At 38.8% G+C, this 72,089-nt stretch overlaps 1 non-coding gene and 1 pseudogene across 1 annotated transcript; one reads left to right on the top strand and one right to left on the bottom strand.

The window, feature by feature from the left end:
- The first annotated feature begins 24,772 nt into the window (after positions 1-24,772).
- On the top strand, positions 24,773-25,421 carry LOC131223556 (uncharacterized; annotated as a pseudogene).
- A 40,247-nt stretch (positions 25,422-65,668) lies between these two features.
- LOC131224555 (small nucleolar RNA R71) lies at positions 65,669-65,775 on the bottom strand. The gene has a single exon (XR_009161029.1). It is a non-coding gene; the product is annotated as a small nucleolar RNA R71 (small nucleolar RNA).
- Positions 65,776-72,089: the final 6,314 nt, after the last annotated feature.

Raw genomic sequence — 72,089 nt, forward strand, 5'->3', positions numbered from 1 at the left:
GAAAGTTTTAGAAAATCTAATGATTTTACATTGTTATAGGAACATTTATACATAATTCTTATAAAAGAACTTATATCTAAATCATTATGAATAAAGAATTATTCACCAAATTAATTAAGAGAATGTACATATATCAACGAACATAATGAACGGTCAGATGACGTGTTTAAAATAGAAAAACTTGATGGCTAGTATTCTGATCATTTATGTAAGTGGGAATATGGTCAGTTTTATAAATGGATTATTACAAGTGGGTTTTTTTAAATGATCAAGAGGCAGAACATGTACACTATTAAATTCAAGTGACTTGTTCACATATATAAGTTGAGAAGATTATAGTTTTGATAGTGGGTTAAGCATATTCATAGGTGGTGAATAAGATGAACGGATCAAATTTTTAATTTCATATGTGTATGAGTAGATGCAGATATCAAGTAGTTAGTTTACTATGATCGGGTAGTCGAAACTCAAAGTGGATGGTCAAATATCTTTATGTATCGGTGGATAATTGGTTGAACGGTTGGTTATGATAGACAAGTGGGAGTATTTGAACATATGATGATCTTATCTTAAAATCAATGGTTAGATGGCTTAATCTATAGATGAAGATCATTCTCAACAATCAGATTCATGTTGGAGAATAGATGTAAGGTTAGGATAGTTAAATTGGTATCGTACACATGTCCATATTAAGTTAAATTTCATGGTTACACTTGAGAACTTTCAATACTTAGCTATTGAAAAGTTTGGGGTGTTACAATTTACCCCTCTTAAACAAAATTTTATCCCTGAAATTTAATTACTTCTATCATTCTCACTGCTTCATTATGCTTAAGTTTTCAATATATTCCTCGTAAGGTAGATATATATGTATAGGTGTGCGTATAATTGGCTACATGAAGTCGGGACGCTACATTCACTGGTAGCTAAACTGGGCTTCTAACAGTCTATTGTAGGAGACGATGCTCAGCCTAAAATATGGATTCTGTTTAATCCTCCTTTCCTCATTTCTCAGGTATCGTCTTCTGCCCAATGTGTGAATTTGATGCCCAATGAGCCAAGCAATTACTAACGCAGGCCTCATTGATGCGGGATTTGAGGGGTCTAGATTTACTTAGTGCAACAATTGATTGGGTATAAATTACCACCAAACGAGACTAGAAAGGATGCTAACTAACTCTAGATGGGTTCTACAATTCGCCAACTATAAAGTCCAACATCTGACATGTGCTCATTCTAACCATGTGCCCCTCCTCCTATATCGAGAAGATCAACCTGTTAACTTCCCCAAGCCATTCAAATTCCAATGTATGTGGACCACACACCCAGATTTCCTTAGAGTGATTGAGGATAACTGGAATATTGAAGTCTCAGTCACTCCTATGATCAACCTTTCCCTTAAAATGAAGAACATTAAGGGTATCCTTAGGATCTAGAACATCTAGATTTACTTAGTGCAACAATTGATTGGGTATAAATTACCACCAAACGAGACTAGAAAGGATGCTAACTAACTCTAGATGGGTTCTACAATTCGCCAACTATAAAGTCCAACATCTGACATGTGCTCATTCTAACCATGTGCCCCTCCTCCTATATCGAGAAGATCAACCTGTTAACTTCCCCAAGCCATTCAAATTCCAATGTATGTGGACCACACACCCAGATTTCCTTAGAGTGATTGAGGATAACTGGAATATTGAAGTCTCAGTCACTCCTATGATCAACCTTTCCCTTAAAATGAAGAACATTAAGGGTATCCTTAGGATCTAGAACAAAACTGTCTTTGGCAACATTTTCCAAAAAATTTTACAAGCAGAGAAAGAAGTTAACTTGGCTAATGAAGCCCTCCAAAGCTCCAGATCGTTCCACAGGCTCTCTAAGGCCCAAGCGGACCTTTATAAAATCCAACTCCCTGAGGAGATCTACTAGAAGCAGAAATCGAGAATCAAATTGCTAATGGAAGGGGACCACAGCACGAAACTCTTCCACAACTTAGTCATTCAAAGAAGAAGAGGAACACTCATTAAAACCATTGTATATCATCTGGGTAACGTCTTGGAGGAGGAAGATATTGGATCGAAAGTAGTGAGGCATTTAAGCCCCTTGTTCTCCTTTGAGCAACATGTAATTGAAGACAACATCCTTCATCTAATCCCACACTTAGTTGATGCCTCGATGAATGACTCTCTCATGAGAACGCCCACTATTGAAGAGGTCTATGAAGCTACCGTCTCGATTCCAATTGACAGTGCCCCAGGTCCTGATGGTTTCTCTGGCGCCTTCTTCTCGTCTTGTTGAAGTATCATTAGTATGAATGCTCATAATGTGGTATGCGACTTCTTTGCAAGAGGTCCAGTCCCTAGGGCATTTTGATGCACCAACATCTGCCCGATCTCGAAGAAAGACAACCCGGCCCAACTCTCCAACTTCAGATCGATCAGTCTTTAGAATTGCATTCAAAAGATCTTTGCCAAGATTATAGCTGTGAGACTTTCAGCCATCCTACCTTCCATCATTTCTGAGGAACAAGGAGCCTTTGTCAAAGGCAGATCGATAGTGGAAAATGTATCAATTGCTAAGGAGTTGGTAGCTGATATTAATACAAAAGTTTTTAGGGGAAACTTGATCCTCAAACTTGACATGGAGAAAGCTTACAACAGACTCGAATGGGACTTCATTCTCAAAATTCTTAACAAGTTTGGTTTCCACCATGATTGGTTAGTCATGGCCCAGAGATGTTGGATGGATAATTGGTTTTCTGTCCTTATCAACGGTAAAACTTGGGGATTCTTCCAATCCTCTCGTGGCCTGCAACAAGGAGACCCATTGTCCCCTGCCATTTTCATTCTTGTGGTTAGAGGATTAAAAATTTTGTTCCTCTCAGGAGTGTGCCAGCCCTACAAGATGTCCAGCTAATGCCCATTAATCTCTCACCTTCTCTTTGCCAATGATACAATTATTTTCCTAAATGGCAAGTCGCCCTCTCTTTCAGGTCTTCTTAAATTTTTGACAACTTATGAGAACTCGTCGGGGTAGAAAATTAATGTATCCAAGACCCCCTTCATTCTTCCTCTCAAAGCTCCGGCCTCAAAAGCTCGAAAGATCATGCTCAAGACGAGCTTCAAACAAGCATTTCTCCCCATTTCTTACCTTGGAGTGTCGTTGTCCAAAGGGAGGATTTGGTTGCACCTGTTGCAACCTATCATCCAGAAAATAACTAATAGAATTGCGGGTTAGAAAAGCATCCTCTTCAATCAAGTGGCCAAATTGATCCTCATTAAACATGTCTTAGTCGGCCTCTCCATGCACATCCTCTCACCTTGCAACATTCTGAAGTATACTTGCCACAACATGGATAAAGCCTTCGCTAATTTCTTCTAGGGAAATTCAGAACAAGGGAACAAATATCATTGGATCAACTGGTCTAGGATATGTCGTCCCACTTTTGAAGGACGCTTAGGAACCCGTAACTTTATCAATGCTATGCGGGCATTTCATTGCAAAAGGGCCTACGGTCTTCTCCCTGGCAAATCCCTCTGGACCAAACTCCTCTTAGCCAAATACATGCAGTGGTTTATTACCAGCAACAGGTCCACGAGAAAAGAAGACTCCAGTATGTGGAAGGACATAGGGAAAGTTCTACCTTTTACTATCCATAATTCCAAATGGCTAATTGGAGAAGGAAACGTCCATTTCTGGACAACCAACTGGTTAGGAGGTAGTTTGATTGCTGGAACTAGCCTTGCCCCCATTCTTACTCGTGTTTTTATTACAGGATAATGTTTAATACATGATAGGAGTGTGTATTGAAAGATGATGTTAAAAATATGGATTTAGCACTCCAAAATTACCAGAGCACGGGATAGATTCCAGAAAACCAATAGTGAAGATTTTACACGCCTGGGATTTGAGGAAAGCAAGCCAAAGGGGCCCGAAGGACGTCCAGAATGCAAGATCACATGGTTTCCACCATCCGATCAACTCGAAACTTCATACATGTGATGGGGGCCATAAATTAACCGTACATATTAAATTGCAGCCATTAAGGATCTCGGGAAGTGGTCCAACGGACAGATCAACCCATTAATCTTCACTTTGGGGCCCACCTGATATTTGGAACTGCCTCAAACTTGGTTTTGGCGGTTGGAATTATATGAAGGAAAGGATGGACGGTGCAGATTTCCCACAAACATTACATTGGGCCCCACATGCGTGAGCACGTGCATAAAGTGCACGTGCGCTGGCGCTACACCGGACGGTTGAAGGGTCAGCGCAAGCGCTGACCCGAGGCGTCTTCGTCGAAAACGGCACAGCCGTTTCCAGCGTTAACGCTGCCGACGGCTGTCCTCAGTTGTGGGCCCCACACATTACCCAAATGCATGATCCGGGCCGTTCATCAGGTTTACATGAAGACCATTAGCATTGCCTAGGTGGCAAAAACTTCAAATGATAGCATAGATCGGTTTTTAACCGTACAAATGCAGGATGGACGGCAAGACAAAGCCACGTGGGCTGCACCGAATCCACCCCAAAACCAGTCAATTCCTACTGATTTTTCGAGCTGAAACCAATGGATGGTGTGGATTCCTATGAAAAGTCCAATAATGGACCCAACCATCATCGCAGCGTCGGTTTGGCATCCGCGAAACGCACGGACGCTGCCAGTTTTTGCGAAAATTAGTGGGCCCCACTCGTCAACCTTCCAGAAGATCTGATCCGTCCATCGTGTAGAGGGCTTCGAGAGCTTCAAAACCATGTTGATATTCCTCGCCCATGCGTACACACGTGTGCGGTACAGAGGCCAAAAGTAGACTGCCCCGGGACGTTCAAAACTGAATTTTTTTTTTGAGATTTCTTCTGTGGGCTGCGCTAATGGACCTTCAAAACCACCCATTCTTGACTGAAATTTCGTTCTGAATCCAATGGACGGGGTGGATTTTCCAGAAAATACCTCTGTGGGGCCCACCGATCACGGCTGCCAAAATTTATACTCCGAGTCCTTCTACGACTCTGCCACCGACCCTAGCCATCCAGCAGCTATAAAAGGGGAGTTTTGGACGTGGGAAAGGCATTCAGAACCAGGGGATTCCAGATCTGGAGCAAGGGAGAGAAGAAAGAGAAGAAAGAAGAGAGAGAGAGATTGTTTGGTTTGACGTTTTTTTTATGAATTTTATTTAATATTTTTTATGGATTTTATGGGTCACTAATCTCTCAGCTAGGGCTGAGATGAAGCCCCTAATTTGATTAGCTCTTGTATTGGTTGATTTACTTTGAATTTCAATTAATTTGTTTCTTTCTTTAAGTGGGCTTTATGGGTTTAAATTCTATACTTCTCCATCTATGAACTTGACCAAAGTATATATATGGATGTTGTTTGGATGCTTATTATAGGTGCTTGTGTCTGATCAAGAACAGGTTTCCTATAGAGGAAGAAACAGGATGCTTTAATGAATTGTACATCCCTTATGCCCGACCAAGGATATGGGATATGTCATTCATGGCATTGCTTAAAGGAATTAGACAATCTGTATGCCCGATTAAGGACACAGATTGTGCTTTCTCTATTTAAGTGGTATCAATCTAGATCAAGGTGAATTAACAGACAAAACAAGGGTTAGGATAATTAGGGGTGGATTCGAAAGTCCTAGTGCTCTCTTTCTGATTGAATTTTCTTCCCTGTTCTTAATTGTTTTGTTTCCCTAAAATTGTGCTTAGTAGTTCATTCCATTATCTGTTGGATTAGTTAAGGAGAGTCATAGATTTGAATTGTGACGACCAGTCCTCGTGGGAACGATCTCGTAATACGTACCGTATCTGCATCTGATTCGTATACTTGCGAGTTTAAATATCATTTAAATCGTGTTGGTTTAAACAAAACATCAGTTGTAGGTAGTTTGATTGCTGGAACTAGCCTTGCCCCCATTCTTATGCATCTGCAGGGAGCAAGGTTGAAGGATCTTTGGGATCAGACGGGAACCTGGAGGACCTCTGTTCTTATGGGTATCATTCCATACGTTGTTATCCATAATATCAGAGGATGCAGTGTCTCTATCTCGAGTAAAAAGGATCATTTAGTGTGGAAATGTTGAGGGTCAAATATTGCATATTAGACCCTAGTTATTACCTGATTTTACGAACTTGATACCGTTTAACGCCCTACTTTAATCATGTTTGTGCTGCAAGGTGAAATTAGGAGCCTGGACTGAAAAATGGTACTAAAAGCATGGATTTGACGCTCATAAATCACCAAGGTAATAGAAGGACTCCAGGGGACCGAGATCGAAGAATTTACATGCCCGGGATTAGAGAAAATCCAGTATTTCACGATAAAAAGGCCTGAAATTCATCCAGAATACAAGATCACAGGGTTCCCACCATCCGTTCAGTTCGAAACTTTATATATGGCCTGAGAACCATACATTAACTATACACATTGAATTTCAGCTCTTGGATCCCTGTGAAAGTGGCCCAATGGACAAATCATCCTATAAACCGTGATTTTGGCCCCACCAAATCTTTGGATATGCCTCAATTACATGTATCACCTTGGGATCATACACATGACGCGTGTATATGGTATGTATATGGTTGGACGCACACCATAACTCAAGAAATCGGTCAGCGTGCGCTGACCAATATTTCTTTAAAGAAAGGGAAATTAACCGTACTCGCCTCGAAGTTTGGGCAAATTACCTAGAATGCTACGACACTTTATATATTCCCTAAAGGGCCTTCTGACAGATTTCAGAAAATTACTTGGACCAAAATGCCTATATCCTTGTTTCAGTAGTTGTACGGTTTTCCAGGGAAGAAAAAGTTACGTTGTATTTAATGCCAAGAAAGTGACTTGTACGGAACCCTTTTTTGCGTGCGGGCAAGGACCAAGCTCGTGGGGCCCACATTAATGTATGTGTATAATCCATACTGCCCATCCTTTTTGCCGTGTCATTTTAGGGCTAAGGCCCAGATATCAGCCTGATCCAGAGCTTGTGTGGGTCACATAATAGAAAATAACGATGACAATGGAACCCACAGTTGAAACTTTTCAGGCTCACTGTGATGTTTGTTAAAAGTGGACACTGCCCAAGTTAGGACTTTTTTGGCCCCACGCGGAGTAGGCCGACAAGGTGAACAGAATGGATCACCCCATTATGGGCCTTAAGCTATGGTATCAATGGTTTGGTAGAAAAGGACATGAACACGTTCAAAACCACGATCCATACAACATGACAACCACGACCCATATAACATAGCAACTACGACCTATGCAAACCACGACCCAAATGGGCCCACACTGATGTATGTGTATAATCCATTCCGCCCATCCTTTTTGTCATGTCATTTTAGGGCTAGGGCCCAAATATCAGCCCGATCCAGTGCTTTTATGGCCCACAAAATAGAAAATAATGGTGACTGTTGAAAGTTTCCAGGCTCACTGTGATGTTTGTTAGATGTGGACATTGCCCAAGTTAGGACTTTTTGGGCCCACACCGAGCTGGCCGACAAGGTGGATGGATCGGATCACCCCATTGTGGGCCTTAAGCTATGGTACCAATGGTTTGGTAGAAAAGGAATCGAACAAGTTGAAAACCACGATCCATACAACATGACAACCATGACCCATATAACATCGCAACTACGACCGATGCAAACCATGACCCAAATGGGCCCACACAGATGTATGTGTATAATCCATTCCGCCCATCCTTTTTGTCATATCATTTTAGGGCTAGGGCCTAAATATAAGCCCAATCCAATGCTTTTATGGCCCACAAAATAGAAAATAATGGTGACTGAAAGTTTCCAAGCTCACTGTGATGTTTGTTAGATGTGGACATTGCCTAAGTTAGGACTTTTTGGACCCACGCCGAGCTGGCCAACAAGGAGGATGGATCAGATCACTCCATTGTGGGCCTTAAGCTATGGTACCAATGGTTTGGTAGAAAAGGAATTGAACACGTTGAAAACCATGATCCATATAACATGACAACCACGACCCATATAACATGGCAACTACAACCCATGCAAACCACGACCCAAAAGGGCCGCAGTTATATGGATCGTAGTTGTCATGTTATATGGGTCTTAGTTGTCCTATTATATGGGTCTCAGTTGTATGGATCGCAGTTGTCCTATTATATGAGTCGTAGTTATCCTGTTATATGGTTCGCGGTCACAGTTGTCCTGTTATATGATTTTTGTTGTCCTGTTATATAGGTCTCAGTTGTATGGATCGCATTTATCCTGTTATATGGGTCGTAATTATCCTGTTATATGGGTCGCGGTCGCAGTTATCCTATTATTTGGGTCTTAGTTGTCCTGTTATATGGGTCTCAGTTGTACGGATCGCAGTTGTCCTGTTATATGGGTCGCAGTTATCCTGTTATATGGGTCGTGGTCGTGGTTGTCCTGTTATATGGGTCTCAGTTGTATAGATCACAGTTGTCATGTTATATGGGTCGCGGTCGCAGTTGTCCTGTTATTTGGGTCGTAGTTGACCTGTTATATGGGTCTCAGTTGTATAGATCGCAGTTGTCCTATTAGATGGGTCGCAATTATCTTGTTATATGGGTCGCGGTTGCAGTTATCCTGTTATGTAGGTCGCAGTTGTCTTATTATATGTGTCGTGGTTGTCATTGGTCGTGGTTACCATGTTATATATGACCCACAATGGGGTAATCTGATCCATCCACCTTGTCGGCCAGCTTGCCATGGGCCCAAAAAGTCCTGACTTGGCCCCACATTGATGTATGTTATAATCCATGCCGCCCATCTTTCTTGCCATGTCATTTTAAGGCTAGGGGCCAAATATTAGCTTAATCCAGTGCCTTATCCACTTTTAATAAACATCAATGTGGGCATTAGTCAGGACTTTTTGGGCCCATGACAAGCTAGCCAACAAGGTAGATGGATCAGATCACCCCATTGTGGGCCATATATAACATGATAACCACGAGCCATGACGACCACAACCCATATAACAGGACAACTGCAACCCAAATAATAGGACAACTGCGACCACGACCTATATAACAAGATAACTGCGATCCATATAACAGGACAACTGATAACTGCGATCCATATAACAGGACAACTGAGACCCATATAACAGGACAACTGTGACCGCGACCTATATAACAGGAAAACTACGACCCATATAACAGGACAACTGCGATCCATACAACTGAGACCCATACAACAGGACAATTAAGACCCATATAACAGGACAACTGCGACCGCTACCCATATAACAGGATAACTACGACCCATATAACAGGACAACTGCGATCGCGACCCATATAATAGGATAACTACGACCTATATAATAGGACAACTGTGATCTATACAACTGAGACCATATAACAGGACAAGTAAGACCCATATAAAAGGATAACTACGACCCATATAACAGGACAACTGCTGCCACGACCCATATAATAGGATAATTGTGATCCATATAATAGGACAACTGCGATCCATACTACTGAGACCCATATAACAGGACAACTAAAACCCATATAATAAGACAACTGCGACCGCGACCCATATAACAAGATAATTGCGACCCATATAACAGGACAACTGCGATCTATACAACTGAGACCCATATAACAGGACAATTATGACCCATATAACAGGACAACTACGACCACAACCTATATAACAGGATAACTGCGACTCATATAACAAGACAACTAAGACCTAAACAACAAGACAACTACGACCACGACCTATATAACAAGATAATTATGACCCATATAACAGGACAACTGCGATCCATACAACTGAGACCCATATAATAGGAAAAATAAGATCCAAACAATAAGACAATTGTGACCGCGACCCAGATAACAGGATAACTACGACCCATATAACAGGACAACTGCAATCCATACAACTGAGACCCATATAACAGAAAAACTAAGACCCAAACAATAAGACAACTGCGACTGCGACCCATATAACAGGATAATTACGACCCATATAACAGGACAACTGCGATCCATACAACTGAGACCTATATAACGAGGCAACTAAGACCCATATAACAAGACAACTGCAACTGCGACCCATATAACAGGATAACTACGACTCATATATCAGGACAACTACGATCCATACAACTGAGACCCATATAACAGGACAACTAAGACCCATATAACATGACAACTATGATTCATACAACTGCGGCCCATTTGGGTCGTGGTTTGCATGGGTCATAGTTGCCATGTTATGGGTCATGGTTGTCATGTTGTATGGATTATGGTTTTCAATGTGTTCAATTCCTTTTCTACCAAACCATTGGTATCATAACTTAAGGCCCACAATGAGGTGATCCGATTCATCCACCTTGTCGGCCAGCTTGGCGTGGTCCCAAAAAGTCCTAACTTAGGCAATGCCCACATATAACAAACATCACAGTGAGCTTGGAAACTTTCAATAGTCACCATTATTTTATATTTTGTAGGCCATAAAGGCATTGGATCGGGCTAATATTTAGGCCCTAGCCCTAAAATGACACGACAAAAAGGATGGACAGAATGGATTATACACATACATCAGTGTAGGCCCATTTGGGTCATGGTTTGCATCGGTCATAGTTGTGATGTTATATGGGTCGTGGTTGTCATGTTGTATAGATCATGGTTTTCAACATGTTTGATTCCTTTTCTACCAAACCATTGGTACCATAGCTGAAGGCCCACAATGGGGTGATCCAATCCATCCACCTTATCGGCCAGCTCGGCGTGGGCCCAAAAAGTCCTAACTTGGGCAATGTCCACATCTAACAAACATCATAGTGAGCCTGAAAACTTTCAACAGTGGATTCCATTGTCATCATTATTTTCTATTATGTGACCCACAGAAGCACTAGATCAGGCTGATATCTAGGCCCTAGCCCTACAATGACACGGTAAAAAGGATGGGCGGCATGGATTATACACATACATCAATGTGGGCCCCACGAGCTTATTCCTTGCCCCCATGTAAAAAAGGGTTCTGTACACATCACTTTCTTGGCATTAAATACGACGTAACTTCTTTTTCCCTGGAAAACCATACAACTACTGAAACAAGGACAAGGGCATTTTAGTCTAAGTAATTTCTCAAAAGCTATCAGAAGGCCCTTCTAGAAATACATGGAGTGTTGTAGCATTCTAGGTAATTTGCCTAAACTTCGAGGCGAGTATAGTCAATTTCCCTTAAAGAAATCTCTAATGTCACAGCGTCTTCATCGTCGATTGTCGTTTTTGGCTAGTGGGGCCCACCCCTCATACATCTCGATAATCTGGACTGTCCATTCACTTCATAGGGGGGGTAAGACCCTCCCCTAACTTTCCTTTTTGCCCCATACACGTGTACTCACGTGGATCATCAAAAACCGCAGGATGAACGCTGACTTGAGTTGGTATAGTGGGCCATGCCAGAACCTACCAAAACCATTCCTTCCTAACTGGTTTTTTGCCAGGAATCCAATGGACGGGGTGGATTCTTTCAAAAATATCACTGTCGAGCCCCCGATCACATCAGCGCAGCCCTTCGTTGATCTTACGCATGTCCGGACGCCTGGCCATAGTGGGCCATTGTGTGATCACAAGCATGGTCGTATCTATGATCTAGACCGTCCATAAGCGAGATAGGGTACCCACGACCCCCACCATGTAGTCAGATTCTATTTTCGTGATGATCTTTCACACCAAAACGCTTCCAAACGCGAGCTGTTTGACTTTTGCTCACGCGCAGGCACTATTGCTGCGTAAACAAGGTTGGTGACCGAAAAAGCTTCCATCACAACCTATAAAAGGGAGAGAGAGGGTGTGGAAAGGCTATCCAGGGCAGCCGTGGAGGCGTGGTGTGGAACGTGGGCCGGTTTCAACAAGTTTTTCTTTCTTTACTTCTTGTTTGTTTATTTTCTTTTAAGAGATCTAGCTTAATCATGGTGCTGATTGGCTGAACCTCTTAGTTAGGGCTAAGAGGTGAAGCTTGTAGTGTGATGGGTTGTGCCTAAGGCTTGGATTCATGTTTTAATTAAACTCTCTTTTTATTATAGTTTAATTAATATGAATGCTTTCAGTTTTTAATGGTTTGTTGTTACTTAAATTACAATGGATCTACGATAGCTTTGAGCATGTTCTTAGTATTATAGGGTTTGTGAATTTGGGAACCCTGTTGTTCACCATCGTCTCCTGGGCATGGTTGAATGATGGAATCCTTCCCAACATACATATATCCCTTAGATTGGTTATGGATTGGCTAAATTTTGTTGTTTACTTTGTCTCATGGGCATGGTTTTGTGATGGAATCAATTCTAATTCTCATACCTATCTTCTATTTGATAACTAGATCAAAAGGAAATTTGTATTTGTGTTTTAATGGATTATTTTCCAACTGGATGAAGATAGGACTCTAAATCCAATTGTGTTCTTGAATCAAGCGTAGATCTCCTTGATCTTTACAAGTGGATCCTTGGCACCCTAGTTTCCTACCTTTGAATTTCACAAGTTTTAGTTAAATAAATTCACAATTATTCTCTTCCTTTTACCTGATTTAGATTTCATCTTCTTCTAGTTCTAGTTCTGGTTACTTTCAGATTATGTACAAAGTTCAGTCCCTATGGATTCAACCTCGGTCTTACTGAGATTATTACTACATCACAACCCTAAACTTTGGGTGTGAACAGGCAACACACCTCATCCGGAGCATTCACATTGAAGTTTGTGTCGAACTTCATTTGTCTTAGGCACCCTCCACTCTCCTAGTCTAAGAAGATATGGAACAAGTGGCGTACAAACATGGTGTCCCACTGGTTTCTAAGTGTGAATGTTGTGGAGATCCTACGGGTTCTATAACAGCTACCGAGCTCCCCTCCAGCTCTGTTGTCTCTTTTGTTGTCTCTTCTGCAGATGCCACGCTCGCTTTGGAGTGGAGCCACCCTCATTTGCTAGCCCTTCCTCCCCATTCCTTCCCCGATAGACAGGTACCCTTACAGCTGCCCCTCCTTCTCAGCCTAGCCACGTCGAAGACCTGAACCATTTATTCAGCCGAGGCAATGTTGCTGCCCAGGTGTGGAAACACTTCTTCTCTATTTTTTATGTTCCTTTTTCAGCGGGCTAATCAATTGACGAACGAATCAGCCTGTGGTTCTGCCTGGGCAGTTGAACATCTAGATGGCTCAACCTTAGCAGTTTAGCCCCAATTTTTGTTCTTTGGGAGATATGGTTGGGCCACAATGCAGCTCATAATGAAGGTATCCCCCTTAGCACTTCACGTGTTATTGCAAAGATCCATTCATAGCTACACAATGTGGGGAGTGGTATGTTGATATTAGATAGAAACTCGCTACTAGAATCGATAGGGCTAAAGACCCTAGGCCTATTGCCCAACTGCTCTCCGGTAAAGATTCAAGTGAAGATCATCAAATGGCTGAGACCGAGCTCTAGCAGGTTGAAGCTGAATGTGGACGGCTCCTCGAGAGGTAATCTGGGCTTAATTGGTGGCGGAGGAGTTTGTAGGGACCACCATGGCCACATTATTTTTGCATTTCACAAAATATATAGGCATATCTCCAACACTATTGCCAAAGCTAGGTCCATGTTAGATGGTATCTTGACCTGTACCGAAATGGGTTTATATAACATTCTAGTTCAAACTAATTCACGTATCATAGCTGAGGTGGTATCTTCTGGTTCTGATAATTGGCCCTGGAACATCTAGGAGTATGTGGGGCCTATTCTAGAGAAGCGAGAGCCCCTTCTCCTCTCTTTCGCCCACACTTTGCGGGAGGGTAACTCTATAGTTGACACTCTAGCTAAGAGGGCTAGCTTTGGATGCCCCAATAAGACCTACGTCAGTCTTTTAGACATTCCTCGGGACATTCGGGGCCTTTTGACCATGGATAGATCATGATTTGGGTCGCTTCACCAATCCAATAAATCCAAAAAGGGAATCAAATAAGTCAGTTCTGCTTCTCCTTTTCCTGCGGTGCTGGTTTCCCTAGGTTTCCCCTGCTTTTCTCTGTTCATCCAAAATCCAGAATGTTCTCTAGAACTGCTTTTAGAGGCCAGTTTCTTTAGGTTGCTGGAGGCTACTTCTACGGAGATGTTCTACTTGGTCCTGTTGTTGGGTGTAACAGCCTTATGATTATGGTGTGTATGGAGATTTTTCTCTCATCTCATGATAACTTCTGTTATGCTGCTGCGATGTTGCTATTCTTTAGGATGCTGGGCGTTGTCATGTTCTTCACTGCATTCAGATAGCACTGCCTTGAATTGGACTGCTTGTATTGCCTGTTTTCTGGCAGCCTTCCTCCAAAAATAAAAATAAAAAATGATTGTGTTAAAAAAAATGAGGCATAGCTAATTGCATTGCCTTCGCTTTGTTGCTCATAGTTATCTACGACCAAGGTTGCAGTTTCTCTTTGTTGGTGTATCTTTCAAAGAGCCTTGACGTCATCTTCAGACTGGGTGGCTCCAACCCCAAGTGCATTAGGGCAGCGCGCTTTGCCTGGACGCTGGAATATGGCTGGATACCAGTCTGCAATCGCTGGTGGGCTGCAAAAATTCTGCCTGGATGCTGGAATATGGCTAGATTCCAGTCTTCAATGGCTGGATACTAGTCTTCACTCACTGGTAGGCTGCAAAATCCCCTGGATGGGGAAATCGGTTTTGGAAATTTGTTTGCTTCAAGGAGGATAGTGCTTTTGTTATCCTTTTATCTTTCGTTGTCAGGCTTCCTACACGGCCTTTTTTTGTTATTTGATTAGTTGATATGATAGGTGAGGCCCAATTTGTGTGAAGCCCACCAGAAAAATTAGTTTGTAAGTTGTCTGTTCTTCTCAACGAAGTTATAGGGGCATGGCCCTTTTTTTGAAAAAAAAAACCCCTTAAAATTGAGTATTGTGGCTCCCTTTATATTTCAACCATCAAAATATTTAGTATATCCCTTCATCCTAGTAGGATAAACCTATTTAACAAGTTATACTTGCTATTAAACAATTTTATGGGCTTGATGCAAAATGTTTGGTGAGTGTCTTTATCCCCCTTGTTTCCAATTATGTGGACCGCCTAAATTGTGAATTAGGTTGATATTTGATCTAAGGGCCGACTTTAAATCATAATTCCAATGTGATTGATGGATAAAATTTCATTACAACGGGTAGTAGGAGAAAAAGAGTGAGAAGGAGAAAATGTTGTTAGGCTTTAATAGGGACCTAATCTTCGTAAAGGGGAAGACCTGACTAACTCTTGAAAAGAGATACAGGTTGTCCTTCATTTGTAAAGGATCTTGCCAAATCATTTATCTACATACACCAACTTTTTTCTTAACTGTTGTAAACTTGAACGAGGTAGTTTGGTTCCAACCTCTCTCTCTCTCTCTCTCTCTCTCTCTCTCTCTCTCTCTCTATCTCTCTCTCTCTCTGAAAAAGGACTGCTGCCACTGCTCGATTTAATCACGGGAAATTACAACCTTTCGGGTGTGGCTAAACAAAAAGGACTCAGCCCACACCTATCATATGAGAAGGGAAAACTGAAAGAAAACTAAAAAAAGTAGAAACAGGGGAGCAGAGAAATAAACTGCCAAGCCCACCCCAAAACCAACAGCCGGAAAATGACCGGTTAGGCGGTCGATCTAAACACGCCAAGCCCGACCCTATCCAAAAGGATCATGCCACGGACCGTAGAAGGAAGGGAACGGAGATGAAGATGGATCACATATTTTTGAAGGCGGCTCCCTTCCTGCGCCAAACCATCTGCCGGACCATTACCTTCTCTTAGAATGTGAGCAAACACAAAGCTTCCCAACTGGCCTAAGCGATTGATTTTATTCAGCCATGGTTACCACTTCCAATGGGCCTTTGCGAGGTTAAAGAGCCAGTGAATCATCAGTTCTGAATCCGACTCAACAACAACCTTGTCGAGGCCCCTACCCAAACAGAGAAGCATCCCGTAGCGAATTGCGTGGAGTTCAGCCAAGTTATTAGAAGCAACCCCGTAGCCCGCAGAAAAACCGAAAAGGAAGTTACCGTTGTCATTTCTACAGATGCCACCCCCACCAAAATATCCAGGATTACCCAACGCTGATCTGTCCACATTTAATTTGACCCATCCCGGGGAAGGCTTATCCCATTTCACCAGGTAAGCAATAGCCATATTGTGAACAGGAACCGAATTCTTGGGCATCTTGACGCGTTTCCAGCCAACAGCCTCCGATAAATCTGTGCCGAAAATCATGTTTACCCACCATCTGATGCGGGCCGCTGATACCGTAGAGTTCATCGGGGAGTTATCAAAAACAGCGTTATTTCTCTCTCTCTCTCTCTCTCTCTCTCTCTCTCTCTCTCTCTCTCTCTATATATATATATATATATATATATATATATATATATATATATTGTCAAACCATATTTCTGGTCATTCTAGAAAAACACAATAGGAGGGAAACATATGTCATTGCATGAGAAACAGGAGGTAGATGAAAAGATGTTTAAGATACTTGGAGGGCTTTTTGTGGAATCATAGCTAGCATAAATCCAATTTTACATGTCAGTGGATGGTCGAGGGAGTAATGTGGTCGAGTTACTCAAAAGTCTAACAAGCGAAGAGAGAAATGCAGTTGAGCAGTTCGAGAAACAAAAGGTGACTTAGAGGAACAAAGCTTAGGTGGCAGAAGAGGAACAGTTGCAAAAGAGAAACATAACAAAAAGAAGGATCTAGAGAAAGGCTTTTCAACTGCTATAACCATTACAGTAATGGAAGAATGATCTGGAAGAATAAGCTACAACATAACTCCATAAATAGTAGAGCAATCCAATAATCTAACACAATCTAATAAAAACAACTAATCTATCAATTTATCTTTTACCTCAGTTTATTATCCTAGGAGTAGCGGTAATTATTAGTTATAATTTGTTATTTTAATCCAAATCTATGTTCATGCGCTGGATTTGTCCTCTATTCAATATCACGCAATTCTTTCAAAAGATATATTCTTGCAGTTGCTCCTAGTGACCCATTGTGAGTCTTTCCTTTTGTTTGATTGAACTAGTATTTTGAAAGTCCTTTCTGGCGGAAGGCATAAAGCAACCCATCTTCAGAGGAAGAACCCCACCCTTCAATTATAACATGATCATTATAAAATTTTTGCAAGTGGTTGAGTAAGTGATTGATCTTCTCATAATCAGGTCATATATGTTCATATTGGACATATTTGCTTATTTCGGCACTTAGGTTCAAAGTTGATTGGTTTGGATTAAGCCACTCTATTGATTGTGGCACGCCTGCACACACTACACGTGACAAAAAACAAAGTGAAGTGCTAACATTTTTAGCATGCCTGGTAGGACAATAAAAACTATTTGGTTGTCATTAGCTTTTATTTTTCACTGACTATGAAAAAAGAACAATTTTGGTACACAAGTATACTTATTGGTGCAGTAATATTTTGAAATCATGAGTCGAATGGGTTGTCGTAATGCTTCAACAATTGCTACTAATGTTATTATAGCCAACGAGCTTCCTGCTCATGACGAGGAGTTGCAAGTTCGATAGGTGCTTCACTGCCTACTCTGGTGCCTATTCCACCAAATTCAGATAAACCATCGATGTCCCCAGTTGAACCGCTTAAGATTATGTAACCTAGATGGTTTATATGTAATGAGAGATTCAACACATCGCAGAATTGTCGTGCATTCATATTGAACACTCGAGAGCTCAGACTGGAGCCTTTAATAGGTGGATGGTCGGTCAGATCAAGAGCATGAATCAGTTGATGGCTTTATTTGCTAAAAGAGCACCTGTTGCACCGTAACAACATGTCAATACTAGTTTTGTTGAGAATCCAACAACCGTACCACATATATTTTTTCCTTATGACAAAATACACCACATATTCTTATCCCTAGTCCAATCCAGGACATATGAAATTCGTTGATACCAGTAGATTTTAGACATCCTAAATGTATTCTTATCCAAGATGTACAAAATTTATCGCCACCGATAGACTTTAGATGTTCTGAACATGAGAACAAGAACTTAATCTTAGAAACGAGGAATCAAATGATACATAGGGGTAACATTTTCCTAGAAATCAACCTTTTGAGGAAGAACAATATCAGATGGTCCAAAAGTACTGTCAACTGCTACGCAACAACACTGAGAGTATAACCAAATTATTCAACTGGTTTAGGAAGTAGCAGGCTAAGTTCTCGACCAAACTACTACTTTAGTTTATCATAAGCTATATCCTGACTGGATGGACCTACAATATCCATTGCCGAGGAATTACTGACCTAACATTACACTGTTTACAGGTAATACCAGTCAATAGACCATAAAACACATAGGTTGATTTACCATACAACATGGAGATTTGGTCAATAACAAGTATTATAAATTACAACTATTTAGTCATTCACTCACTGGGTAGCTTTCACCTAGTGTTCCAATTTACTACCAAATTCCATACAAATTTGGTAAGAGATTAAAGAAAACTTTCATGCTTAGTTCTTTTATAATGATTTTAAAAAATAAAATAAAAAAATTGTGCTTATAAGGCACAAACTTACTCTCTCGTGGATATATATGAGGTTCTTGTTGAACCGTAGTTGTTACTGATTAGATCTTGATCACAATGTTAAAAGGACAAGTGTATAAGACAGTGATGAGACTATGTAACACCCTGTACCTCTCGTACCTGGGTGTTACTGTGGCCATAAAACCAGATAGATGGAGTAGATCTGTCTAAACATCAGTGTGGACCCCACCATTGAATTGTGCATGTGCACAACTTGCGTGCGCACATGTAGTGCACTGGACCAATAATCCAGTTAAATGGACGCTAACTTGATTTTATTTTTTTTAAAGGAAGTTTTCTTCCTCTTTTCTTTTAAAACTCTCGCCTGGATAGGCAACGTATGTGTTTTACGATTGTGGCCCGCCATTGGTGTTTATCCAAGTAATCCAAACCATTCATTACATTCGAAATGAAGTCCCGTTCAAACCTTAACTTTGTTTGTGTGAAGGCACACATGTATGTACACATGATCTCTAGCACTAACAACAACATGTGCAACCATGCTTCCAAAACAAAAATCAATTTTGGTTTACCTTGTTGGTAATCCGCACTCCTATAATGTCAGCTATTGGATGAAAATACCTTAGCCATTCATTTTAGGGCAAGCATCGCTGTGTCCCTCTGCCGTGAGGGAAGTTTTGGAGGGAATCTCTTCTTATAATCAGTTATAAGAGGTTTGATCAAACTTCATCCGGACTATCCATTCCGGACCATCTCAACCATCCAAAGCTAGATTTTTAGGGATAGAAACCCTAACCAACAACTAATAATAGGATCCTTCTCCATTTCTTATAGTGGAAGAGAAACTCCAGCCGCATCCTTCATTACAAAACCCATCAGCTAAAGACTCCCTCAGCTTCATTTTTCAAATTCCTTGAAGTCCAGGAGGTGCATCTGAGCTATTCGGAAGGCATGAATCAAGGTGTTACAGCTCAATCAGAGATCCATCATTGGAGCTCAGTCATCTTCCCTAACGAAGCCGCTACCACCATATGATCTACACCGCCCTGATCTTGGATCTGTCTCGGTCCAAAGGTTGTTGTATGATGGAACAGAGAGTGGAGGAAGAGAAGAAAGTATAAGGAGAGGAGTAAGAGAGAAGACAGCGAGAGAGATGGTGTAACGCCATGCCGCACCGAGTCACTGTCAGGCCATGAATTTGAAGTGGGGTGAGTCCGGTCTGCGTCTGCTGAGCCTGGCTTGGTCCTGGTCATCCCAGGAAAGCAAAGACGGAAAGAACGAGAAGAAGAGAAGGAAATGGAGAGAGGGCGGTCGAAGCTTGACTTACAGCTGAGTCGGGCGAGTCAATGACTCGTTGGACCGATTCGAGCTGAGTTAAGTTGGTCTCGAGTTGAGTTCAGGTTCAGCATCCTTGATTAAATGTTGTACCTAACAGAGAAGGAAGAAGAAGAAAGAAGAAGAAGAGAAATGTGAGAGAGAGAGAGAGAGGAAGAAAGAAATCGATGTTGCTACACCAAGTTGACTCGAACTGAGTCGACTCAGTTGGGTGGAGTTCAGTGCCTTGTTGGCTCTAGTTTAGTTGTTGGAAAAGAAGAAGAAAAGAAAGGAAAAGAATGGAAGATGAAAGATCAAACAAGAAGGAGTGGGGGTGTTGTCGGGTCTTTGGCGAGTTCACTCAGCTGAATCCGTTGATTTCAAGCTCATGGCTGATCCTAGTTCAAACGATTCGGCCCATCCTTGTAGTTACTGGTCCGTAACATTCGAGTTAGTGCCAAGTCACAACTGCACTTGAGTTCGGGTTAGAATTGAGTCAAGCTATAAAGGCGACCGGGTCAAATCGTTGTGGGTAAGTTAACTAAATGAGTCTTTATTTACTACTTTTGATTTGGACTAAGATCTTATTCTAATTATTTTTCCATGGCATCCTATTTCATATCGAGTCATGGCCAAGCGAAAATTGGGTCGTGTTGCACCGATCAAATCAAGTGAACTTAAGTCGAATTAGATCAAGTGGTGAGGGCTCGTATTTACTTTCCAGCTACTCAAGTGGTCAATCCACACTTCTAAGGTGAGGATTTACCCTTCAAGCTTTCCATCATTATGATAGTTAATTTAGTTTTCTGTTGATTTATTTTTATAATAATGTTTATGACTAGATTACACGTATGATCGAATGATTAGTTGAGTTTTGAATTATTGATCTTCACTTTAAAATGATTTGCAATTATATGTGCACATTCCTTGATTTGTTTTGTATATGCATATAAGTACATTTCTTGATTTGTAAAGATTAATGATCTAAATCCTATAGAGTTATGATTTATTTGAATTATTTTCTCTAGTTTAGTTTCGATGAGTACTTACATGTGTATCTATCTAATAATGTGCATTAAATTGATTGTGATTTAGTTTGACATTTGTTTGGTGTTAATGGATTATATTGAAAATCTAATATCATATATTGATGGATATTATATTAGGGATTCCTCTAACTAGTAGCTGATTGTGAATAAAATAAATGATACATGACCGTAGACTTACCATCTCGTGGATTATTTATACCGATGTGGTTTGTGGATTATATTATTTTGTTGTATCCTTGAAGGACTTGGTGCCAATGTGGCTTATTGGAATGACTCTTGTTGTTAGAAGTATATCTAAACTTTTGATGGTAATGTCTACATGTTGAATCATGAGTGGCCACTAGTTGTAGAGATTCTTGTAAATGAAATGTGTTGGATTCTTTATCTTACCATCACTACTTATAATTATTTGATTGTGTTAGAATATTACTTGTTTAAGTCTCATGAGCCGGGATGGTGGAATGGGACACTATACCCGAGCTGTCGGCCTATGCTGGGTTGCACGCGCCCCCCATAGTGACCTTTGAACTTCTCTGATGTATTGTTTATAAATTGGACTAATAACGGTTGGGTTAATCATGCATACATGGCACATGGGCGTTATCGAGTGCCTAGTCGACTGTTTGAAAGACCAGTGTACTGTTCGAACGACCCGTTTTGCATTTTGAATGGGTCGACTATTTGAAAGACATGATATCTTGTATGAATGTGCCAACTGTTTGAACGGTCCATTCATTTGTTCAGTTGGATGTGCATCCCCAGGCTGATTGCATTCATGCATTCATTCAATAATCAAGATTAAGTTGGTGATTGAATATTGTGTGTGAAGTGGATTGTATCTTCTTATATTATACATTAAATTGTAGTTTGGATGTTATAACCATTTGTTTTATATTTATGGAGAAAGAATTGTATCTCTTCATGTTATACTTAGAATTCTAGATAGATATTTAGTTGGTGTTGTACTTGTGAGTGGTGATTGTAATTTAGATATTATATTTTCTTAAATTGTTACTTGAAAATGTGAGTTGTAACTTATTCTGAATTGCAAGTGATATCTTCCTATATGTCACTTGTGAAACATAAATTGTTCATTCTTGTATTTTATGTATGAAGTTTACGTTGGATATTGTATTCTCCTGAATATATTTGAATTACATTCTTGACAATTGTGATGCTTGGTAATCTTGGAGGGTATACCTCATTAGGATAGCCATTGATACATTAAGGAGTATAGGTTGGCGCTTACGTGGAGTGCGAGGAACTATTTGATATTGCAGTTTAGATTTATTACTTCATATTCTAGTTTTCTTTCATTATTATTTTATTTCATTTTTTATATTTGAGTCATTAGTTTGTATAAGCCCTATGGGAAACCATTTGTATAAGTTGAGATATATTTTAGACACTTCCTCCATGTGTGGTTTGTTTTGCTTCTAGTGTGATCACTCACTTTTACTTATTTAAAAATATATATATATATATATATATATATCGTGAAATGTGGGTTATCCTTATAAGTTAACTCTCGTGATTTCAAAAAATGAGTACTAAACTCGGGTTACAAAATCCAGGGCGTTAAAGACTAGGTATAGCATAACCATGTATGTTTAATAGTGGGATCTTTATAGACTTTGAGAGTATCATTATGACACATTAATCATCTTAGCTAAGTAGTGTTGGTTTGACATGTGTGTTTAGTGGACTTAAGCACAGATTGATTTTCAAGCAAGTGAGAGATTGTTAGAGCATATGTCTTAAAAAAACAAATGTGAGCCCCAATCCACTGGTTATGTATGTGGGATAGGGTTGATCTCAATCAGAGATCACAATGACCTTGGATCCCATGTGGACATCATGGTATACCTTAGTGATTAGTGTCACCTTAAAATCACATTTAGTTTATGATTGAGTCATCTATTAGCCTTTGGGAACTAAAGATTAGACACGACGGTTATTCACCAGGGAGAGTTATGATTCTTAGATCTCAGTATCTTATATAGAGACCATAACAGTCACAGGTATATAAGACTTACTTGTGGACATTCCTACATCAGATGTATGGTCAAGATGGAGAATCTCTACCATTAGGGAGTCGGCTTGGTGTAGGTGTATTCCCCTTATTCCACATAGGATGGTGAGTGTATCATGGACATGGGATCCAAAGTTGGACCTTTAGACACTTACATTGGTGAATCGAGTTCAAGTCAATAGTCTAAGAGCTCATTAGCATGGATTATGATTAGATTGGTGATCAAGACTTGATTGTGCATGAAATATAATCAATCTCAGACCTGATGACGTGTAAGTGCCACTATCTTAACTAGTCAACTTTAGCTCTTCCTACAAAGATATCGCATGGCCATTAAAAGTGGACATAACCACACACTTCCAACATGAATGGTGGATTCTTGTACGGGCTAACACAAGATTAACTGAGCCTAGGGACTAATATACTACTAGATTTATTAAATTAGATGCTCATCAAGTTGTATTTTTGCTGGGTCTAATATTCTAGATGTTTTAATCAAAATTTTAAAGGTTCCACTAAAGTTTATTTTAACAGTTAAGATTGCTTTGCTCGCACTTGATGATGATTTGATGGTCCAGATTAGATGGTCCACTATTTTATCAGTATGAAATATAATAATTGGAGGATTAGATCATTCTTATAAGTGTATAGGTGCACTACCAAAAAATTGACCAACGCAGACGGATTTTAGCCGACGGCTAAAAGCCATTGGATGTATGTGGGCAATAATTACATCGGCATTGTTTTTTTCTTCTTTTTTTTTTTTGTGGTCATCGGCATTTCTTAGGATACGCTAGTGGACAAAAGCTATCGGAATAGCATTAGAAAGGTCGACGAATCCTATCCATTGGTAAATTGAAGTAACCCCCGATGGTTATACTCCATTGTAACTGCTTGAGGTAATTTTTGGTGAATTAAAGCAACCCCGACTGCTATAATCCATCGTAACTGCTCGAATCAAACACCGGCAATTAAATTTGAGGAATATATTTACTGACAACTTAGTTTAACACCGACGGTTAGTATCCATTGTCGTTAATCAATTAATTATTGGTAATGAGATTTGGATACTTTCCTCGATGGTGTAAATCCGTCACAGTTACACAATATCATTTTACATTACCATGAATTTAAGCCATCATCGATCTGATTTTTTTTTTTTTGAGCCGATAGAAAGTTTTTTTAAAAAAAATAGCTAGCTGTTTTGACCAATGTTTAAAACCTACTCATCTAATACACACAACCTGGAATTCACACTACAAGAAAATGTGCTTTTACTGGCGCATTTTTTTACCGGCAGCCATCTCTAACTGTCAGTGATAATGTGAATCACCAAAAGCCGTCCAAAAACGCCCCTGATTCTAAAAGGTGGGCGCCGGTAAAATAGTGTTACTTAAAAAAACACCGCGCGGATGGTATTTTCATTTCCCTCTCTCTCTTTCCCTCTCTTGTCACTCTCCCTTCCTCTCCCTTCCTCTCTCGATATCCCTGCGTGAAGGTACTCTCTCTTGTCTCATGCGCTTCTTCCTTTCTCTTCCTCGATCTCTCTCTCTCTCTCCCATCTCACTTTTCCCTCTGGCTTCCTCGATCTCTCTCTCTCCCATCTCGTTTTTCCCTCTGCCTTCCTCGATCTCTCTCCCTTATAGTCTCCCTTCCTAGATCTCTCTCCCTTGTACTCCCTTGTACTCTCTCGATCTCCCTCCCTTCCTCTCTCGATCTCCTTGATTTCCCTCCCTCTCTGTCAATGTCTCTCTCCCAGCTCGTTCTCTTCGAAGCAATCTTTTCATCTATCTCTCTCCAACAGTTGAAGAGAATAGAAGAAATCAGATGAAGAAGTCGAAGGTACTTTCTCTTTCTCTCTCATTTCCTCTTTTGATGGCTAGAAATTGGGCAGCAGCCATGGCAACGGCAGCCATATCCACCACTGTCCATGGTCGCCTACATGTTTGAAGAAATGCTTCAACCAAGAATCTGGATTGTGTTACTCTTGTAGAATGTGGATTAATTCCACAGTTGGAACCACTAGGTAGATCGTGGATGATACTCGTGGACAGAGGAGGAGATCGAGAGAGATGGGGGCGATGGACAAGCTGAAGATGTTCATGGTGCAAGAGCCTGTAGTTGCTACTTCTTGCCTAGCCGCCAAAGTCGGCCTCTTCCTTCTGGTTGTGGTGAGGCCCATCTTGGACTCCTTTGAAACATCTTAACAGGTTCCACAACCAGCATTAAGTGATGTAGTTGTTGGGATGACCTGTAAAAAGACTGAATGAGGGCTGGCAAAGAGAGCTTGTTTGATATCTTGGGGACTAAATGTTTGTAGATTTGATTATTTCCCAGCAGTTACAATCTCTGTATAACCATAAGAAATGGGTGCAGATGGGGAACTCTGTTTCATGTCCTGGTCTTAGGATTTTTTTCATTCGAGCAACTTCTAACAAAATTCAGCTGGTTAATGCTTTGTGGATATGATAAAAGAGACTTTTTTGGTACATTGCAATACTAAATAAAATGACATGTCCATGAAACCATGAAAAAAAAAAAAAAAAGATCGTGGATGATAGATCAGGATGGCCCAGATTTTTCTCTTAAAATGGTTTTATCCAAAATCAGATACGGTTGAGGGGAAAGCTTCAGAAAATGGAAGATTATTAGTAATCAGCAGGATAACAAGTTTACTCACTGCAAATGACATCGTTTTATATGGGACCGAGACCGGATTAATCAAGGTGAGTTTATTTGATATGTATCTACTGTTAGGTTGCATTTGATGCACTATCCAAATGAATTGCAATAACTAGTTCAATTACTACATAAATCCAAGAAGTAGATTTGGAAAGGAAAATGCAACATTTGAGGAAAATGTGGATGAGAAATTAGTGGAAAAGAATCCTAAAAAAAATAGATAATTTGTTTTAGTTTCTATGATTTCTAAGCATACCATCTACATGCCACCACATATTCCAGTGTGGCAAATAGGTGCAATATTCAAGTTGTCCATCGGGTGGGTCTTAACCAATTCTTTTCTCAGTTATTGGACCAGACCTGATTCTTAGGCCATGACATCCAGTGATGCCCATCTGATGGATGGACTGGATCTCAAACCTCTATTTTCCATGATAGCACACACATGTGGCATGTACATGAACTGCCTCATCAAGACTTACAACCTAGCATTGGAACTTGTTATCGCAATTCAATTCAAATTCAATTCAATAGTGCTTCCAAACATAGCCTTAAGGTTAACAAATACCTATGTAGTTTTTTTAGTTTAGAGGAGATTTTCTGTCACGCCCCAAACTAGAAAACCAGGCTCACAAAATTTTCGATCACCGAATCTGGTGCCGACAGCCTCCGTAGTACCCCATTCTCGGCTCCCGACACCCATACATTAGGTTCTAATCCTGGGATCCTACAAGGAGGATTTTCAACATCAATTTGATTTGTAATGAGCATAACCCATAAACAATAACCACAAGAATACCATCACAAAATTCACTGTGATCAAAAACTTTAAAGTACAATACATATGAAGGGAAATACAAGATAATAAAGCCAAACCTCTGGAAGCTCTGCAGCACGGTCCTGCTCCTGAACTGCTACTACTTTGCATCACCTGCACACAACGGTCGTGCATAAGCTTATAGAAAGCTTAGAGGGTGGTGAAAGTGTGTGCATATGGTAGAAATGCAAGTTTGCAATATCAGAGTAATGCGAAAATGTCGGTAAGTCCATGAATATCATCAGTCGTACCAAAGCTACGCGATGCAAGGCATGAGGCTATCGGATATATCAAGACCATGCGATGCAAGAAGTGAATGATGTCGGCCATATCAAGGCCATGCGATGCAAGATGTAACTCAAGCATATCAGTCCTCATCCGAATCCATATATCAATACATCTCATCGCTAGAGCATCAAATATCAGTATATTTCTCACTCTAGATAATCACCAGGGTCTAGTATACTTTACACTAGCTTGCTGTCCTTATCGATCGCACAACTGGGTGAGTGGAAGAGACCTCACTATCCGCCTGCCAATATCAAGCCCGACTCGTCGATAGTCGACCTATTCCTCAAGCTGGTCAAACTCAACCTAGAAATTGTCCCCTCACTCAGGTGGGTAAGGTCATACCCCTTTCCAACCGACTACGATACAGTGGGAGATGCAGCCTACTGGTATACGGCCTTCGCCCGCTCATGCATCCACTCGGTCTCGACGTTGGAGTCATCCTCTGGTACTATCGGGTTTAAGGATTTTCACCCAGGGACATGTATGGCACCCCGATGCTAGAACAGTATTTTCAGTATCCAATCCGGCCATCCACGATGTGTTTGTGAAGGCTATGGCCCTGATGTCGCTAGGGCATACAACAATCACAATCACACAAATGCAAAGTGCATGAGTCAAACTACTAGTCATGCGACAATCCTACGCATACCACGTGCTCATGAAGGGTAACTCTGCCTATCAGGGAGCCCATAAAATATCTGCTCGAAGGCATATACTATGATCAGTCACTCCTCATATCAAGCATACATATGATGCGTATGAGCATGGATCATGGAACTATACTAAACATGTTATGTGATGATGGATCCTATTCATAACGAAGAGGGGCCTAGACGGCCTACACACTATAAGTATGGGCCTATCAATGGGCCCTAGGGAGAGTTACAATGCGGACATTTAACCATCATTGCTCTTAAGGCATGACCGCCAAAACATCATTACATACATTGTAGTGGAATCTCACATCACAAATGGGCCTCATATACACATATTCGGCCCACACAAAGGCCTCACATACGTTTCATTGGGCCTCATACAAATCAAATGGGCCGATCGAATGGGCCGAATCAGTGGGCCAAATTGAATGGGCCAATTCAAATGGGCCGAATCAATGTGCCAAGTCGAATAGGCCGAGTCGAATGAACCGAGTCAAATAGGCCGAGTCGAATAGGCCAAGTCAAATATGCCGAGTCAAATGGCCGAGTCAAATAGGCTGAATCAATTGGGCCTATCAAATGAGCCGAATCAAGTGGGCCGCACCACTACAACAATCATCTATTATTAGGGATCATTTTACAGTATTATACAAAAAAAAAATGAATAATATCAAAAGATCAACTGGCCCATACCACAAATGGCAGTGGAGGTAATGTTTTCCACTATTAAAATCAGACAAGGCCACCACAACATTTATTTTCCACCCAATTTGTTCATAAGGTCACAAGACCTGGCTAAAGAGGAAAAACAAATATCACTTGATCCGGAACTTTTTGGGATCCTTGAAGGATTTCAATGGTGGACGTTCAAACCCATTGCTGTTGTGGTGTGCTCCACTTGATAACTGGATCTATCCTATTTTTAATCCCAAGTCTTGAGACAGACTTACCAAAAAGATGGAGGGTTGGGCTGGATCACATACATCAGGGGTGGGGTCCACGTACGTGGCCCACTAGAGATATGAATCTACTTCATTTTTCTAGAGTACTGCTGCTGCACATGCAGCAGCAGCTGATATCAACCTCTAGCCCACCGTCAAATCAGATGGATGGTGGGGATTTTAAATGGATGAACGGCGTGATATGTACATGCCTGGTCGGGCGCATGTGGCGTGCCAGATGGATGAACGGCGTGATTTATACATACATCATGGTGGGTTCCACAATAGATAGCCCCACTGCAGATGCAGTGTCAGCTGCTCCGACGGTACAGGTGGGTCCCACGTAGGCCCCACTGCTATATATCTGAAGCCTATATGAGTATATATAAAATTATATTATATTTATATAAGATAATATAATATATAATAACATAACATAATATACTGGAGCTATAAAAAGGCCACCGTCCAGAGCCTTGGATGCTCTGGACGATGCTTATCTTCAAATAAATCATGGTGGGTCCCACACGTGTGGCCCACCTCTCATACATATATAATGTATAATATATATATATATATATATATATTATATTATATTAATATACACCATACTTTCTTTCCTCTCTTTTTTTTATTATTTTATAAGATAGATGGTCAGTACATTCCATCGTAGGGATCTCCACCGTCCCAACAATGGATAGTGTGGACCTCACCTCCACCTGCAATAGGATGGGCCACACCATTTGATGGACAGTTTATATATAATACATATTTGTGAGGCCCACTCCATCATGATATATATATATATATATATATATATATATATATATATAGAGAGAGAGAGAGAGAGAGAGAGAGAGAGAGAAACGGTGAGATAAAGGGACCCCGCCACTATGGGCCCCTCTCTACATTGTATACATCAAAGGTGGGTCCCACAACAAGTGGGCCCTAAATTTGACATTAACGGTGGATCACCCACCTATCGGCCTTCTCCTTAGCTCCTTGGACTCCGAGGCTCCTTAGCTTCAATTTTAATAGAGGTTGATGGAGAATGAAGGGTTAAGATGAGAGATGACAGGGTGGGAAAGTGGGCCACACTTGGTTTTGGAAGAGAGCTTGGGGAGTTGGACGTTGGATTTTTTATTTTTATTTTTTGCTTGGGAGTGAAGAGAGAAATGAGAGGGAGAGAGAAGTGATGGGTGAAAAGGGATGGGATAATGGGTGATGGGTGGAGTGATGGAGTTGTAAGAAAGGGATGGGTGGAAAGAGAGAGAGTTGACTTTGGGAATGGGAGAGAGATGGGTTGCTTGTACTTGACTTGTACTTGTGATAGGATATATACTTGACATTAATTGATTGATTGATTGATGGGATAGGTTGTAGATATTCTCTCAGAATTCGTAACGCGCGGCGTATCTTCGGAATGAACGTGGGCCCACATCTTCTAGCCTAGGTATCGGATCGGTGCGCGAGTCACGGCGTTGGAACCGCGCCGATGGCACGGTCGCTAGGATACAAGTTTCGAGTTGAGCCGACTCTGATATGCAGGACTCGACTTGGGATCACGCACAAACGTCGGATACAAGTCAAGGGTTGCCAGAATTCAACCGGAAAGACCACAGAAGCCGATGGAATGGTACGGACTATGATACGGGCCTTATATTTTCACACTCCCACCATAAATGGCAGGGATGGCTCCCTTTCTAGCAGGAAACTGAAGGAGAAAACATGGGCAACTGCTATATCAGAAGTAGTTGCTAATTGTTAAAACTGTAACATTTTACAAAACCTTTTGAGATTATATTTATCCCTGCTTTTTTGTGTTCTTATATTTAAAAGTTTTTCTTCACTTGTTACCCACCCCATCCTGTGGCTTTCAAACATATTACAATATTACGCGAAGACTAGCCAGTGTAAATTTGGTGTGAATTGCAAGTTTCATCACCCGAAGGATGTTCGAATACCATCAGGTGGATAAGATCTTGGTAGCAGAGGGTAGAATGAATTAGCTATGAAGGATGCTGAGGCGGATGCAAAGGCAATGGAGAAGTTTGTTCCATTCACCCCAGCATTGTTGCCTAAGTCCAAGGGATTGCCGGTAAGACTGGTAAGAAGACATTTTATGCTCCTAGTATACAATTTGCTTATAATTGATTGTTCCTCAATATAAGTCTTTGATTACAAGACGCTCTTGGTAGAAATTCAAAAACAACATTTATTACAAATGTCAGCCCATCTATTTGGGGTGTACCTATTCTCCTAGAGTTCTCTAATTTAGCATTTTCTTTGTTTCATATTCAGAATTGTATTTGTTTAGTATTGTGAATCGCATCATATGGCTTTCTTGCAGCTCTGCCAATGAAACACTGAGCACTTTGAATTCTGATAATTTATGGTGAAACTTTCAGGTAAGGACTTCGTCACCATTCATGGGGAGATGGTTCTTCTCAAAAACTATAGCTCCCCTAACTTTGCAGGTAAACCTTCAGTGTTGTCTGCTACATGTAATTGCAGTTGAATAATTAAATCAATACCTCTTGAAGCTTTCACTACAACCTTTTAAATGCTGGACCGACCTTCGACCTATTTCTTGGTTTGCATACCATGCAACTGATTGTGATTGTACCCAAAAGAAAACAACAAAATTGTGGTTGTACCCAAAAGGGAAAAAAATGAACTGGCCAGTTCATCTGGGAAAAATGCTTGACCTGGTTATGTGCACCCTTTCAACTGAACAATTTGAATGATTCCTTGCTCAAAATGAGTTCTTAGTGACCTAACTTGTTTCTGAGGTTGGTTCCAACACAAACCAGTCCATTCATCCAGTCTGGTCCAGGTTTTACATCCAGTCGGCTTTTAAGGTTCTTTGGGTTATGCCTTGTTCTTTGGGTTAGCTTTTCATGATGTGGCATGGTGGTTTCCCACTTTCCCTCTTCTTCCAAGAAATGGAAATGGTGTATTGCCCTATTGGCAGCTTTGTGGGGGCATAGGGAGGGAGAGGAGTGATAGATGTTTCAAGGACAACAGTCATTCCTTGGCTGTTATTATTAGTAAGGTGTTCTTGATGATCAAGGAGTGGGATTCCTAATTGGGGGGTTGGGGTGTTGTATTTTATTTTTGTTGTTCTTCTGTTCTATTTTGTTGTCATTTGTGTTTGTTTGGCCCCTTAGACCTTTTTAATAATATTCACCCTTCAAAAAAACATTCAGAGGTACGTTTGGCCCCTTGGACCTTTTTAATAATGATCTGACCCAACATACAGCTGTTGCCCAACTGATGTGTGGATACACTTGTTTTTCATGGTGGAATTCACATTTTGCAAGAAAGAATTGGATGTTCTATGCATGTGCAATTCCCACTGGCAACGGTATATCATGCTAAATTAGTTTTTTATGTAGTTTTTACTCTTATTCCAAAAAAAAAAAAAAAAAAGACTCTCTAACTCGAATTGAAACTGGTAAAATTCAAATATTAAAGAGTGGCTAGGCTGTGATATGATTGAGTTGCGGACCTCTGTCACAGGTGCACACTCAATCAGCAAGCTATGCAATTGTTAATTTTTTGATTTCTCATTTTCTAAGATCAATAGCAAAGATAACTAATTAAAATTTCCTTCCTATTTCAATTTATTGGCATTAACTATCGAGTCCAGTCCTGTTGAGTCTTTGAGTCAACCTGACTCAAAACCCAAATGAACATTGAGTCGAGTCAACTTTTTAGGTTTTTAAACTATGGTCTATAATCAACATGTTACATGCCTGAAATATGTGAAATTCAAAGGTAATATGAGAAAATAGAATGTAAATAAAATGATTCAAATGTTGAGTCCCTATTAAATTCAAGAGCAACTAACCAAATAACAAGCCTTTCTTGTTGCATGATAATATGGAGGAATGTTACTGTAAATTCAAAATAACTTGAAAGAGTTATGGTGTAAAATGCATACTTTGGCATGTCACATCTCAACCTAATAGGTATCATTTTTGCATTGATTAGTGGATATTGTTAATACTTCTCAACTTGATCCGGAATTTTTTAAAAGAATTTTGCAATGGAATTGGATGGAATGTGTTGTTTGGAATTGGATTGAGTCCACTATCTAAATTAGTCCTATATGCATTTTTAATTTCATTTTGAAATTGCATTGATTCAGGAGGTGTAATGGGTTTTTACTTTACATCGTATCCTACACTATTGCAATTGAAATGATGTCTTGGGTTTGTTGCATTATTGAAAATGAATTGAGGGCTTTTTCTCTTTCATGGCAAGTGATAGGTCTTAGGTGGCCATGATTGTTGGCTATGAAAAAGATGGTCTTTTCTGGAATCTTAAGAATTGCATTGTGAACTTACACAATGAAAATTTCAAACTTTCATTAAAAGCATATGACAAAAACAACATTACTAGGGACATGCTATAGTTACAAAAATCACAAAGGTAATTCGTTCATCTCATCTCATCCGACGATCTTCTCTTCTTATATCTATGTGATGAAATTGAGGACCGCAGCTCCTAATACCAACGTCACCCAGCCAACTAGTACAGAAGATAGACTCTGCTGCCCCAAACTAGCAGAAACCCAAAAAACAGTATAGTCACTACAAGAAATCCCACTTTTAGCGACGAACATTTTCGTCGCTAAAAATCAAATTTTCGTAGCTAAAAAGTTTTAGCAATCAAAATTTTCGTCGCTAAATTTGTCGCTAAAAGACCAAAGCAGAAGGGTTTTATCGGTGAAAAATTCAAATCGTCGCTAAAGGCAAGCTTTTTAACGACGAAAATTTTCGTCGCTAAAAAAATTTTACAAGACTTTTAGCAGCGAAAATTTTCGCTGCTAAAAATATTCGTTCCACTTTTAGCGACGAAAATTTTTGTCGCTAAAAAAACTTTACAAGACTTTTTTCGCTGCTAAAAATATTTGTTCCACTTTTAGCGACGAAAATTTTCATCGCTAAAAATATTTTGCAAAACTTTTAGCTACGAAAATTTTCGTCACTAAAAACATTTGTAGAACTTTTAGCTACAAAAATTTTCATCGCTAAAAATATTTGGCATAACTTTTAGCTACAAAAAATTTTGTCGTTAAAAATATTTGCAAAACTTTTAGCTATAAAAAATTTCGTCGCTAAAAATATTTTGCAAAACTTTTAACTACAAAAATTTTCATCGCTAAATATATTTTTAGTTACGAAAATGTTCGTCGCTAAAAATATTTTGCAAAACTTTTAGCTACGAAAATTTTCGTCGCTAAAAATATTTGCAAAACTTTTAGCTACGAAAATTTTCGTCGCTAAAAGTCTTTTTTTAAAAAAATTATTCCAGCATAAAATTCCACACAAAATTCCTGATATATACCTGTTACAATATATTTCATCATATTCATCCTGATATACAACTGTTATATAATATATTTCATCATATTTACATTCACATCCATCTAAACCCAAACTAGCTAGTAAATCCATCCAAACATAAACTACATTCATCCAAACACAAACAATCTTATCCACATCACATTCATTCAAGCATAAATACATATAAGCTTAACATCATAAACAAAAATACCCTAAACCTAAACTTAAAACCTAAAACCTAAAACCTAAACCTAAAACCTAAACCTTAACCTAAACCTAACCTATAACATGTAAGTTTAGGTTTAAGAAATCAAGTTCGGGTTCGGGATTAGGTTTAGGTTTAGGTTTTCAGGTTTAGGTTTAGGTTAGGGAATTGAGATTAGGATTAGGTGTAGGTTTAGATTTAGGGATTTAAAACTGGTTTAGGTTTAAATCGGGTTTGTGATAAGGTTTATTTAGGAGGTTGGATTGGAAAAAGGTTTAAATTATGGTTTAGGTTTAAATAAAAGGAAGGTGGGGAAAGTTAGATTTAGGTTTAATATAGGTTTAGGTGGTTAAGGTAGTTGGGAATTTGGTTAGAATGAAAGTTTAGGTTACCATCGGGTTGGTTGGTTTTCAATGTAGGAGGTTAAATAAGTAATTTAAATTGATTGGAAGTGGTTTAGGGATTTAGCTTAATTTAGGTTTGGTAAGGTTATGGTTAAATTTAGTAAGTTAAAAGGTTTAAGGAAAAGAATAGGAGATTGTTTATATTTGATGGATAAATGGAGGTAATGTAAGTAAAGGCGGGTTGGGAAATTGGTTGGGTTTCATTTTTTGGTAAGGTTGGGGAGAGGTTGTTGTGGTTTGAAAATCATAATTTAGGTTTGGACCGGGTTCGGTTAAAGGGGAGGTTGGTTGGTAGGTGTTTTTTAATGGTGAAAGGTTAAATTTCTTTAGTTACTTCAATTTTTTTCATGCGGTAAAATGAGATGATAAAGGGGAAGGATGGATTGGATTTTTTTAGGAATGGGAACAATCCGTTTCCCAGCTAAAGCGTCTCTTTCCCCAAAAAATCTGAAAATTCCCCAAACGCCACCTTTTAAATCCCCAAAGGAGCCCTCTTCCCCCATTCACCCTTGCGCCTTTTAAAAGACTCAATTGGTTTTCACTGGTTGCGGGAATTCCCAAAGAAATCGTCCACAACCTTCCCAAAACAAATCCATGGATTTTCCCCCGCATCCCCGAAATTTTTCCCTCAAACGCCATGGGCCCATGAAAACACGCCGGTGTTGCTAAATTCCCCACGAAAACCCTCTTCCAACCGCCTCTCACATTCTTCCCAATGACGGTTTTAAAAGGGGCTGTTTCCCAAAAGCCTAAACTTGAGGTTTACTTTGGAAAGTTGTTCCGGAGCGTTTATTTTATTTATGGTTCGCCTCTCATGTTTGTAACCTTTGCTACTAAATGAATTGGTTAACTTTTAAATTGTTGCATGGCCTTTTGTTTAGTGGGGTTTTTGGGAAGGGTTTTATGGGTTTTTTGTTTTTTGGGTTTTAGGAAATTAAATTGGTTTTATCTTTATGTGGTTGATCCTTCTTAATTGGAGCCAACCATTTCGACTATTTAATTTGACTTTGTATATTTGGACACATTATGAATGTTTTGGTTGGTTTTATTTTTATTTTTTTTTCTCCTTTCCAACATGGGAATACTTCCAACTTTTTTTAATTTGAAAGTACTATTTCAATTATTTTTTAAATTTATAATCTTGATTTTCCTTAAATCTCATCTTTAAAATTCCTTAAACCCTAGTTTCTTTGAAGAAATTTAATTTTTTAAATTTCTTAAACCAAGGATTTAGTTCATTTATCTATTCCATTCTAATTATTTTTATAATTTGGACGGTTTATTTTTCCCCCCCTTTTAATTTTATTTTATTTAAATTTTAATTGGATGCAGATGGTTGGAATTGACGGTTCGTTCAATAATGGCTACTTTTAAATTATTTAAATTAATTTTAAATTTGAGAAATTTATTGATTAATTTTTCTTGGTAGTGGAAGCCCCATCATTCCTTCTATTTCTCTATTTTTCTATTTTTTTTTAAATTTAAAACTAATTTTTAAATGAAATCATCCAATTTTTTTAGAACTTTCTTTTTTTTTTAGAAATGGTTTTATTTTTTTTTTTGAAATTAACTTTCTATTTTTGTTTAGAATTTCAACCCTTTTAGAATCTAACTTCCTTTTCTTTTTGAATTTTGGGTTTGGAAACAAAATCCATTGGAGGCTTTTAAGTGAAATTTTAATTGGAAGTTTTTCTTTTATTTTAATTTTTTGTTTTTTTCTAATTAATCTTTTCATTTATTTTGTTTTCCTTTTTTTGGGTTCTTTCCCTTTGGAAACCATGGCATTTCCTTTTAAAATTTTCTTCCTTTAGAACAACTTATTTTGATTTCATTTTAATTAGGGAAACCTAATTTGGTAAATTCTTTCAATTCCTTTTTAGAAATTTCTTTCAGGTTGATTTTATTTAAGAGATCTGCGAGGTTTATCCCAAATTTGGGTGGCACATGATTTTTTTAAATTTTGAGGGTTGAATATAATGGTGAACCATGAAATGATTTAATTATTTTATGGTGAAACCAATTTATTACCAATGAAGATACCAAATAAAACATCCACCAACACCTCCTGTACTTTTAATTATTCAAGAAAAGTTATAAGTTTCATTTTATTTTTCCCGCGACAAATTGGTTCGCCAAGAATCCAATCCTTTAAATTTCCAGGCTTTTTCAAATTATTTTAATTTAAAAGAATTTTAATTTTATGTTATTTTTCCTTTTACGGATACAATTAGGCTGAAACCCTTTCCTTTTTCCTTAAAGGCTAAGAGGGTTACATTAATCTTCCAAATTTTGCCTTTGGAATTTGGTAAATTCATAAAAAATTTAAATAAAAAAGTTCCTCAAAGATCTGCTTTGCCAAAGGAAATAAAATTCTTAATTTGGAAATTTAAAAGGTTTCATTCATCCCCCCAATTTAAAGTCCTTCAAATTAAATGATTTAATTTTTCCAAATTTTCAATGTTTTTTAAATTTTTTAATTTAAAATGTTTAATATGGGTTCCTTCAAATTTGCGGAAAACCAATTTTGGGAATTTTCCCAAAGTGGAACACCACGGCTAGGCCGTCATAAGGAAAGTGGTTTATTTCTTTTAAAAATTTTTAAGTTTTAAAGTGATAGTCATAGGAAGTTGAGGATGGAAAGGAAAAAGGAAAGGTTAATTGAAATTGTTTTGGGAATTTGTGATTGCAAATTTAACCTTTGAAAATTCCTCTCCCCCTTTCCTTTTTGTTAAAACAAGTGTCCCAATTATTGTTTTTACCTAATCCAATAGGAAATCCGGTTGGAAAAATTATAACTTTTTGGAGGAATGGAAAATGGTTCCCCTAGGTTTTTAATAAAAAATAATGAAACCTCAAAGGAAAGGTTCAAATTATAAAGAGCGGCTCATGAATCGAGGAAATTTACAATATAAAAGAAAATTTGGTTAAGGTTTAGAAAGGGTGCTTTCACAACTTTCTAATTCCTTAAACCCGATGGAATTAGTGACCGGCTCTTCAAAGGTGGGAACCTAAATCATAACTTTGATGAAGATCATTGTAAAACTCTTCCGGTTAGGCCAAAGGCCCAAGGTTTAAAGGGATACAATATGGATCAATGATGCCCCAAAATTAACCGGAATTTGATGGGGGTTCTACCCCAAACGGTTGGTTCACCAAAAGTTCCAACTCTTGGAATTGGAGGGTTGGCAATTTGGAAGCCTTTTTATTTTCGTAAACACCCTTAATAAACCAAATTTCCAAAACTTATAACCAAAACGCAAATTCCAAATTCCTTTAAAATAACCCACCTAAACAAAAATTGCCAAACCAAAAACCTAACCCAAACCAAACATTTAACCAACCATCAATTAACAAACTTTTAAACCTTAAAAACCTTAACCTAATCCTACTCTTACAACCATAAATTTTAATAAAACCCACCCTTAACCAAACTCAACCTTCCTTAATTGCCCCCTAAACCCAAAATAATTAATTTTATCCACCATAATTTTAACTAACCCTAAAATTTAAACCAACCAAACCCTAAAACCTAAACCCAAACTAATCATTCGGTCCCCAACCTTGCCAACAAACTTACTTAACATACTATTCTTTTAAAAATTTATTTATCAAAACTTTTCTAACCAAACCAAATATCATTTCCAACTTAAATATTACCTTTCTAAAATTAAACCTACCTTACCTCCCCATCCTTATTATTTAAATTTACGAACATGGTATTGTTTAGCTCAATTTAATCGTGTTTGTGATGCAAGGTGTATTTACGAGCTTGGACTAAAAAGGGTGCTAAATGAACGGATTTGACGCTCCAGAATCACCAAGGCAAGAGATGGACCCCAGGAGAGTGAGATCGACGGATTTACATACTAGAGATCCGAGAAAATCGAGAAACTAAAGCTCAAGTGGCCCGAATTCGGTCCAGAATACAAGATCACAGGGTTCCCACCATCTGCTCGGCTCGAAACTTCATACATGGCCTGAGGATCATGAATTAACCGTACATGTCAAATTTCAACCATTCGATCCCTGTGAAAGTGGCCTAACAAACAATTTAGCCCCTAAAATCCAGAGTATGGGCCCACCTGCAATCTGGATATGCCTTAAATTTAGTCCCAACGGTTAAAAAGATATAAGAAAAGAGATAGACGGAACGGATTGTACATATACATCACGATGGATCCCACATGCCCAGTGCGTGTACACCATGTACACGGCACTGGCCGTGCATAAAAACCAAAAAATGGGTCAGCGTGTGCTGACCCGTCTTCTTTGCGTAACCAGTTTCAGCGGACGGGCGTTCGTCCATCGATTTTCACCAGTGGGCCCCACCCATCATCTATTTACAAGATCTGGACCGTTCATCGCGTCTAGAGGGGAGGCTGGACCCCCGCCTAGGTGTCCTTCTTTTCACATGCGTGCACACACGTGTAAATAGCGATCAAACGCAGGATGGACGGTGAAAGAAAAGATTCAATGGGTCGAACCAAAAGACATACAAAAACACCCTTTTCCAGCTAGTTTCTCGAGAGGAACGCAATGAACGGATTGGATTTTCCTTCTGAGGCCAATCTGGGACCCACCAGCCATCATAGTGCTAAATGCGCAGGCTCTGTTTTGCAACAAAGCCTGCGGACGAATCTTGTGGGCCACCACTGTACGTCAACGGTTTGATCCAGACTGTCCAAGAGAGTCCCTCATTCCATCTCATTCACGCCTAGGTGACAGACTTGAAAAAGACAATGGGCAATGGTCTTCATCATAGGTTTGCTCCCTATAGGTGAAGATTTGATTCCTTTCCTTGGCGGTATTTTAATGAAAAAAATATATATATCAAAGGTCGATTAATGAAAAGATGATCCGTGAGGAAAGTTTTAGTTATTATGAATTATCTTGGTGTTTACCGATAATATCATGAAATTAAGAAGTGAACCTTAATGATAAGTCGAGATTACACGATACACCCATAGAACTCAATGTTTAGAATTTTCTGATTGTGGGATTAATACTTTGAATGTGACTATGAAATTTACCGTGTGCTTGAGACCAGGAGAAAATAATGCCCAACATTCATTAATCTTAGAATTCTCGTATCTGGATTGTTCTGCAAAAATCACTCGAGTTTATAGAAATTGTTCTGTAATTCTTAACTTATTTTTCGCATACTTTGCTCGGGACTAGCAAGATGTTGGTTGGGGGTTGTGTTGAGGGTCAAATATTGCATAGTAGACCCCATTTATTATTTAAATTTACGAACATGGTACTGCTTAACGGCTCAATTTAATCGTGTTTGTGATGCAAGGTGTATTTACGAGCTTGGACTAAAAAAGGGTGCTAAATGAACGGATTTGACGCTCCAGAATCACCAAGGCAAGAGATGGACCCCAGGAGAGTGAGATCGACGGATTTACATACTAGAGATCCGAGAAAATCGAGAAACTAAAGCTCAAGTGGCCCGAATTCGGTCCAGAATGCAAGATCACAGGGTTCCCACCATCTGCTCGGCTCGAAACTTCATACATGGCCTGAGGATCATGAATTAACCGTACATGTCAAATTTCAACCATTCGATCCCTGTGAAAGTGGCCTAACAAACAATTTAGCCCCTAAAATCCAGAGTATGGGCCCACCTGCAATCTGGATATGCCTTAAATTTAGTCCCAACGGTTAAAAAGATATAAGAAAAGAGATAGACGGAACGGATTGTACATATACATCACGATGGATGCCACATGCCCAGTGCGTGTACACCATGTACACGGCACTGGCCGTGCATAAAAACCAAAAAATGGGTCAGCGTGTGCTGACCCGTCTTCTTTGCGTAACCAGTTTCAGCGGACGGGCGTTCGTCCATCGATTTTCACCAGTGGGCCCCACCCATCATCTATTTACAAGATCTGGACCGTTCATCGCGTCTAGAGGGGAGGCTGGACCCCCGCCTAGGTGTCCTTCTTTTCACATGCGTGCACACACGTGTAAATAGCGATCAAACGCAGGATGGACGGTGAAAGAAAAGATTCAATGGGTCGAACCAAAAGACATACAAAAACACCCTTTTCCAGCTAGTTTCTCGAGAGGAACGCAATGAACGGATTGGATTTTCCTTCTGAGGCCAATCTGGGACCCACCAGCCATCACAGCGCTAAATGCGTAGGCTCTGTTTCACAACAAAACCTGTGGACGAATCTTGTGGGCCACCACCGTACGTCAACGGTTTGATCCAGACCGTCCAAGAGAGTCCCTCATTCCATCTCATTCACGCCTAGGTGACAGACTTGAAAAAGACAATGGCGATTGGTTTTCAACCGTTCAAATGCCCAGTAGACATCACCAAGAAAGAGTCTGTGGGCCACACAAAATCGGAGCCAAAATCAACATATCTGACTGGATTTCAAGCCGCATCCAATGGACGGAGTAGATTTTTCCATCGACTGCAACTATGGGCCCTATGAAGAACCAGCACACGTTCTTGTGTTGCTGATGCATAAAACATCCGCACCTGCTGTGCGTAAAGAAGACGCCATCTCCACCACTTCTCGAGGCGGAAGTTCACACCGACCAACTCGGTTTGTGTTATAAAGAGGAGAAGCTTGTAGGGCAAGGGGGGAAAAGGACGTGAGCAGCGAAGGCTTGGGCTGGACTTGAAGTTAGAGATAAGGAGAGTTGTTTGGTTAGAGATCTTTATTTTGTTTTATTTTATTCTTATGTATTCTAGCCTCATCATGTTAGGCTAAACCTCTTAGCTAGGGCTAAGAGGTGAAGCTTGTAACGTGATGGGAGAACTTGTTGCTTATGCCTTTTGTTTAGACTGAAGGGGTTTTTTATGTAATTTTATGAGAATATTTTTAGTTTTTAATGGCCTGTTGTGACTGAAATTACAATTGGTTTGCAATGGCTTTGAGTATTTTCTTTTCCTTATTTTGATTATGACGTCAGGAAGCCCTGTTGTTCGCCATTGTCTCCTGGGCATGGTTGGATGTCTGTACCCTTTCTGACCTTCATAGCATGTTGATTGGTTGGTAATTATTTAATTCTGTTGTTTGCTTTGTCTCCTGGGCATGGTATGATGATGGAATTCATTCTAATTCATACACCTTTCATCTCGTGAAAACTAGATCAAGTGAGTTCAGTTTAAATTCTATGATTCTTGATGCAGGCATAAGATCTCCCTGATCTCTACAAGTGGATCCTCTGAATCCCTAGTTTCCCTTCCCTGAATTGTTTAAAGTTTTAGATAATTATTCCACAATTATTCCTTAAATTCTATTTGATTTAGATTACATCTTAGTCTAGTTCTAGTTCTACTTAGTTTCAGATAACGTACTGGTATCAGTCCCTTGGGATTCGACCTCGGTCTCACCGAGTTTATTACTACATCACAACCCTATACTTGGGGAGTGAACAGTTATAGGTTTTGAGATTTGAGAATAGGTTTAGGTTAAGGTTATAAGTTTAGGTTTAGGAAATCGGGATCGGGTTTAGGTTCGGGTTTTCAAGTTTAGGTTTAGGTTTAGGTTAGGGAGTTGAGATTAGGATTAGGTGTAGGTTTAGGTTTAGGGATTTGAGAATACATTAAGGTTTAGGTTTAAGTTTAGGTTATAGGTTAAGGTTTATGTTATAGGTTAAGTTTTAGGTTTAGGTTAAGATTATAGGTTTAGGTTTAGTTTATAGGTTTTGAGATTTGAGAATAGATTTAGGTTAAGGTTATAAGTTTAGGTCTAGGAAATCGGGTTCAGGTTCGGGATCGGGATTAGGTTTGGGTTTTCAAGTTTAGGTTTAGATTTAGGTTAGGGAGTTGAGATTAAGATTAAGTATATGTTTAGGTTTAGGGATTTGAGAATACATTAAGGTTTAGGTTTAGAAAATCGAGTTCGAGTTATAGGTTTAGGTTTAGGTTAGGTTATAGGTTAAGGTTTAGGAAATTGATTTTAGGTTATAGGTTATAGGTTATAAGTTAAGGTTATAGGTTAAGGTTTAGGTTATAAGTTAAGGTTATAGGTTAAGGTTTAGGTTATAGGTTAAGTTTTAGGTTTAGGTTAAGGTTATAGGTTTAGGTTTAGGTTATAGGTTTTGGGATTTGATAATAGGTTTAGGTTAAGGTTCTAAGGGAGAGTAGTCAATCCGTTTCCCTAGCTAACTACGTCCCTCCATCTCTCCCCAAAATCTGAAAATCTCCAAAATCGCGCACCCTTTCTACCCCCAAAATCTGAAAATCCCCAAAGTCGCATGCCCTCTCTACCCCCAAAATCCACACCTCTCTTTGTCTCTCTTTCTCATCGACTCTAATGGCTTCTTCGACTACCAGGCTTGCGGCCATCTCTTACAGCACTACGCTAACCACAACCTCTTCTTCCAGGGAAAGCAGATCCATGCGCGACTCATCCTCCTCTCGATCATGCCCGACAACTTCCTCGCCTCAAAGCTCGTTTCCATGTACTCCAAATCTGGCCAAATCCATCACACCCGCAAGGTGTTCGATGAAATTCCCCACAGAAATTTCTTCTCTTTCAATGCCATGCTCATTGCCTATTCTTCACATGACCAGCACTCCGAAGCCCTTAGGCTCTTCTCGTCCTTGTCATCATTTAAACCCGCCCTTAAACTTGACAGTTTCACCATCTCCTCCCTCTTGAAAGCCTTGTCATCGATGCTGTTTCCGCATCCGATATTGGGTAAGGAGATTCACGCTTCTGTGCTTCGGCATGGCTTTGATTCTGATCTACTTGCCACCAATGCAGTGGTTACATTTTACCAATGCAGTTGCATGGGCATTATTAGTGGTGGTTTGGGGAAGGGGTTATATTGGGTTGTCTGGTGATTTTTGTTTGGGTTCTTAGGAAATTGAAATCAGTTTTGGGGGTTTTTGTTCTCCTGGCGTTTTTGTGGAATTTCGTGGGGAGACCTACATCTTTCATTACTGGCATTTATCTGCATCTGTGGCATTTGCCACATGATTATGTGGTTTATTTAAGCAGTGATTATCTACTGATGTTTTCTGTATGTTTTATTTTTTATAATAATTAATTTTTCTATCACTTTCCATGTAGTATATGACCTTTTGATCTGCTCGGGGCATTTTTTCTCTGTTTTTTCATCTATTTCATTATTTATTTATTTATAACTTGATTATTTCTTCATCTCTATCTTTAAAATCTCTTTACCATATAAACCTTTACTGTTGTCTTGTAAAGCACACTGAACCCTCCATTCTCTACAGGTAGAGCAGCTCTTTTAAGGACCAGAGCATCCTAGTTGCATATGATCTATTGGACCACTTCTGTGAAATAAACCTTCTTTATATTCAGAGACAGATATAATTCTATTAGACCATATTGTTATTTTACTTTGTAGTTTGTGAATTTTAATTGGTCGGCTTTCGTTTCATATAGACATTGAATTGGAGCAGCTAGTCTTCCCAGCTTTGTTAATATAGCAGTTAATAAATCCATTTAATTCATTTTGAAAGTTTGGAGAAAGAAATACTTGACCGATTTAATCTGTATACGTGTGTGCATGGATTGTTTTTATTTTTGTTTTGAACATTTAGTTAGCTTCTTTGTCTCTAGTTAGATTCTTTTTTTTTATATCCCCATAAAACTAGTTGTGCAGTCCGTTTACATCCCTACATTCCAGTGATGTACAGTTTGCTTAGGACTTCTTTAGTTGATAGGTAGAATGGCTTTCTTTCATATTTCTTCTTTGGGTCGATTTCACATGACCTACATTGCATTGCTCATGTAGCATGGATACCAGGGCCCCATATGTGGAGATGATCTGAACTGCGCATCTGCTTGGTGCTGTTGGGGATGGGGCATGGTACAAAAATCATGTGGAGTGAATCATCCTAATGATTGATTGGAGTTAAAAATGAACCTTTGACGATTTATGGTTTTTATTTTTTTAACTGTTTACATTTCCAGCTCGACCATTTTTGTTTATGCTGGTTTTTGTGTCATGGCTTACCTGTGGTATACCATGGCAGATGGACCGTTCTAATCTCAGGCCTAGACAACTCACTTGATGAGAATTCTAGCCAATTCATTGTGAAAACTATGTGAAAAGATAATATGTTGATTGCAGTATGAGTTAATAGAAATACCAGAAAGTCAGAAATGGTCTGATTTCACATTAACACAATCTACAGCAGGCTTTGTTGACCTGGAATCATATTCCTGACATATAAATTTCTCGTTGTATCCATTAAAACCGGTCTCTCATGTACCTTCCCCCTCTTAATTAATAGAGATCTTTTTTTTTCATGACATTAAAATGATCTTAAAATATTTTCTTCAATTTTTTTTCTTCATTATGTTTTTTATTTCAATTTTTTATTTGCTACATGTTCCAATCATGCTTCTTCAAACTATTTGTAGGACGAAATGCCATTTTGCAAGGAATTTTCCCACAAGTTTTTGGACTCATCACAGTGAAGCTTGCAGGTGTGCCAGCTTCCCATATTAGTTGTTTATTTCTTTTATTATCTTTTATTGTTTTGAAGATTGGAATATCATTGGTTTGTTTACTATGCTAAAGTTAAAAAGAAAGTATTGAGTGCTTTGGGAAAGAAGATTTGTGATGCATGAAATGGAGCCTTTAGCAAACTCTCTTTCCCCTGCTTCCTTTCTCTTTTTAGCCTTATTAATCTGCAAGGTTCCCAATTCTTGTTTTTTTGCATGTATCGGCATTGGGAGATATCAGCGCGAGTGGGAAAATTATGGTGCGAGTTTCTTGGAGCACAGGTATGTGAAATGTTTGTTCCTTGTCACCTGGATGCGTAGATTTTGAATTGAATGGGAGACATTGATGAAGCTTGGTCAAAGGACAAGGTTCATTTATATCAGACAGAGACCTCATTTGAGACTGAGCAAATACACATCCATAGAATGCACAACATTGGTGGCAGTCTTAGCATGTCACTTATCCACATTGTTCATTCATTATGCCAGATGAATTTATGGCATGAGCGAGTGTCTCTGGAAGGTGGGAACCGCTGTTATGACCATGATGAAGTTGTCCATTTCTTATGGACAGCATTGGAGGGGCCTGACCATTTGGACAGGCCGTGTTTATGTATTTGCTCGAAATTAATGGAGCAGATCCGGATGTGCGTCGGAGCTATCCGGATGAGCGGAGGTCCCTAGAAGGTGAGAACCGCTGTTATGACCATGATGAAGCTGTCCACTTCCTATGGACAGCATTGGAGGGGCCTGGCCATTTGGACAGGTCATGTTTATATATGTTTTTGCAGGTACCACACCCTTAACCTAAACCTATAACCTAAACCCATTCTCAATTCCCTAAAGCTATAACCTATAACCTAACTCTAACCCTAAACCAAAACCTATATCCTATAACTTAAAAACCTAAACATAAACCTAAACCTATACCTATACCTATAACCTAAACCTAAACCTAAACCTTAACCTATAACCTAAACCTAACCTTAACCTTAACCTTAACCTATAACCTATACTTATAACCTTAACCTAAACTTACAAACTTAACCTAAACCTAAACCTTAACCTAAACTCAAATCCCTAAACCATAACCTATAACCCAACCTAAACCTATACTTATAACCTAAACCTATTCTCAAATCTCAAAACCTATACTTATAATATAAACCTATAACCTATAACCTAAAACCTAAACCCAAACCTAAACTCGATCCCGAACCCGAACCCGATTTGCTAAACCTAAACCTTAACCTATAACCCATACTTATAACCTTAACCTAAACCTATTCACAAATCCCAAAACCTTAACCTATAACCTTAACCTTAACCTATAACCTATACTTATAACCTATAACCTAAACCTAAACCTAAATATAAACCTTAACCTATAACCTAAACCTAGACTTATAACCTTAACCTAAACCTATTATCAAATCCCAAAACCTATACGTATAACCCAAACCTAGACCTTAACTTTAACCTATAACCTATACTTATAACATATAACCTATACCTATACCTATAACCTAAACCTAAACCTTAACCTATAATATAAACATAGACTTATAACCTTAACGTAAACCTATTCTCAAATCCCAAAACCTATTCATATAACCTAAGCCTAGACCTTGACCTTAACCTTAACCTATAACCTATACTTGTAACCTATAACCTAAACCTATACCTATAACCTATACTTGTATCCTTTAGCTAAACTTATAACGTTAACCTAAATCTATTCTCAAATCTCAAAACCTATACTTATAACATAAACGTAAACCTAAATCTATAACCTATAACCTAAAACCTAAACCCGATCCCGAACCCGAACCCGATTTCCTAAACCTAAACATTAACCTATAACCCATACTTATAACCTTAACCTAAACCTATTCTCAAATCCCAAAACCTTAACCTATAACCATAACTTATAACCTATACTTAACCTATACTTATAACCTTAACCTAGACCTTAACCTTAACCTATAACCTATACTTATAACCTATACCTAAACTTATAACCTTAACCTAAACATATTCTCAAATCCCAAAACTTATACTTATAACCTAAACCTAGACCTTAACCTTAACCTATAACCTCTACTTATAACCTTAACCTAAACTTACAACCTTAACCTAAACCTAAACCTTAACCTAAACTCAAATCCCTAAACCTTAACCTATAATCCAACCTAAACCTATACTTATAACCTAAACTTATTCTCAAATCCCAAAACCTATACTTATAACATAAACCTAAACTTAAACCTATAACCTATAACCTAAAACCTAAACCCGATCCCGAACCCGAACCCAGTTTCCTAAACCTAAACCTTAACTTATAACCCATACTTATAACCTTAACCTAAACCTATTCTCAAATCCCAAAACCTTAACCTATAACCTAAACTTATAACCTTAACCTAGACCTTAACCTTAACCTATAACCTATACCTAAACTTATAACCTTAACCTAAACATACTCCCAAATCCCAAAACTTATACTTATAACCTAAACCTAGACCTTAACCTTAACCTATAACCTCGACTTATAACTTTAACCTAAACTTACAACCTTAACCTAAACCTAAACCTAAACCTTAACCTTAACCTAAACCTAAACCTTAACCTATAATCCAACCTAAACCTATACTTACTTATAACCTAAACTTATTCTCAAATCCCAAAAGCTATACTTATAACATAAATCTAAACCTAAACCTATAACCTATAACCTAAAACCTAAACCCAAACCTAAACCCGATCCCGAACCTGAACCCGATTTCCTAAACCTAAACCTTAACCTATTCTCAATTCCCGAAACCTATAGCTTATAACCTAAACCTAAACCTTAACCTAAACATACAACCTTAACCTAAACCAAAACCTATGACCTAAAACCTTAACCTATAACCTATAACCTAAACTTATAACCTATAACCTAACCTTAACCTAAACCTAAAACCTAAACCCTAACCTATAACCTGAAACCTAAACCTAAACCTAAAACCTAAATGTATTCTCAAATCCCTAAACCTAAACCTACACCTAATCCTAATCTTAACTCTCTAACCTAAACCTAAACCTAAACTTGAAAATCCAAACTTAAACACGATCCCGAACCCAAACCTGATTTCCTAAACCTAAACCTTAACCTATTCTCAATTCCCGAAACCTATAGTTTATAACCTAAACCTAAACCTTAACCTAAACCTTAACCTGAACCTATAACCTTAACCTCAACCAAAACGTATAACCTAAAACCTTAACTTATAACCTATAACCTAACCTTAACCTAAACCTAAAACCTAAACCTTAACCTATAACCTGAAACCTAAACCTAAACCTAAAACTTAAATGTATTCTCAAATCCCTAAACCTAAACCTATACATAATCTTAATCTCAACTCCCTAATCTAAACCTAAACCTAAACTTGAAAACTCAAACTTAAACCCGATCCCGAACCCGAACCCGATTTCCTAAACCTAAACCTAAACCTTAACCTATTCTCAATTCCCTAAAGCTATAACCTATAACCTATAACCTAAACCTAACCTAAACTTAAAACCTAAACCTAAACCTAAAACCTAAATGTATTCTTAAATCCCCAAACCTAAACCTACACCTAATACTAATCTCAACTCCCTAACCTAAACCTAAACCTAAACTTGAAAACCCAAACCTAAACACGATCCCGAACCCGAACCCGATTTCCTAAACCTAGACCTTAACCTATTCTCAATTCCCTAAAGCTATAACCTATAACTTAACTTAAACCTAAACCTATAACCGACACTTATAACTTAAACCTAAACCTAAAACCTAAATGTATTCTCAAATCCCTAAACCTACACCTACACCTAATCCTAATCTCAACTCCTTAACCTAAACCTAAACTTGAAACCCCAAACCTAAACCCGAACCCGATTTCCTAAACATAAACCTTAACCTATTCTCAATTCCCTAAACCTTAACCTATAACCTAATTTAAAACTAAACCTATAACCTAAACTTATAACCTAAACCTAAACTTAAAACCTAAATGTATTCTTAAATCCTTAAACATAATCCTAATCTCAACTCCCTAACCTAAACCTAAACCTAAACTTGAAAACCAAAACCTAAATCCGATACCGAACCCGAACCAGAACCAGAACCTGATTTCTTAAACCTAAACATTAACCTATTCTTAATTCCCTAAAGCTATAACCTAAACCTAAACATAAACCTAAATCTAAACCTAAACCTTAACCTAAACCTAAACCTATAAACTTAACCTAAACCAAAACCTATAACCTAAACCTTAACCTATAACCTATAACCCATAACCTATAACATAACCTTAATCTAAACCTACAACCTAAAGCTAAACCTATAACCTAAACCTATAAGTGTAGGTTATAGGTTTAGGTTTAAGTTAAGGTTGTTTTTCTTTTCATTTGTCTGGATCACCTCTCATATGTTTTCTCTTTTTTCATTTATTTTTTTCCATAAGATTGTTTGTGTTTGGATGGATGCATTTTATGTTTGGATGAATGTATTTTATATCTGGATAAATTTACGTAGTTTGGGTTTAGATGGATGTGAATGTGAATATGATGAAATATATTATATAACAGGTATATATCAGGAAGAATATGATGAATTATATTCTAACAGGTGTATATCAGGAAATTTGAGATGGAATAATATAAAAAAGAAAGAGACTTTTACCTACGAAATATTTCGTAGGTAAAAGTATCAGTAACATTTTTTTAATGACGAATATTTTCGTCGCTAAAAGTCATATACACGTTTTTTAGCTACGAAAACATTCGTAATTAAAAACATCCACGATTTTTAGATGTATGCCTTTCGAATTATTTGAAAAATTGTTTTTCCAGTCTTTAGCGATGAAAATTTTTGTTGTGAAAAGTTGTAACCACAATATTTAACTACGAAAATTTTCGTAGCTAAAAGTACTCACATCCACGATTTTTAGGTACGAAAACATGATTTTTAGCTACGAAAAGTTTCGTAGCTAAAAGTAATCCAGTTGAATTTTTTGAAAAGTTGTTTGCAGCCTTTCACGACTAAAACTTTCGTCGCTAAAAGTCTCAGCCAGGATTCTTTCCGTTCCGTAGCTAAAAGTAAAAGTTATTTGCAGCCTTTCACAACTAAAACTTTCGTCGCTAAAAGTCTCAGCCAGGATTCTTTGCGTTTCGTAGCTGTGGGGAAAATGGTTGGAGCCTTTAGCGACGAATATTTTCGTTGCTAAAAGTCTCACCAACAATTTTTAGCTACGAAAATTTTTGTCGCTAAAAGTTCTAAAAATGTTGAAAATATGTTTCGTCACTAAAAGTTTCGTCGATAAAAACCTCTTTCTTGTAGTGAGTCTGCCAACCAAAAACAGATATTTCCCTTCCTCTTCTGTCCATGTGTATGAGTTTTTTTTTTTTTTTTTTTTTTTTTGTCTTTAAAAAAAAATTTTAAGGCCAGAAGCTCCATCTTCAAAAACATCTATTCAGCCCCTCCCTTAAGAGATATGATCATACATGCATGGAACGGTAACGGTAACAACCACTATAATTTAACAGAATTCTATTCAGCCCCAGATGTTTGTGTTTTGCACATGGCAAACCTTTTTTTTTTCTATTGAATTTTTGCATTTTTCTGAATTCCCTAGTACAAGTTTTAGTAGGGAGTGATTTGTGTGAGAACACCCATAGCAAATACTTGTTGTAAGTGAATATTCTCCATTTTTTATCTTTTGATTGGTTGGTGAGGATGTGTCCCATTTGTTTCTACTTCTTAGAAGCATTTGGTGATCAAATGGGACCCATTTCTCATCCCTCTTAGATTTTTGTCCTGATGCTAGTAAGATTCACCTACAACAAAGATCTGTCGCTATTAGTGCTTCTTATGCCATCATTTCCATTATGGAACATTCTAAATTGATGGTCACCTATCAAAGATTGGGTTTTGGTATTCTTGCTAATGGATCCTTGTGGGACATGATCCTACCACATAAGCTCATCAGCATGGCCTGATCAGACGTGAGGGCCATCCTGGCAGAATCATCCACAGCTTCTCTAGCAGATGGCAGCCACACCTGATCATCTGATCATCATAAAAAAATGGCAATGAAAATATTTGTAGCATATGCCCTATACTTATAATTTTCTGATCTTAATCTTAATTTTCCCATTGTTTTCTTAATTTTCAAAATCTATCTTCTAGTGACAGCCAATTCTCTTTGAATTTTCCTTTTGAACTAGTTCCACATCTCTTATATTTGCAAGAGTAATAGACAAGCCCCTCAAGAACAACGACCATTTCATCTGGCCAATCGAGACTCCACTTGCAGGGAATTTCATCATCGACATTGAGTTCCTTAATTCAAAGATTGCAGATCCAGTAGTATGTTTGTCTCTCCTTCCTTGTTTTCTTACTTCCAATATCCATAATTAAGAGCGTGGCCAATAAGCAACCACACGTCGATGGATTTAAATAGGTAGGACGTTGGACCCCATATTCAGATATGTGGGCTCCACTGCTTATTTATACCAATCAAATATTCGTGTGCTTAACAAAACTCATTTACTTAATCTACGTTTGAAGAAACAGAAACCATGAAAATTCAGAACCTTGCAGAAGACTACTACTATACAATCTGAGCTCTGAAATAGCTTATAGCAAATAGGTTGATGAAATACTATACAATCTAGTCTAAAAAGCATCAAGATACTACTAACAACATATCACTCATGTTTTTTTTTTTTTTTTCAATGGTCCATGAATATAGTTTTTTTTAGTCTCTAATTGCAATGTATTTAAATTGTCTTTAATTGCAACACATGCTTTATAAATAAGCAGTTTATTGTTTTAAAATGCAGACAAGTGTGGGAATCCTCCTTTGTTGGAGGCTGTCAAGGCCGGGCATGATAAAGTTGCAACTCTCCTTGTAAAAAAATGGTGCAATTTTGAACTTGGAAGATGCCGGAAGCTATCTCTATAAAGTTGTAACAGAGAGCAATGTCGACCTTTTGATACGGTTGTTGAAAATGGTGTTGATCCAAACTCAAAAAATTACGATGAACGGATGCCTCAAAATGTTGCAGCTGCAGAAGGTTTGCACCTCGTGGCAAATATTCTGATCGAGTTTCCTTGGATAGATTTATACCTCTGCAAACAACATGTTTTCCAAGTCTCATCAATTTGATCAGACGACATGCACTAACAATGGCCCAAAGGTAGGATGCTGTTGCAATTTTACGACTTGTAAACTATATATGCTATTAGTGTCTAGAGATAACAACTTTGTGAATTCAATTCTTGGCTTTTGTGAGTGAGTGTGCTGTGACTGGAAAAGATGCTGACACTGGAAGTCTTTTGGCAGCATTGGCAGAAGTTGGATTCCTTATTGGATTGGAATGGAACAGGTCGGTATATACATTTTTTTACCATCATGAAGGGCTTGTCTTGTGTAAGATTTTTGTGTGTGCATGTGTGTGTGAGTGCAAATTCATGAATTGATAATTTTTGGTCATTTCTTTTAAAACCTCTGACATGGTGTTACGAACTATATACTATAGTCTTACAGTGAAGCCACAATGCATTTATAAGATTGCATTAATTCCATTAACATCTAGCTTGTGCGTTTTGATATCCGACTCAATTTAGAGGATGATTCAACCAATCCATAGATTCTGCGCTCATGCGAGCGCCCATAAGTTTTCCTTTACCGCCACCTTCAACAACTACACTGCAATTTCAGTTCAGTTCCGATCCTAGACTCTCTCTGTTCAATCAGGACCGTCGATTTCGAGGGACCAATAGCTGCTGCTGTCTCAACCATTCGAGCTGTCAACAGAGTACCGGTCAGGGAAAATCATTCCAATGAGAACTTGTCTTTGCCAAGATGGGAATCAAGTGAGTTATCTCTCTTGCCTTTTCTTGTTCCATTTCTCTGGAAAATGCTTTGATATTGAGGGGTTGAGTATGGTTCATGACCATTTCTGGAGTAGAGAAAAATAGTTTTTGATTTATGAATTTCTACTCTTAAAACAACTTACAAAAACAAAAAATGAGAATTGGGGCTTGTTTATGTTGTTTTAGAAAGGAGTTCTTTCATATCTGCGCCAGCATTGATTTATGATTTTTGAAACTTCTAATAGGAGTAGAATTCCCAAAGAATTGCGAATTGTTTTCATATCATGGTCTGTGCAAAATGCATTCTTAATTACAACACTGAAACTAACATCAATCAGCATGGTCAATTGATGTCCAAAAATGATGAACAAAGTGTTGTGAGGCTAGGAATCTGTTTGGTGGTATGCTTTTCCAAATGGTAGGATTTTTCTTGTATTTTCTTCAGTATATTGAAATGGGGTTTCTAATCCCCATCTTTAGATTCTGATCCACTATCCTTTAGCTGTCAGATTTTCAATACCCTAGAGAGAAAGGTTGCCCCCTTCCTTTGATTTGAATGGTTGAACACTATCTTTAGAAAATAAGCATTATTTTGTAATATTAATAGTTGGGACATGGTTGTGTTGGAATCCGGCAAAGAGGAATGCTAAAATGGTACCCATGTGCTGTAATGGGTTCGAAACCATTAGGAATGCTGAAGGGTGTCATGCACTGGGCTCCACAGCCTATGTGAACCAATCAAGGTGCGTGTGGCCAACATGCACATGGGTCCCACATGCACATTCACTGCTAAGGACTAGCCTTCCTCTCCTAATTCATCTTTTTTATTTTGCTCACTGGAAAAATGCTCTATTGCAGTGACCTTATGCACAGGGGTAGATAAAGCTATTATGAAAAGCGGAGAAGGTCAGCTTCCGCATAGTCATATATATATATATATATATATATATATATATATATATATATATATATATATATATATATATATATATATATATATATATATATATATATATATATATATAGCTACCTAACCTAGTTAGTAAATTTGTTATTAAATAATAGATAAAATTATTATGAAAATTTGTTTTCATCACTCATGATGTATCTACCTACGGACTGAAATTTCAACACTAATGTATTGCTCATGATGGGAATTGGAAGAGTTTGTGTGGACCCTGCATGAATTCTGGGAATTGGAAGAGTTTTCATTACGGCACACACATTAGACATTTCATGGAATTGGAAGAGTTTTCATGACGGCACACACATGAGACATGTCCATGAAATTTTAAACCCCAGTTCATGTAGGTGGACCATTGAAAGTCATGAGATACGCCCCATGTAACTTTTGGATTGGATTTTGACCTAGTTGCTTATAGTGAGTGGGCCTCTCCTTTCATTAACTTGTATGAGAAGGAACGCATTCTTACCGGGCCATTGAAAGTCTTAGGATATGCAATCTAAATTACAAAAAATTGTTGAAATGTAATTAATTTATTTTTATTATTTTGTCTTGCAGGTTGTAGGCAGAGACGAATGATGGCTAGATGTAGGGATTTTTTTTTTTTGTCTGTTTAGAACATTTTCAACATATTATTATAAATACTATACGATTTTCATTATAAAGTAATACAATGTATTTAGTATTCATTTTTAATTATGTTGTGCAACATTTTTTAGGTTCTAAATATTTAAAAACAATACATATTTTAATTAAATATAAACAATCAAATAGATTAAGAAAAAAATTAACTCACGATCAGCACCTTTACAAGCAGTCACAAGTTTTTACTAGTGCATATTTAAAGGTTTTCCAAGCATTTTCCATGGCATATATCAGTGTTTCATGACATTTGATAGATCTGTCGAGAGCCTTTTACTGATGTCTTGATAGATCTGAATTGATGTATACCAACGCTTAGATATGTCTAAAAGACGCTTAGGCAGGCCTTTTCCGGCATTTCTGCCTATATTTCCTGGCATTTTGGTAACCTTCTTAGCGGCGCTTAAATATACTTTTACCGGCGCTTTGATATGTCTAAACAACTCTTATGCAGGCTTTTACCGGTGTTTCTACAGATCTTTACCAGCGTTGTAGCAACATTTTGCGGTGCTTAAATATATTTTTACCGTCATTAATTACAATTTTTACCGGCATTTTTAAAGTTTTTACTAGTGTTTTTTACAGTTTTTACCAGCACTTTTTACAGCTTTTATCGGGGCTTTTACTGTTTTTACCGGTGCTTCTTCGGGCTTTACCAGCGGTCAAGATAAGCGGCGGTAAAGGACAATAACCGCCGGTAAAAGTCTTTGTTATAGCGGCGGTCATCAAAAACACCGGTAAAGAAACATGACTGCCAGTAAAAGATATAGAGATGCCCCCTTTAGCGGCACGTGTACAACCGCCGGTAAAAGCATTACCGGCAGTTTTTTGGACTTTTAGAGGCGTTTTTGACCACTAGTAAAGCTCCATTTTCTTGTACTGTCATACACACATCCACTTACGAAGAAATTCATGGACGCAGTGGATTCAAGGGAAAAACAATGTCATATGCCAATGAATGCATGTAGAAAATAAACCACAACAATATCTTATGAAAATTCAAAGAATGTAGCGAACCTACGCCATCATTCAACAGGCCTTTGCTAACTATTGCCATCATCATTTTGTTTGCAAGATATAAGCTTGGTGTGAATGGCAGATGAAATCTATACTGTATAAGATATAAGTCTTCCCTTATCTCACCATTTGTTAAAGATAATCAACAAATGCCACTAGTCTACAAGTCTACAAATGCTACAAGTCGCCTTCTTCCCTCTTTGGAATTCCATAGCACTAGTATGGCATATTGTCCACTGGGGTTGTACTCATTCATCTCCATCAAAGCTATAGCTACAAACTTAAAAACTTCGTCACCCCACTCATTCTTTAGTCTCTTTAATTTTTCATCATCATGTTGTCTTATTATTTTCTATAACCAATATCATCATTTTCCACATAAACCTAAGCATGATGAAGAAGATTAATAAAAAATAGACAAATATTATTGAGAGACAGTTAATAAGAGAGAGAGAGAGAGAGAACAAGAGGTTAACAAAATCAGAGTAAAAGATGGAATATAATAGAAATCAAAATAAAACAATCCCTATATATAACTAAGAAAATAGAATATAAATCAAAACAAAAAAGTCCCTGCTACAAGGAAAATACACTTCTTTTAAACCCTCAGGGCTCCTTTGGATAAAACATAGCCATATCCATATCTCAAGTAGATCACATCATAAGAAACAGTGGCTATTGAATGCTTACCATTGAAAACCTTTTAGGGCCACAGAAGTTTTCGATTAAGCTTGTAACGTCCCTGAATTTTGGTACACATAAAATTATGGATTAATTGGGTTAAAATTTTATTTTTATAGTTAATAATAAAAATGATTCACTTAGCCACTTGTCAAAGATACTCTCAATTATGAGAGAGGTTGTAGGATTGATTTTTGTCATTGTTGTAAATAACCTTTTTCACAAGTTGGAGAAATTTTCAAATATGAAAAATGAGCTCATCCGAATAAGATTTTCCTAATATGGGGCTCTCCTCTCTTCTCAAGAAGGGATTGGAGAGAAATTTCTCCTAAAGAAACCCTAAGGGAAAGAGAGTGAGAGAGAGGGGAGGTCGGTGAAGAAGAGCTCTCAAACAGTAGGTCCCCAAACTTTTATTTATTTATTCTTATGTATATAACTCATAATCACCAAATCTATGCAATGAACGGGGCGGATCGTCCTCGCATTCATCACATTGGTCTATAAGATAATCCAATAATAAGACTTAGATTTTTAGGCCAAGATCTCTTGTCATGGAGATTGGCATGGGATCATTCGGATGTGATAGATCAGATCCAAATGGATCATGTGATCCCCAAGGCCAAAATATATTAAGGCCCCAAGTCCCAAAACAATTTGACCACCGGATGGGCCACACCGATCATATGAGAACTTAGACATCAATTTGTATATATGGTTATATGATGGTTTGTCAAATGAAACAGGTCCTATCTGTCACGGCCTAAACTCGGAAGCTACGCTTACAAAATTCTAGATTGCCGAATCCAATGCCGACAACCTCCGTAGTACCCCATTCTCAGCTCCTAGTGCCTATACGCTAAATTACAATCCTAGAATCCTACAAGGAGAATTTTCCAACATACATTTATCTCATAAGAAGTATAACCACAAGTATACCCAAATCACAAGAACAACATCATCACCACATATCCACTAATATAAACATTTGAATACAATGCTGAAAGGGAAATACATATATCAAAATCAAAGCTCCAGGAGACCGCTGCACGCTCCATGCTCAATGCTGCTACAACCTAACGCCACCTGCACGCATCTATCGTGCATAAGCTTATAGAAAGCTTAGAGGGTGGTGTAAGTGTATGCAATGCACGTACCAAGTATATAAATATCAGAGTAAGTAGAAATACTGGCAATCCATAAATTGTACAATATCGGAGTAATGCGGAAACATGCTGGTAAGTCCATAAACATCATCAGCCTTATCCAGGCTATGCGATGGAAAAACATAATAAACCAATATCATTTACTGAAGAAGCAATGTAGATCAGCTATACAATGCGGAGACATAGTAAGCCAAATATTAGATACCGAGTCCATGAATACCATCAACCTTATCAGGTTATGCAATACAAAAGCACAGTAAACCAAATGCTATGTGCTGAGGATGCAATACAATATGCGATGCGAATGAAATGACTGAGCTGGAGTGTAAAGTCGGAATGATAGTACGTAGTATTGCAGGCTATAGGGTCCACCACAAGGGACTTCTATCCAAACTAGTCCCATACCTAAATTTGGATAGTCAGACTCAATGTAGTAAACTCCTGATCTCAGGTTAGTTGCGCGCCCCAACCGAAATCCTAGCCATTGCGAAGGTACACATAACTAATAGTTGCGCACCATTAGCCCGAGTAGATAGTAAATGAATGAATGAATGAGTATGTAACTCCTGCTCAATAAGTCCACATAACAATATCGTATATCTCTGGGATCATCACTGGGGTCTAGTACACTCTATGACAGCTTGCTGCCCCATCAAGCGCATAATACAACTAGGTCAGTGGAAGAGACCTCACTACCCGCCTACCAATATCAACCCGGCTCATTGATAATGGACCCATTTATGAGCTGGTCAGACTCAGTCTAACATTGCATACTCCCTCAGGATGGTAAGGCCACACCTCCTCCCAACCAACCACGACACAGTGGGAGACGTGGCCTACTGGTATATGGCTCTCATGCGCTCATATATATCCACTCGGTCTAGACGTTGAAGCGTCCTCTAGTACTAAGAGAGTTTAGGGATATTCACCCAGGACCATCTATGGCGGCCCGATGCTAGTAACAGATTTTCAGTGTCTCATCTAGCCATCTATGATATACCTGTGGAGGCGACGGCCCTGATGTCGCTAGGGCGTACGATAATCATAATCACACAATGCGATGCATGAGTTACACAGTCCAATCATACACCAATCCTGTGCATACCGTGCGCTCATGTGGGGCAACTCTGCCTATTAGGGAGTCCTATAAACCATCTGTGGTATGGCATATGCAATAGTTAATCACATCTCGTAATAAACATGCAGATGATGCATATGGGTATGTATCATGATGTTATGCTGTCACATACTCATAATCGGTATTAATAACTGGCATCGACAATCGGCCTCGACAATATGGACATTTAACCAACATTGCCCCCAAGGAATGACCCACATTGAGCCTAACATATAGTGGACCCATGGCCTCACACAAGGGCCTAATATATAACACCATGGGCCTCACTCAAGAGCTTAATACATATCATGATGGGCCTCTCACATGGGCCTAATATGCATCACGACATGCTCCATCGTCTGGCCCTCAAATGCACCACACTGGGCCTTATCGCATAGGCCTCATATACATTACATTGGGCCTTACACATGAGCTGAATACACATCATAATGGGCCTCAAATACGGGTTGCATATACATCACATTAGGCATCGATAATCGGAATCGGCCTCGACAATCGGAATCGGCCTCGACAAATCAGAATCGGCCTCAACAATCGAAGTCGGCCTATACAGTCGGCCTTGATAATTGGCCTCGACACAAGGCCTGGTCCATAGATGGACGATCGGTGATGGATCAAGCAATATCAATGGGGCCCAATAATTTGGGTTAACCCACTAGAGAATAATGAGAATGGGCCTAACCGGGCCTAAGGGAAGGTCACAATATGAACATTTACCCATCACTGCCCATCAATGTGGACATTCAACCAACATTGCTCCCAAGGAGTGGCTCATATAGGACTAAACGTACAGTGGGCCCCCGGTCTCACACAAGGGCCTAATGTACATCATCATGGGCCTCACTCAAGGGCCTAATATACATCACATTGGGCCTTATCGAATGGGTTGCAATACATCATATTGGGCCTTATACAAGGGCCTCATATATCACATCGGGCCTTATCAAATGGGCCCAAGTATATCACATCGGGCCTCACCAAATGGGCCTCAAATATATCACATTGGGACTCATCAAATGGGCCACACCATCTATACCATTTACCTATTTTTAGAAATCATTTTAAAGCATTACCCAAATAAATCATAATGGAAGATCATCTGGACCATTCCACAAATAATAGTGGAGATAATGATTTCCACTGTTAAAACCCCATAGGGCCCACCATAGATTTTATTTTCCGTCCAATCTGTGTATATGGTTACAAAGACCTGAATTAAGTGGAAAGACTATCATATTGATCCAAAGCTTCTGTGCACCCAAAAGGGTTTCAAGGGTAGCCGTTCAATCCCCTCACTGTTTTTGTAGGGTGGTCCACTAGATAGGTGGATCACATACATCACATGGGACCCACAGAGCTTGCAGAGTCAATACAACCGCTATTGCTGCTCGTGGGTCCGCTAGTCTACCGTCCAGATGGACGTTCTGGATTAAACAGGTGGACGGCATGGAATACAAAACATATATCACAGTGGGTTTCCATAGATGGACAGCATGGAATACAAAACATACATCAGGGGTGGGGTCCACGTATGTGGCCCACCAAAGATTTGAATCTACTCCATTTTTTTGTCCCAAGTCCTAAGACGAGCTCACCATTTGGATGGACAGATTAGATGTAACACATATATCTGCGGTGGTTCCCACCGTCCAGCCATCTGGACAGTGTGGATTAGACCCATATATATATCACGGTAGATCACACCCACGTCCAGACCGCTGGATGGTCTGGATCAAACAGATGGACGGAGTGGATATACAATACATACACCAGGGTGGGTCGCACGTAGGTGAGTCACCCCACTTCTCTCTCTCTCTCTCTCTCTCTCTCTCTCTCTCTCTCTCTCTCTCTCTCTCTCTCTCTCTATATATATATATATATATATATTAACGGTGGATGCCACTAATAGTTGTTTCCTTTAATGTGGTATATTTGAATCACAGGTCACCATCCAGGATCCCATAGACCATGTGAATAGTACATCACGATGGGCCCCACATCCTGAGGTGGGCGGCCTGGATTTGTAACACATCATCAGGTGGTCCCACAAGGACAGTGAGGATTGGACGGTTTGGATATAACACAAACCCCATGATCAGACCCTTAGAACTTGCTGCGTCAAGTAGCAGCTATATAACTACTGGTGGGCCAGCTAGCAAATGGACGGTTAGATCATTGCTGGCCCCATGCAGCATGAATGAAATGCATGCATCATTGGTGGGTCCACACGTGTGGCCCACCACCGCTTTGGGATAAAGCTGATATTTGTGTTGTCCTTTCAACCAAGCCTATCCAGACAGACAGTCAGGTGGGTCGTCTGGACAGTCAATAAAGCAGGCCCCACAGGTGGCCGGTTTAGATAAAATTCATACATCATGGTGGGGTCCACAATACATGGAAAGAGAGAGAGATAGAAAGAAAGGGAGAGAGATTGGAGTAGCGGAGGGACCCCACCACTATGGGCCCCTCTTAGGTTACAACACATACATCAAAATGGGTCCCACATATAAGTGGGCCCTCAAATGAAAATCAACAGTAGATCACCCACCTTTGGATCTCCTCTTCCTTCTCCCACCAATGCATTCTAAAACTCCATGGAATGCATTTTAACGGTCGAGATGAAGCTTAGAGGGTGGGATTGGATGGTAGGAAGGTGAGCCACACTAACTTCTCCATGGGAGGCTTGGAGAGCTTGGACGTTGGGTTCTCTCTTTGGGAGCTTAGGAGATTGTTAGAGAATGAGAGAGAGAGAGAGAGAGATAGAGAGAGAGAGAGAGGAGTGATGGAATGATAAGGGATGGGTGGAATGGGTGTTGTAAGGAAGGGATGGAGAGGTATAGATTTATTTGAATTTTGGGTAAAAGAGGGATGGGTGGGGAGAGAGAGAGTTGACTTAGGGAAAGAATGGATGGGTGCTTGTACTTGAGATAGGGTGTGTACTTGATTGATTGATTGATGGGATATGTTGTAGAGATTCTCTTGGAATTCACAACGCGTAGCGTTTTCCTCGAACTAAACATTGGCCCACATCTCCTGGCCCGGGTATCGCCTCAGCACGAGAGACGCAACGTCAAAACCGCGACGATGGCGTGGTCGCTAGGGGACAAGTCTCAAGTCAAGCCGACTCTAGAATACGGGATATGACTTAGGGTTACACGCAAATGCTGTCTACGTGTCGTGAGTCACCAGAATTTGACCAGAGGACTGCGGAAGCCTACGGAACAGTACGGGCTAGGATACAGGTCTCACACTATCTATATCATATATATTAATCAAAGAGAAGTAATCATGTTAAAACATGTCATGTGATGATCATGGATCTTAGATGGTCTATATCCTAAACTTTCATTAGCCATCCCCTAACTTGATTATGTGGTAATACATGGATGCTACAGATTTAACCCATATGTATGATAAATCCTCAAAATTTTAGAAACAAGGAAAATCCCTAAATTTTGCCAAATCAGATCTTCTAATTGAGTGGAATAGGATCTATGTTGACTCGATCGAAGGAAGTTTTGATCGATCGAAAGGGTCAAAATAAGTCGAGAACTTAAACCTTAAAATTCTAAATTTTTTATTTAATATATGCTCAATTCAATCAATGGATCATCGATCGAACTCAATCGATCGACGAGCTAGATCGAAGATGTCGAAAATAGTGTAGTGACCAAACTATTTAAATTCTGATTTTCACAATTCGATTGAGGGACCTTCGATCTGACTCGATCAATCAACATGTTCGATTGACAGACTCCTAGATGGATCTATCAAATTCTGAAATATAATGATTGGATTAATAAGTCTATCATACATGTAATTCACTTACCTTAGACTAATTACAAATTAATAAATGAAGGTGGGCCACCTTGATCTAATTAAAGGTGGGCCCCATTGGGTAGAATAATCGAATCAAACAATAATTATGTTTAAATGATTATTAAGGAACTTAAATCCAAACCAACGTAACTATCTTACAGAATCATCTTTATTGAGCATAGGTGAGTGAATCCCAACATGTCTTCTCTCCATTATGATTAAGATGGATTTGAGATGATTACTATGATTGTTGTATTGTTGTGCTAAATTGGGTAAATGTCGAATGAATGATTATATGGATTTGATAACACTATGAATAATTGGTATTGAAATGTTATATTATCGTAAGCATGAAATTAGAGTTTCCTCTCATATGGAGAGATGTATGTGACAACTTGTGCATGTTGTTGCATTGATGATTGAGCATTCATCACATGCATTGCATAACGCTCCTATACAGATTTCTAGAGGCCCACTCTAGATGATTTGCATGCACACTTCATGCCAAGTTCTTAAGGGTCCATCTCTAGATGCCTACTACATGTAAAAGCCTGCCCAAGGGGCGGATGCAGGCCTTGCCCATGCCTATCTAATATGATAGAAGTCTGCCAAGCATAGATGCAAGTTAACGGATATCTAACCCAAGTAATGTCGACGGTCAAATATTGCATATTAGACCCCAGCTATTACCTGATTTTACGAGCATGATACCGTTTAACACCCTATTTTAATCGTGTTTGTGATGCAGGGTGTATTTAGGAGCCTGGACTGAAAAAGGGTACTAAAAGCATGGATTTGATGCTCTGAAGTCACCAAGGCAAGGGACAGACCCCATGGGACCGAGATCGAGGAATTTACACGCCAGAGATATGAGGAAATCAAGCCACTCACGTAAAACGGTCCCAAAAATCGTCCAGAATGCAAGATCACAGGGTTCTCACCATCCGTTCAGCTTGAAACTTCACATATAGCCTAAGGACCACAAATTAACCATAGACATCAAATTTCAGCCATTGGATCCTTGTAAAAGTGCCCCAACAGTCAGATCATCCCATGAATTATTGATTTGGGACCCACCAAGCATCAGCACAAGCCGATTCCTGCATGCCCTGCATCCATGAAATCTGGACACTGCGGGCCGATTCATGATCAAGATCAGGATCGAATTGATGATCCAGACCATTCAAACTCCTGTGATAATGGTCCTAACTCTATCCAAGAAGTCCGTTTTGATAAATTTGGATGGTTAGCCTCCCAAACTCAGGCCAAATGTAGGATTTTTCAGCGTTTTCTTGATATACAAAAACAAGATCGTTGAAAAATGGAGGATGGATGGCAGTTTGAAGAGCCTATGGGCCACACTAAATCTGAACCAAAATAGACCATACCCGACTAGTTTTTCAAGAAGAATCCAGTGGATGGCATGGATTTCTCAAATGACAGATGCAGTGGGAGTGCAGCCGTGGAGGCATTCAAGGGATCTATCGTTGGGAACGTAGAGTAGCCGTGGAGGCATCTGGTGCACATGGTGGAGTTTTTTTTCTTTTCTTTTTATTTTTTATTAAGAGATTATTGCTTAATCATATCCATGGCTAGCTAAACCTCTTAGCTAGGGCTAAGAGGTGAAGCTTGTAGTGTGATGGGATTCTGTCTATGGTTTTGATTCATGTCGAACTGATTTTGATGCTAGTTTGATTAATAGGAATACATTAAGTGTTTAATGGTTTGTGGTGACTAAAATTATAATAGATCTATGATGGCTTTGAGTATTTCCTTTCCCTTTTATAATTATGAAGTTAGGAAGCCCTGTTGTTCACCATCGCCCGTTAGACATGGTTGGATGATGGAACACTTCCTAACAATCATACATCTCTTAGATTGGTTGTGGATTGGTTTAATTCTATTGTTTGCTTTGTCTCATGGGCATGGTTTTGTGATGGAATCTATTCTAATTTACATCTTTCTTATCTCTTGAAAACTAGATCAAAGGAAGTTCAGATTTAATTTTCATGGTTATATTTTCCAACTGGATGAAGATGGGACTTGAAGTCCAGTTGAGTTCATGAATCGAGCGTAGATCTCCCTGATCTCTACAAGTGGATCCTTGGCACCCTAGTTTCCTACCTCTGATTTCTACAAGTTTAATATTAGTATTTTCACCATTAATCCCTCTTATTCACTTGGTTTAGATTTCATCTTATTCTAGTTCTAATTGTAGTTATTTTCAGGTCATGTGTACAGGTTTCAGTCCCTGTGGATTCGACCTCGGTCTTACCGAGACTATTACTACATCACAACCATATACTTGGGGTGTGAACAAGTTTTTGGCGCCGTTGCCGGGGACTGACAGTTATGTTTTTCTGAGATTAACTAGCTTTAGAATTAGGTTAAGATTAGGGATTTCTAACTTTAGGTTTAGGTTTCTAATTTTAGACTTTCTTTTTTTTCATTTTTAGAAATTAACTCAGCTTTCTATTTTTGTTTTTAGGAATTTTTTTCCTTTATTTTTTATAGACACTAACCTAACTTTCCTATTTTGTAGGATTCTGAGATAGAAACTTCCAATTTGGTAATCTCTTTCTAATTTCTTTATTTTTCTATTTTTAGGAACTAGTTTATTTTTAGATATTTTCCTCTTTTACTTTTAGAAACTAGGTTAGTAATTTCCCTTTTTAAAAACTCTTTCTAATTTAGAAACTAACTCATCTTTCCTTTATTTTATTTTTAGAAAGTTTTAATTCTAGGTTTTCTTTTAGAAATTTCTTACTCTCTACTTTAGGTTTAGAGTTTTCCTAATTTGTTTTAGAAATTTTCTTTCTTTAGGAATTTTTCCCTTTTTAGAAACTAGTTTATTTTCTAACTTTAGGCTTTCTATTTTAGGAACTGACTTGTTTTGTTTTATCTTGCAGGATTTTAACTTAGGACCTTCAATTTTAGTAACTTCCTTCTAATTTTTTTTCTTTATTTCTTGATTTCTATTTCTTTTATTCTTCTTTAGGAGTAGGTTTAGAATCTGAATTGAGGGCTACGAGTGTTTCATGCCCAAGTGGGTTCGTGATAACACTCTATATCTCTTAAGTGAAGGAGGATTGGTTGAGGGGTTATCTATCCATCGTAGGATTAGACACCACTTGAGATCCTCAGAGTTAATTAAAGTGATGGTTGTAAATCAACCTCTTCTACCCCTACCTAGGGTGGAGGACATCCAGGATGAGAATGAGGTGCATCAAGCACCCCCGCCTCGTACTTTGTGAGATTATTTACAACAGGCGGGGGTGAGCACGCCCTCATGCATGGTTTTTCTAGAAAACACGGGATACATGAATATCAAGCCAGGAATGATCCAACTCCTTCCAAAATTTCATGGGCTTGAATCTGAAAATCCGTATCCACACTTGAAAGAGTTTGATGAACTCATAGCCACTTTATACTTTCCTAACGTGTCTCAGGACATGGTCAAGCTAAAACTCTTTCCCTTTTCTTTGAAAGAAAAAGCTAAGACGTGGTTACATTCAATAAATCCCCAATCTATTGGCATACAGAATGACATGACAATGGAGTTCATAAAGAAATTTTTTTCATATCACAAAACCAACAGCCTTAGAAAACCAATCATGAACTTCGCCCAAAAGGAGGATGAAACATTCTTCTAATGTTGGGAAAGGTTCAAGGATCTTTTCAGTTCATGCCCATAACACGGTTTTGAAATATGGCACATTACACACTTTTTCTATGATGGACTGACATCTTCTATGCACCAATTGATTAAGACGATGTGCAATGGGAAATTTATGAATAAAAATGTCGATGATGTGTGGGATTACTTGGATAAACTTGCTAAAAACGCACAACATGGGACACATACCCAAAATCGAGTAGCACTTTTAGTCTCACTCAATCAAAGGAAAGGGACGGAGTGTACCTGCTGAAAGAGGATGATGATATCAATGTTAAAGTGGCTAATCTCATAAAGAAATTCAAGGCGATGGAATCGAGGAAGGATAAGGGTAAGGAAGTTGTTTGATGTATTTGTGGTTGTAACAGTCACACAACTGAAAATTGTCCAACTATATCTACCTTTCAAGATTACCACTTCAATGGACCCACTTCTAATATGTACAATCCTAGTTGGAGAAATCATCCAAACTTCAATTGAAGGAATGGACAAACTGCTACCCCTCAAGGTTTCTTCAATCAAATTCCAAATCAAGGGAAACTTCAAGAGGATCCAGTTCTAAAACACATTCAAGACCAAGAGCTATTCAACCAAGATATCAGATCAGCAATAGAATCACTTACATCATCTATTCAAAGGATAGAGTCACACATAATGATTGTCGGAAAGGGGATGCTTCCTGCTCAACCTCTCCCCAATCCCAAACCGCAATATGAGATAAGTGATCTAAGCTCTTCAGATCAGATGGAACAGGCTAAATCTATCACCACTCTTAGGATTGGGAAGACTATTGACAAAACTATTCCGGTTAGGGCTAAAAAGCCTAAGGACCCGGAAGAGGATAATAATGATAGAACTAGCATTGCTCCATAAGAATTAAAATCGGAACTTTAAGATAATTAAGTTACTCCATTCCCCCAACAGTTGGTTGCACCAAAACCTCTCTTTAACTCTCAGGATATTCTAGAGGTGTTGAAACAAGTGAAGGTCAATATTCCTCTACTTGATGCCGTAAAACAAATACCTTCATATGCCAAATTTTTGAAAGACTTATGTACAACCAAAAGACGGCAAAATATTCAAAAGAAAATCTTCTTAACTGAGAAAGTGAGTGTCATCCTAAAACAAGATGTGCCGTAGAAATTCAAAGATCTTAGTAGCCCAACCATATCATGTGTAATCGGGAACTATCAAATTGCACACACACTTCTTAACTTAGGAGCGAGCGTAAATCTGATTCCCTACTCGGTGTACAAACAGTTAGGTTTGGGTGAATTAAAACCCACCCCAACCATATTACAACTTGCCGATCGTTCAGTTCGTGTATCGAGAGGGGCAATTAACGATGTGTTGGTCCAGGTTGACAGATTCTACTCTCCAGTAGATTTTATCATCCTAGATACAGAACCCATCAGTAACATGAGCACTCAGATTCCCGTCATTCTTGGTCGTCCATTCCCTGCCACTTCAAACGCAATCATCAATTGCATGATGGAGTCATGAATATGTCTTTTGGGAATATGACATTGGAGTTAAATATGTTTTTCAATACTAGCAGACAGTTCGAGGATGATAACGACTTCCACAACAATAACATGATTGACTCTTTCGTAGAAGATAGAGCGCCTCTGACCTTATCCTCTAGCCCTCTAGAGATGTGCCTGGCCCACTCCCATGATTTTAATGATGACATGATTAGGGAAATGGGTGTCATGCTTGATACTTCGCCAGTATTTGAAGTTAATTGGTGAAGGCCACAATTTGAAGAGTTACCCCAAACCGATGCAGTGCCTCTACCATCAAACCTCAAAGCACCAAAGCTTCACCTAAAACCTTTACCCTCTGATTTGGAATATGCCTATTTAGGTCAAGAAAAGACATACCCAGTGGTGATTTCATCCCACCTTGAGAACAAACAAGAGAGTATGCTCATTTATACTCTTGAAGAAGATAAAGGAGTTATTGGACATATCATCACAGATCTCGATATGATGAATGAACTCCTTTTAACTGAATGTTTTGACTCTTTAGATGATTGTTTGGCACACTTTGCAAATTCAAACGATCTCATGATACAACAAATAGTGGATGCCTCGCAAGACAATATCTCGGTACTTGTCACGGACTGAGAGAACCCTTATTCTAAAGTACCTCCTCCCCCAGATCCTAAATGTTTACCATTAAAAGAGGAGGAGCTGAAAATTGAACTAAAGAGTGAAACTTCAGCGTGTGTTGAGACTACACCACCTATTACAAATTTTTCTGAATTTCATCTACTTGTAGTCTCTGATTCATCATGGTGTACTAACTTTGAAATTTTTTGTTCCACAGGTGAATCGTATATACTTTGGACACTTCAGACGATTAAAAGAAAACTTTATACTGAGGTCCCTCAATTTCTCGGGACATTCACGCTCTAGGACATCCAAACCTACTGCAAAATGGGCTTTTGGATGATCTTGTTGAAAAACTTTTTGAGAAATTTACCAAGATACTGGCTGACAGAAGAACCTGGATGCATGATTGAGTAGATTTGTCATGCTTTCACAGTTGAGGATTAGATTTACTGCTTTCATAGAACTAGGGTAGTTTACTTTATAATGTTCTGGGTTAGTCGATTTTATGTCATTAGGTTAGTTTGCTTTTGTTGGTTTCTCTCTTGTGCTGACCGGCTCTTACGCTGATATCTTTGGAAAGCCTCATGATTCTTTCGTCTAGTTACTATCTTTCCATCACTCCTCTTTTACTTGCGTTGTCCCATGTGCATTGCATGCTTATTTCTTTTACATTGAGGACAATGTAGATTTTAGGTTGGGAGTAGGCGATTAGGTCACTTAATCAGTGTTTACTCGGTCTTGAGCAAAAATTGTGAAAAAATTTTAAAATTTTTTTAGAAAGTCTTGTGAATTCGAAGTGATTTTGACGATCATCATTGATTTAGAATTATAACATACGGAGTGTTGTGGATTTACGTCTCTTGGATTTAGTTGTCTGATAGATTCCACGGTAGAGTTTGAATTATCAATCCATGATTAAAAGTTTTAAACATTGATTGAGTCATGATTTCACATGTCACATCTCGCTTACACATTGAAGTTTCAATTCAATATTGAAGGAATAACCTAGTAGTCCCTAAGCATGAAAGGAACCAACCTGAGAAAAATGAAAGGGTTAGGCGAATGGTCTTCACCATATGTTTGCTCCCTATAGGTGAATGTTCGATTCCCCAAGGTTGACATTCAGAAAGGGATAGACGATTAGTTTTCACCATAGGTTTGCTCCCTATAAGTGAAGATTTGATTCCCCTCTTTGGCGTTACTTTTAATGAAAAAATCAAAAACTAGAAAAATGAAAGAATGATCTGTAAGGCAAGTTTTGGTTTAGGTTTTGGTTGTCATGAATTCTCTTGATGGTTACCAATGATATCATGAAATAGAGAAGTGACTCTTAATGTTGATAAGCCGAGATTACACTTTACACCTATGAACTCAATATTTAGAATTTTTTTCTAATTGATGGATTAATACTTTGAACTTGATTATGAAGTCTACCGTGCGCTTAAGTCCAGGAGAAAGTAATACCCAACATTCATAAATCTTAGAATTCTCGTATCTGGATTGTTTTTCAAAAATCACTCGAGTTTATAGAAATTGTCATGTAGTTCTCAACTTATTTTTCACAAATTTTGCTCAGGACTAGCAAAATGCTGGTTGGGAGTTGTGTTGAGGGTCAAATATTGCATATTAGACCCCAACTATTACCTAATTTTACGAGCATAATACCGTTTAACAGCATATTTTAATCGTTTTGTGATACTGGGTGTATTTAGGAGCCTGGACTGAAAAATGGTACTAAAAGCATGGATTTGATGCTCTGAAGTCACCAAGGCAAGCGATCGAGGAATTTACACGCCAGAGATCCGAAAAAATCAGGCCACTCACGTAAAATGGTCCAGAAAATCGTCCATAATGCAAGATCACAGGGTTCTCACCATCTGTTCGGCTCGAAACTTTACATATGGCCTGATGACCACAAATTAACTTTACACGTCAAATTTCAGCCATTAGATCCATGTAGAAGTGGCCCAACGGTCAGATCAGCCCATGAATTATCGATTTGGGACCCACCAAGCATCAGCGCAAGGCGATTCCCGTACGCCCTGCGTCCGTGAAATTTGGACACTGCGGGCCGATTCATGATCAAGATCGGGATCAAATTGATGATCCAGACCGTCCAAACTCCTGTGATAATGGTCCTAACTCTATCCAAGAAGTCCGTTTTGATAAATCTGGATGGTTAGCCTCCCAAACTCAGGCCAAACACAGGATTTTTCAGCGTTTTCTTGATATACAAAAACAGGATCGTTGAAAAATGGAGGATGGACGGCGATTTGAAGAGCCTATGGGCCACACCAAATCTGAACCAAAATAGACCATACCCGACTGGTTTTTCGAGAAGAATTCGGTGGATGGCGTGGATTTCTTAAATGACAGATGCAGTGGGAGTGCAGCCGTGGAGGCATTCAAGGGATCTATCGTTGGGAACGTGGAGCAGCCGTGAAGGCATTTGGTGCACGTGGTGGAGTTTTTTTTCTTTTCTTTTTATTTTTTATTAAGAGATTATTGCTTGATCATATCCATGGCTAGCTAAACCTCTTAGCTAGGGCTAAGAGGTGAAACTTGTAGTGTGATGGGATTCTGTCTATGGTTTTGATTCATGTCGAACTAATTTTGATGCTAGTTTAATTAATAGGAATACTTTAAGTGTTTAATGGTTTGTGGTGACTAAAATTATAATAGATCTGCGATGGCTTTAAGTATTTCCTTTCCCTTTTATGATTATGAAGTCAGGAAGCCCTATTGTTCACCATCGCCCCTTGGACATGGTTGGATGATGGAACCCTTCGTAACAATCATACATCTCTTAGATTAGTTGTGAATTGGTTTAATTCTATTGTTTGCCTTGTCTCATGGGCATGGTTTTGTGATGGAATTCATTCTAATTTACATCCTTCTTATCTCTTGAAAACTAGATCAAAGGAAGTTCAGATTTAATTTTCATGGTTATATTTTTCAACTGGATGAAGATGGGACTTGAAGCCCAGTTGAGTTCATGAATCGAGCGTAGATCTCCCTGATCTCTACAAGTAGATCCTTGGCACCCTAGTTTCCTACCTCTGATTTCTACAAGTTTTATATTAGTATTTTCACCATTATTCCCTCTTATTCACTCGGTTTAGATTTCATCTTATTCTAGTTCTAGTTTGGGTAATTTTCAGGTCACGTACAGGTTCAGTCCCTGTGGATTCGACCTCGGTCTTACCGAGTTTATTACTACATCACAACCCTATACATGGGGTATGAACAAGTAACTAGATAGTTTTCCTACTTGATGCATCGTGATTGCATTGCATGTCATCCCTGTATTTATAGTAATTTATGCATATTGTATTCTATTTGTTGATTTGTACTCTTTGTTGTATTATCTTAAATATATTGTACATGAACTATGATGTGTTCACTCACTGGGCCTAGCCAGCTGATGTTTGCTAAATGAAAAACCATAGAGAGGTGATCGAGACTAGGATTGTAACTTAGGTACCATAGAATGAAGCCAAGCTGATGGACGATCCACAAGAATAGTTACCCAATTTAACCAAAGATGAACTTGCTGTGATGAACTAATTGGATGGACCACTTGACATAAACTACCGCTTAAGAAATTTTAGTTTCTTATATTTTTCCAGTTGATGATTTACACATTGATATGATACAAGCTTTTGGATATTATTTGTTGAGTAATTTTTGACATTCATGATCAAATAAAGCCCCAAATGGGAGGGCTATATTAAATTATTATTTGGCATGGTATGATTAAAAGAATGGGACTATTGAATCGATGAAAGTATGTGGAATTGTATGATGCATATGGATGTGTGATTATTTGGATGATGAATTCTGGAATGAACTTTGAGTGCAATTAAGCTAAGCCTCCAAACAACTATATGACTTGTCGATTTGAGTACACTTTTTTTTAAGCTATTTCATATATGTGGAAAAAACTGTACAAGGTAGATTTTGAGTGGACCCTTAAGAAAAAGGGGGAAATGGGTCCGCCTATTATATGAGAAATGCAAAACCAAAGGATTTAGCCCTCCCTCAAGCTACCTAGTCTGACTCTATCCGGGAAAAGGAGACCTCTAATTGGAGAGGGGACCTCCGTCGGAGATCGAAAGAACATGTGCGAATGGCCGCCACTACTGCTGCGAGCTAACACATCAGCCACAATGTTTACCTCCCTAGGAGTATTGGAGAGAACAACCTCCATGTTGACCATGAGCA

This window comes from Magnolia sinica, chromosome 13 (assembly GCF_029962835.1).
Source record: "Magnolia sinica isolate HGM2019 chromosome 13, MsV1, whole genome shotgun sequence".
Classification (NCBI taxonomy): Eukaryota; Viridiplantae; Streptophyta; class Magnoliopsida; order Magnoliales; family Magnoliaceae; genus Magnolia; species Magnolia sinica.